At 38.1% G+C, this 72,089-nt stretch overlaps 2 protein-coding genes and 1 long non-coding RNA gene across 6 annotated transcripts; all 3 read right to left on the bottom strand.

Annotated features, from left to right (window-relative positions):
• Window positions 1-1,090: 1,090 nt before the first annotated feature.
• LOC120536694 lies at window positions 1,091-2,777 on the bottom strand. Its single transcript, XR_005635169.1, has 2 exons — window positions 2,576-2,777; window positions 1,091-1,603 (listed from the first exon to the last, which is right to left on the bottom strand). It is a non-coding gene; the product is annotated as an uncharacterized LOC120536694 (long non-coding RNA).
• A 25,159-nt stretch (window positions 2,778-27,936) lies between these two features.
• LOC120536184 (killer cell lectin-like receptor subfamily G member 1) lies at window positions 27,937-39,603 on the bottom strand. The gene is made up of 5 exons (XM_039764512.1): window positions 39,289-39,603; window positions 37,147-37,245; window positions 36,697-36,839; window positions 31,880-31,989; window positions 27,937-28,265 (listed from the first exon to the last, which is right to left on the bottom strand). The coding sequence occupies exons 1-5, from the start codon at window positions 39,362-39,364 to the stop codon at window positions 28,154-28,156; spliced, it is 540 nt and encodes a 179-aa protein (XP_039620446.1). The 5' UTR covers window positions 39,365-39,603; the 3' UTR covers window positions 27,937-28,153.
• Window positions 39,604-43,530: 3,927 nt separating this feature from the next.
• Window positions 43,531-70,172, bottom strand: LOC120536692 (killer cell lectin-like receptor subfamily G member 1). 4 transcript variants are annotated; one of them, XM_039765136.1, is made up of 6 exons: window positions 62,338-62,450; window positions 50,979-51,026; window positions 49,708-49,812; window positions 48,767-48,909; window positions 46,498-46,589; window positions 43,531-44,399 (listed from the first exon to the last, which is right to left on the bottom strand). In XM_039765136.1, exons 1-6 carry the CDS (start codon window positions 62,414-62,416, stop codon window positions 44,288-44,290), a joined length of 579 nt encoding a protein of 192 aa, XP_039621070.1. In that variant the 5' UTR covers window positions 62,417-62,450; the 3' UTR covers window positions 43,531-44,287. The 4 variants fall into 4 exon arrangements, with proteins under 4 accessions (XP_039621070.1, XP_039621069.1, XP_039621068.1 ...); XM_039765135.1 differs by having other exon boundaries at window positions 43,532-44,399; window positions 46,498-46,607; window positions 49,708-49,809; XM_039765134.1 differs by having other exon boundaries at window positions 43,533-44,399; window positions 46,498-46,607.
• Window positions 70,173-72,089: the final 1,917 nt, after the last annotated feature.

Raw genomic sequence — 72,089 nt, 5'->3', positions numbered from 1 at the left:
GACGTAAACTGTTACCCATGTATGAATTTCTACAAGGACACCCATTTCACGGCTGGGCTCCCTTTCTTCTAAATGCTCTCCGTTTGACTTCTATTTGCATAGCAATAGATTTATGGAGTCTGAAACTTTTTCAAATTGCCTTACACTCTTAGTCCAGACTCATAGTGTGCACTCAGCTCTGCTGATGTTTCTTTAATTTGAGACGTGATGACTTTCATCAACCGGCTTTCTATTGATTCTTTATATTTGCCCCTCTGCTTCATTTTTATTGGTCACCACGTCACTGTCCCACCTGATCTTTACCTTGATGGAAGCCATACAACGAGGGTTCATCGATTTTTGAACATGCATGTTTTCAGTATTGTGAGTATATTGTTTTCTCTTCATGGACATTTTCTTTCAAAACATTGAAATTGATGAATAGATACAGTATAGTTTATTTAAATTATGAAGCAATGTGTTCTGAATAAATATGGATTTTAGGTTAAAAAAAAATCAACATTATGCAATTTTGCATAAATTATCAAGCATGATTGTAGCTCTCTGCTTAATAGTGATGACTTTCTTCTTTTCTCAGATGCCGCTGCTTGTGTTCTTTGCTCCATGTTGACTCTTATATGTGCTTTATTCCCTATAAATTGACCAAAGTGTCAGTCTTAATGGGGCTCCTGGTGGGCTGTTCTTGAAGAAGCTTCATGCTCTCCCTTAGACATTTAAACAATCCAGAGCTCCTTTTCTGTTTTTCCTTGTATTATGAACCAATGTCCAGAAAAGACATTGAAAGAGTTTGTCTCATAAGTAGCTGCTGTTTGCTCATACTGTCTGTTCATCAATCTTCCACCGAGTGTCATCTTAATAACTCTTAAAGCAACATGAGGAAAAGCAGTCTTTGTTACTGAAACTCTCGCTAAATTATTCTGAATATTACTCTCCCAAAAACACAGACCCTCAAGATAAGCTAATGGGCCTTCATGTCATGATGGCTGCTTCACTGTCTCAGTGACCTCATTTATTAAAAGTACTGAAGTGAAGTTGTATTCCGTCTTTACTCGGGTGTTTCCTTCATTTTCTCAGTTACCTATAGGCTGTATGTTGTTGTTTTTTTATTTTTGCAACACATAGAAAACATGAACCCTCCACCATACAACATTCCAAAATATATACAGTTTATGAGTCCAATAAAACACAATAAGACCAGGAGATGCTGGCCATGTGAATAAAGTGCTGCTTCAGAGCACAGGAGGCCTTGTTGTCTACACACTCCTGTCTTCTTGTGCGGCTCTGATCGGCATCGGTTATTTCTATGCTTGTGTGGTGCTGTGTTGTCCACTTCTTACAAACTGCTCTGGGACTTCACATGAGGTGCTGCTAAAGAAAACTCAGTCCAGAAAGCATTTTTGCTTTAAAAGGGAGAGGGTTGTGACAGAAAAGGAAAAATGACCATGTCTCCGTAACTTATTTGTGACGATTGTTCCTCTGATTAGACTACGGATGTTTGGCTCTCATCTTACAGATCCAGTGTTTTTCAAGGCTGCAGTTTTGACTGGTTATTGACTCTTTTTCTAAGAAGGCGCATTCTTTGTCTTGATCAGTTTTATTCATCCTGCAAAATAAAAAAGGGAGTTTTAGACTATAAATATAAGACCAGACTTTGTCACTTGCAGAAATTCTCTGATGATTCTACACTTATTGGGTGGATTGATAAGGGGGACGAGACAGAGGAGAGGAGTCAGGGGGAGAATTTGGTTTGTTGGAGCAGAAAGAATTATCTACACCTTAACACCAGCAAAACTAAGGAACTGCGTATTGAGTTTCACCGCACCAAACAGTCTCTGTGTCTGTTCACTATTCATGAAGTGGAAGTAGAGGTGGTCCACTCCTACTAGTACTTGGGGGTCCACATTAAAGACAGTTTGAGATGGTTTCAGAACCGCAGTCTGTTTTTGCTCCTTTTAATGTGGGAAGTGACATCTTTCACATCTTCTACAACTCTGTGATGCCCAGTGTGATTTTCTATTCTGTGTTGTGCTGGGCTGGTGACATCACTGCAAGAGAAGCCCACCGAGTGCCTCATTAGGAGTATAACTGCCAAGTCAGAAGTTTTTCTTTGGTTTTAATTTTCAAGTGTTTTAGTCATTTTGGTGTAAGTTCTGAACACAGTGTGGATGTATATACAGTATATGTATTTATCTATCTATCTATTTATCTACTGTTATACTTAAAGAGATTCTGTAAAAAGCCAAATTTTCCTCTGGGGACAAATAAAGTTCTATCTATCTATCTATCTATCTATCTATCTATCTATCTGTTATATAGTTCCTTTCTCATATATCTATCTAAAAATTTAAATTATTTATAATCTTATAATCATTTGCTTATTTTCTGAACCCAGGTATTCCAACAGAGATGTGAAGCTGGAAATTCTACTTGATTAGGAAGTCAGTCCTGGTCCCATGGCACACACATAGAACTGATGCCAAAGTGCTCCATTTTTGGTATATGAGAGGAAACAGAAGTAGGCACAGAGAGATATGGGCAAACACTACAAAGACGGTGAATGAGCAAAGTCACTCACCAGGTGGGATCAGCAGGTCGCTCATCAATCCACATCCATTCCTGCTTAGGGTTCTTTTTAGTCCAATCCAGAAACTAAGAAAGGATCTGCACTGGGGAATGACAACCTTCTGGAACAAAAAAACAAACAGAACATTGAAAAATTAGCATGAATGTTTGAAGGACCTTTGGACTCCATTAATTCAGCAGTCATCTTGACCATCACATGTAAATTTATTCAATTTCTGTCCCTTCTTGTCCAAGTCACTACAGAATACTTAGTACCTGCATAAATTCAAAGTGGGGATCCGTAGAGAAAAATCTAAAGACAAACAGTGGGATTACAATGGTCAAATGATATTGAGTATGGAGGAGGTATAAACAAAGAGAGGGGTTCATGGAAGAATATCAGAACTCTAGCACTTACCTGAATTAATTATAAAGTCTGAAAACAAAGCACTTCACCATCTGGAGTGAATGTAGGGTATGCAATATATAGACAGGGAAACAAGAAATAATCATTTAATTAAGTAAGAGACTAGTTAATACTTAGATAGTCCAGTACTTGAATAATTGAAATTAAATAACACCTTGTAGTACATGTCTTTTATTTCATTAATTTAATTGACACCTCTAAGGGGTTTCAGTTTTTAGCTTTTTTTGCTTCCTAAGTACTATGGTTTTATCCTTCACCGCAAAATCTTGTGTAATAAATTACTTGGCAGTCCTAATTACATCTGTTGTGGGTGAAAACTGAGGCATGGAGTTGAAGCAGAAAACTTGACAACCTTAACGAAGAATCTGGATTACATATTGGGACATCTTTGTTACTGTATTAATTTAAACAAACTTACTTGATGAACGTAATGGTCTCTTCTTACTTGTCAAATTTCTTATGAATATAAATGAATGTCCTGACTAAAAGACTTGTCTTATACCTGATGATGTTTGGTTTGGCTCTGGCTTATTATACATCTGTAATGGACAACAGAAAAGTGGCCAGGAATTGATGAGGGGACCTTCACTTTAAAGTTTCCTTTAATAGTTAGTGGGCTAGCAGTCTATTCAAGAATTGAATATCTCATGAAGAAAAGGCAAACCGTTATTAAATCTGTTCAAAGGAAATAGTTTTTACCTAAACATGCTGGTAAGCTATTTTCCAGTGTGATAGATAGATAGATAGATAGATAGATAGATAGATAGATATGAAAGGCACCATAAAATAGATAGATAGATCATGGTCACTGCTAGGGGACATCTGGATAAGTATGGAACCTTTTAAGGCAGCACTTCTGCCACACCAGAAAGTGCTGCCGGAAGATCATCAGGAAGCACCTGGAGCACATCCAGGTGAACTATAAAAGAGGCTGCCTCAATCCATTCAATGAGCCGGAGTTGGGTGGAAGAGGATGGAGCTTGCGATGGGAGGAGTGGAGTAGAGGCGGCAATTGAAAGAGAAGGACTGTGTGCCATTATTGTGGATTGGTGCACTGACTCTATTGTGTAAGAAGGTGCGGAAAGAACTAAAAGTGTGTGTTTTCAACATCTGGCTATCTCAGTGTCTCTCTGTGTCTGGGCATCTTTCATAATAGATAGATAGATAGATAGATAGATATTTGAACCCAGGTGAAAATGTTTTTTTTTCACAGAGCTTCTTGTATAAATAATTACATAAATGCATAGATAAATAATATACACACACACAAAGTCCCAATCCCAGTGCAGCACTATATAGGCATATAAGTGTTGGTATAAAGGAGCCTCCATTGTTTTTCTTGACACACTTCTACTGAACAATTTGATGGCTGAAAGCTCTCAGTGTCGCTGTGTCACAGAGAGGATGTGCAGCATTGTTAATAATGACACTCAGCTTTCTCTCCTTTGCTATGACCTCCAGTGGTTTCATAGTGCATCCCAAAACTGAGCCTGCCCTTTTAATCAGCTTGTTGATTTGTTGGGCCTCTCCTGAAATTACTTTACCAGCCCAGCACACCACATCGGCCATCACCGAATTATAGAAGATGTGGAGGAAGTCACTTTCCACATTAAAGGAATGCTGTCTCCTAAGCAAAAAGAGCCTTTCCACTTGTGACTGTCACTGAGTGCTGTGCAAGGTGGACTGGTGAAGAAGCCGTACCAAACATGTCTATCCATAAAGTGGAAAATCTGAAAATGATATTAGGAGAGAAGACGTGGTCAAAAAACAGGCAGAGTTCTTGGACTGGATTGCCAATACTGATGCTCTGTGCAAGAGAGGACAAAGCCGACTATACTTCCTTAGAAGGCTGGCGTCCTCCAACATCTGCAATAAGATGCTGCAGATGTTCTACCAGACGGTTGTGGCGAGTGCCCTCTTCTACGCGGTGGTGTGCTGGGGAGGCAGAATAAAGAAGGAGTACGCCTCACGCCTGGACAAACTGGTGAGGAAGGCAGGCTCTATTGTAGGCACGGAGCTGGACAGTTTGACATCCGTGGCAGAGCGATGGACGCTGAGCAGACTCCTGTCAATCATGGAGAATCCACTGAACAGGATCATCTCCAGACAGAGGAGCAGCTTCAGTGACAGACTGCTGTCACCGTCCTGTTCCACTGACAGACTGAGGAGACCCCACACTATGTGACTCTTCAATTCCACCCTTAGGGAGTAAACGTTATCTATCTATCTATGTAATTTTGTGTTCCTGATGACTATTATAAAACTAATCTATCTGTCTAGGTCAATACCAAAAAGACAGCTGACCAATTGTCAAGAAATAAAAATGCTTACCAAAAGTGTCTGACCCAAAGTCTAAAGCCAGAAGAAAAAATTTGCTTGACAAATCAGTAAGAGAAAATATCTACGTAAAATCAAACAGAGAACTCTGATATCAGATGCTGGACGTCGTCATACGTTGCACACCCCTTAGTGCTGTTGGGATGGATTGCCGTGGCAGCAACCAATTCTAACTGAACATAAAGGTGGCACCCATTAAAGAAACAAAATTACATCACAAGAAGACACCACAAAACTTCCAACTTTTTACCTCTTTGAGGATTTGCAAAGTCAATAAGAAATTCATGATCATTTTGGGGTCAGAACCCCAGAATCCATGTGAAACAACTAGAGAAGGTAGGAAAAATAAAAGTCAAATAGCTTTTTATAGCAGCAGGGGGCCAATCGTGACAGCTCTGAGTGTAAGGCAGAAAACAGCAAAGGACAGAACGTCAGACTGTGTTTCACTCCTGACTATCCTCTCTTCCCAGTTTCTACTCACCAGCTCCTCCTCATCCTCAATCACAGCAAGCTGAGCCCCTTGAGGTGCAGTCATCCTTACTCATCTGCCATGTTGTCTTATTAGTCGAAAGATAATAGCAGTTCTCTTTGTTTGGAACCCACAGCTCAGGACAGCACTTGGTTTGACTCTCTGGAAATGACAGAAATTAAAATATGATAAAAAAAGATGTAAGCTTTTCTTTGCATTTGTTTGGTTTTCCCAGAAATTAACAACTTGTGAATTTCCCACTCCTCTTTCTTATATTGAAGTATTTACTCTGACATGTTTAGTTAAACTGCATGCACAACAGCTGTTTCAGTTCTCACACCTGTGTAGCTTGTGACCCATTTAACCCCAGCAGCATCCTACTGACTGAATGCATTTGTGACTTATCTCTCCTTCACATGTTGGCTGCTTGTTTTCACACCATAACTTTTCCCATCATGCCTTCACGCTGTTTATCAACTGGACATTTTGCTGCTTGGAATTTAGCATATCCAGCTGGAAGTACGTTATAAACATATGTGTCCTGCAGGGGGCGCTCGCTCCCTGAGAATGAGTTCATTTGAGATTGCAGCGAGTTACTTAATCCGAATCTATATAGAGATAACATAAACGATGATACCCATCCCTAGTGATACGGCAGTAAGATATCATGTAGAAGAAATAACTTCACTTTGCTTATTGTCATCTTACACTGCAGATAGTACAAAGCTAATTTCAAGACCCCATCCTGTAGTGGAGTCTGTCAGTGTCGTCAATTCAGATGTGGAAGGCATTGTCAGGAACAGGTGGTGACGTCTTCCATCCATTCGTTGGCTTCAAAGGTGTGCTGGGCAACGATCCAAGGCTTCATACTGTGTCTCCACATCCAGGACCACCTCGACGAACTTGCAATTCCAAACAAGACAAGAATGCTCTTCAAACAAGGGCGTAACTTTGCGTTGACTTAATAATAGAAATAGCACACGGTTACAGCTTCCCACAGTCTGAATATGCACAGTTTCCATTTGACCGAGTCCATCTTTTTGTCATGTTGCTTGCCTGGCAGTTCCCTGTGTCAGCTTCTGTGCTCAGTCTGGCTGTGTGTCTGTTGCACTGCATGCGAGTAAAAATCAGGTCTTATAAGACATATCTGCACAGATCTCAGTGACATTAAACTTATGCCTACAGTTGACTACAAAATATAAAGTTATCGTGCATAACACGCAGTTTGTTGTCAAACATGTAAGCCATGTGTGAGCTCCATTGACTCTGGACTGGTAGGAAAGTTGGTTGATAATCACCTACACCTTTTTTCCACAAGAGTAGAAAATGAAAATGTGGACAAACCTCAGTCTCCCAAAGTCCCTTCTGGTCCAAACTCTGTTTAAAAAGACCATCATCTGGAAGGCTCAGTTTGAATTGTTCATCCAACAAGGAAGGACTTTGACATCAAGTCACCTTGTGGAACAGGAGCCTTGGTAAATTAATTGATCCTTCCATGTTTTTTAATTTCGTTTTCCCTTGCAAGGAACTTGGGGTTAGTTCTCTGGCCCTCAAACAATTTAAACATGTCCTACAACTCTTCTTACACTGTATGATCACAGATTTCACTTCTGGTCCTCTAGTTCTAACTTCATGTATTTCTAGGACCTCATTTATACATTTCATTTAAGCCTTTACAGTAATTTAATGCCGGAAAGACTTCAGAGAAACAGCAGATATGTTTTGAATTCACTGCATGTTAGTGACCATCTTTAAGTGGCTGCCTAAAAATATTTGAGAAAAGGTACAAACTTAAATAATCACAAGAAGGTTCGGCATAATGAATCTGTTTGGTTTAGCAAACCACTGCAGTACGTCACGATAAAAATAAATTAACAACGAACAGAAGAAAACTGAAAGACTCAACAACTGAGCTGACACTTACCCATGAGTTTCATGGCTGCGAAGGCCGCACCAGCAGCCACGAATAAAAACACAACAACTGCAATGGTGACCATCTTTAGGCATCGATCTTGCTTTACTGTTAAAATGATGAAATAAAAAAAATATATATATATATATATATATATATGCCACACTATTTAGGACTTCTGCCCTGACAGAGGTAAATCCTAGCCAGGTCTGTTTGTCAAGATGGTGGCTGCACGATCCTCTTCTGGTTGTGTTACTTTTATGAATTTCCATCCACATCCATTTAAAACATGGAATGCTGCTTTCCAAAAATCAACCAACCATCTTTAAAGCTTTTAATCACCACATAAAACTCAGACGTGCAGAGCCACTGTGTGCCATCATTTTCTTGTTCTGGTGTCTGCACCTGACCTTCTGTCTGAATTCAGAATTGGGGGTAAATGTGACTCCAATGAAGGATTTCACGTTGGCTAAGGCCAGTGATTTAATTTAGTCAGAATGAAGGTTGGGGCAAACGTTCATGTTGGGAGGAAGGTGTGTCAAGAAGAGGCAAGATGTGGGGTGTTGTAAAAGAGTTGTGGTGTGGTAATGCACAACTATTAAGGGGCTTCTTTTCACTACGTTTACTGCATATCTGACTCTGCTAGGCATGGTGGTGTAGCGGTTAGCACTGCTGATTTAGGGATAATGTGGCCTGGGTTTGTACCCCACACCAGGATGTTGTCTAACTAGAGTCTGCATATTCTTCATTGTTTGTTTACTTTATACCCAAAAACGTTCATGATAGGTTCACATTAAATTTTTTTTTGCCCCTGTATATGTGGGCTTTATTGTGTGTAATGCGCTGGCAAACTCTCAAAAACCATTTCAAGCTTTTCTCCCTGTCTGAATATGCTCTGATCCACAGATTAAGCATGAACCATAATGTATGTGCATGTAGGCACGACAATATGCTTTTCAAAATAAAACAAAATATTTGTATTTTTTTTGGTTTTGTGTACGGGATTTTTAGCAAACCTGTAGCCTTCTGTAGATAGATAGATAGATAGATAGATAGATAGATAGATAGATAGATAGATAGATAGATAGATAGATAGATCTTAATAGTTCAAAATATGAATAAATCTTCCAAAATATAGCAAAAAACCTCATAAGGAGATAGATTACAATAAGCCTGGCTTGACCACAAAAGGCCAAGCAAAAAACTTTACAGTCCATCAAGCTCATTTATATTGATAATACCTAAGATGTCACAATATGTCATCCATAAATAAAGGACTTATTTAATAAAATAGACAATACAACAGATTGTTCAAAAGAAGAAGAAGGGAGCTGACCAAAAGGCAATCCTAAGTGAACAAGTCCCAAAAATATGCAATCTGAAAGAAAAATCCAAAACCAAGAGCAGAAAGGAATCTAAATTCAAACAACAAAAATACCAATTCCTACAAACACAAAACTTTATTTGTCCCCAGGGTAAATTTGACTTTCTACATTTATTAAAATTAATAAATTAATCAATACAAAAACAGGTAGATAAATGATTAATTAAATAAATATACATATGCAATTAATACTCAATTTTTGACTCACCTTTTCAATTCAATTTTGCTTCACATCTATTGCTTTTGGTACAATCTCTTCCTGCCACCTGACTATGTTTCTTCTCTGGATCTGTTTGTTTTTTTTGTGCTATATTTTTATCTTACCACAACAACAAGGATGTATGCAAATAAAATGAAGGACAAGAAAATAAGAATTACAATGGATTACTCAATCATTTTTCCCATATAGAGCTTTTCATCTATCTATCTATCTATCTATCTATCTATCTATCTATCTATCTATCTATCTATCTATCTATCTATCTATCTATCTATCTATCTATCATCTTTTTGGTAAACTGAGTAGAATATTGAAATTAAGAAATTAAATTATCTGTACATTACCTTTGTGTGCCTGGCCCTCTCCGCTCCTCGTCTCCTCTCCACTGGTCACTCAGATAAAACAACAAACAAGAAAAGAGTAAGTAGCTGAAAGTAAAATGTACACCTTATACTCTTTTTTACCCTGAATCTTTGTTGAGATGCTCAGATTATTCCTTTTTATTATCATTTTGTAGAGAAACCTTTTATGTTCAAAACTGAATTTCCATGGAAACTCTGCATTTTGTATCACAAACAAATTTGCAAAACAAATCGCATTTCACTTCCAGTGAAGTCAGTGCCATTTGATACAAGAAGAAAGGTGTTTATTCCTGTCTTGAAGTATTTTCATGCAGTAATTCCAAATGTGTCTGCCTGCCATTTAGTATTTCAAATCATCAGACTTTCTCTGCTACTAAATTCAATTCACGCTGTTTTGTATTGTGATGTTAACTTTAGGATGTGTAGCTGAGAAACTGCACAGTCATACTCCATTATTCAAACCCACATTCCCTCAATAATCAGCTCACCCTGGAATGAAGTTAAATAGTTAGGACCTCATTTCTGTATTGATGGCCTTACACTGAACACTTTTACACAGGCAGTGCAGAGAAGCATATTGTTGCCTTTTGTGGGTCTGTATTGTCTTTCTAATTACAATAATCCACTTTTTCTTGACATGTTTCCTCTGTAACTCAACTTACAGTGCTACTCATTATTGACTGAATGGTAACATAGAATTTAGTAGCACTTAGAAATCAATATGAAGTGCATGGGGACAAATAAAATTCTATCTATCTATCTATCTATCTATCTATCTATCTATCTATCTATCTATCTATCTATCTATCTATCTATCTATCTATCTATCTATCTATCTATCTATCTATCTTGTGTGTGTGCAGTGCAACTGCCTCCCATCTTACTTGAAGCAGCATTAAATGTCCTTTGAAGAGACATTTGAAACAATTAATGGAAACGTACTGTGGGTTTGTGGCATACTGCTGCTAAAAGCATGCGACTACTCTTAACATTACTTGAAGTAAGATGTGGTTACCATGTGAAAAAGTTTAAAAAGAAGAAATGGTCTTGCGTTTAACACTCTCACTGAGCTTGGTGTTCTGGGGCAATAAGTTTTTTCCCCGTTTCCAATTGGACTTAATGTTATAAACTCATATTTGGATCATCCTTACTTTTTGTAGGAGTGCATGAAAGTGGATTGAGGATCTATAATTGGAGAGGAAACAGAAGAAACACGTAAGAGGAAAACGTTCAACATGTTGCACACCCCACAGATGTTACTTTTAGAATCAGCTTTCTTCTCAATTGACGTTAAACCTTTGGCTGTACATGATAATAGCAATAAAATGACAACCATAAGAACACTTTTGTTTCTGCATCTGACACAAAAGGAGTCTCACTCTAATCATCCTATTATGACAGAATCATTTAGATACCTAGATTGGTTACTACAGACTGCCACCAATAGCTTATGTTTGTCAAGATCACCAGTAGTCACCAGTTATTTTGGTTTATTTGCTTCTTGTTTTCACGGCAGCATTGTGGCAGAGTGGATAACACTTCTGTCTCGTAAATCCAATGCCCTTGTGTATGCCATGCTTAGGAGTCACAAAAATAATGAAAACAGTGTGAAGCTTTCAAAAATCACCATAAAGCCCAGAAGAGACTCAATCCAGACCATCTTACCCAGAAAACTACCTGTAGGGTTCAACCTGGATCTGTCCAATGTGGATAGATAGATAGATAGATAGATAGATAGACAGATAGATAGATAGATAGATAGATAGATAGATAGATAGATAGATAGATAGATAGATAGATAGATAGATAGATATGAAAGGCACTATATGATAGATAGATAGATAGATAGATAGATAGATAGATAGATAGATAGATAGATAGATAGATAGATAGATAGATAGATAGATAGATAGATAGATAGATCGATCTTAATACTTCAAAATAAAGCAAAAAACCTCATAAGGAAGTGGAGGATTTGAATAAACCCCTGGCTTGACCACAAAAGACCAAGCAAAAAACTTTACAGTCCATCAAGCTCATTTACATTGGTAATAACTAAGCTGTCACAATATATCATCCATAAATAAAGAATTTATTTATTAAAATAGAGAAATACAACACTATGCTCAAAAGAACAAAAAGGGAATTGCCCAAAAGGCAATCTTAAATGAACAAGTCACAAAAATGCACAATCTGAAAGCAAAATCCCAAACCAAGAGCAGAAAGGAACCTAAAGTCAAACAACAACAATATAATTAACTACAAAAGCTCCACAATGATTCCCTACTCCTGAGCCTTCTCAGCTGACCTAAATAATCTGAAGGAGAGCTCAGAAGTGGTGAAGTAGGTTGGCCTCACCTCCTGAGGCGCCACCCACAAAGGCAGCAGGGCAAATAACTAAATACACTAATACAACAATAAACATAATTCCTACAACATAAGATAATTAACAAACAGAATAAAATTCAAAAGCTAATATAAAAAAGGGAAAAAACATTATTAGTGACATAATATAGACAATAATAATATTTAAAAAAATAACAAAAAGATCACAGACAATAAAACTACACTTAAGTCGTGATGTTATTTTAGAAGAATTACGTGGACAGGACTGGTGAGCTTAATTGGGCTGAATGGTCTGTTCTCATCTAGATTGTTGTAATGTTCTAATCATAAATATATCAGTGTGGACTGTCAAAAATAATGTACGAATATGAAGAAGAACATAAAATGTCAGGCTGTTTGTTTTAAACAAGATTAATCGTTGCCGATAATATGAAATCTGCTAGATGAATTTTTCAGGGTCTTTGGATTCAAAAGCAGTTTGCATAAACGTGTGCTCTTCCCAGTTGCCTTATTTATGATAGGATGAGTGACCTGTTTTTGTTTTATTTTATACCATAATATATTTTTCTTTGTACTACACTCATTTTTATTTAGGTTTTAAATTATTTAGAATTCATTTTTATTTTCATTTCTGGGCACAATTTGAATTTTTGAGCGCCCATCATTGCCGCTAATCTCTCGGCGCTAGATGGGTTTTCTTAAGACGCTGGTCTGGTAAATTTAAACACACAGTGGATTTGGGTGATGACTTCTTGCTATCTGACAATGACTAAGCGTTTCTGGATTATAATTCGGATTTGTTATTTTGGTTAAGACTGATTCATTGGCTTTAGAAACCTGCCTGATTGTCACCAACATTTCTTCTCCCGGTCCTCATATTAAACTCCCTTGTATCGTACCATCTAATTATTCTTTACAGAACTTTCAGGCCATTTTAGATTAGACCACTTTGTGCTGATTATCTCAGAACAGTTCAGGCATTTAGAGTCGCATTCATAACAAACTCCATAGACAATTTTAAATTATGTTTTGGAAACACGATGGATTGTTTCAAACTCTTTGTATCTCTCTCGTTACTCATTACAGTTAACATCTTTTAAATGAATATCCTTCCAAAACTGTTATTTCTCTTTCTCAGTTTTCCCCCTATATGTTTACAAACCCTTTTTCAAAAAAGCTCAACAAGAAAGTTGCACATTCATTCATCTGGATGGTGAAGAAGCCACATATTAGAAAGCTGACGCTCCAGAGATCGACAGTAGAGAGTGAGTGGTATGGCAGCTTTACTACTGGGTTGTGACTCTTTGTAATTTGAGGTAATGGAAAGAAGTAGAAGGAAATGGAACTAGATCTGCGCAACGAGCCTCGTAAAGAAAATCTTTCACAAATTCCTCTTTTGTATCTTTCTTTGTGCCCCAGTCATCAAAAACTATCATCAGTTAAATAGCAATCAGTCACTTAAAGCACCGGGCCACTTTAAGGAAGAGAGATGGTGTTCTCGGCACCTCCATTACAGGATAATGTGATATCTGGCTCTTGTTATCTTACGCAGTATTTAGTCATTAAGTCATTCGACCTGTAGATCTTTATATTGACAACTTTGATCAATTATGCCTTAAATATGAAATGATTCACCACATCCTTTTTATATTTAAAAGTCAGGAACTTTGTTTAAAAGAACCTGCCTAACATCACTGATCATTTATTAACATTTACATCCGTGTTTTGAACTTATTTTAGCTAGTAATGTGCCGGTTTTTCAATTAATGTCACTGTATAGATCTCCTGACACTGCAAACGGAGCCTCACAAATAACATCTCAGGCAGAGAATGCAACTCAGATATTAATAACCTGCATTTTATTATCAATCTGTGAAAAATTTACCTTACATGTGTGCATTTTATAGAAGTTTCTATATTTAAATTGTACAAAATGTATCAGAGACTGGACCCCAATTGTGGATGATGACACTTTTTAGGTTAAGATTATCCAAATGTAGGAGTAGACAGGACCCCCCAATTGTCGATGACACCACTTTTTAGGTTAGGATTATCTAAATGTATCAGTAGACAAGACCCCCCAATTGTGGATGATGCCAATTTTCAAATTCGGATTCTCCAAAATATAACCGACACAGGATCCCAGTGAATAAAAAGATGTCATGCTGCTCCTTGCCAGGTACTTTGTTTTGGGAATGATTTAAATCAACACCATTTTTAGAGGGAAGACATGCAAATTTTTACAATTCCAGAAAGCAATTGATTTAAAATTATTAATAACATTAAATGACATGGACTGGAATCAAATAAAAATATGTAACATAAGCCCACTGTGATTTCCTTCACTGATCAACTGGTGTTTCTTAGCAGGACTTTTCCTACTGCACCCCGTACAGCTGAATGGAAGATCCTCATATTTTATCATCATAAAACTAGAAGATACTTTGTGTCAGAATTTGGCAAATAAAATTTTCCTTGCTCTGTTATTTACAGGTGAGGGGACGCTGGCGCACGCAAGTTGCTGCCGCTCCTCCCTGTTAACAACACTTTTCGCAAAATTCGCCTTTATTCTACACTTTCTCACGCTTGTTTTATTTCTTTTACTGTACGTATAGTTCGTGGATACAGCCGACCTGAATTGCATGGATTTGGCTTAATATTTACAGATTTTATGGACTCTACTTTGACTGGGAACAGCTGAGTCTGTGGATCGCGGGACGAGACCTACGAACATTTCTTTGTACCTGGCGATCTATGACCTCGGGATAATCTTTCTCCGTGATTATATTCGCTATGCTGATCTGCTCCCGTTTCATTTTATAGTACTCTACGACTGGGATCTGATCTGATGCTCATATTAACCTGGCTTATGGCTCCGGGGCGATCACGCATGAAATTATCAAGCGTTATTGTTTGTGGCTGTGTATTGGAACCTGCAAATCCTGCTACCTCCTCCTGCTATGCTTTCTGCTGCTTTGCTATCGCCGTTCATCTCATCTAATCCAAATGGTTCCGCTATGCTGTGCTGCTTCTCCACTGCTTTTCAGATAAGTATTGCCCAGTATCATGCTAAAATACTCTCATGACAAACTCCTTCTTATTAAACAGTTTGTCCAGAGCAAATGGTCTGATTGGAACATCCTAAAAGACGCCGGTATTTTACAGCGCCCGAAATATATACATCGCGGGTCAGGTCGCCGCCACCGCCGGGGTGCGAATGAAAAGACAACCGGCAGCATTTGCTCAGGAATAAGCATTCCTTCTCATGGCTCTGGAAATACAAGTGTCAGTGTGCCAAATTTACATTCTGTGGAAATAAACCCTGATCACAGCTCTGTGCAAAAAGATGCCTCATTGACTAACATTGCTCTGTTTAACTCAAGATCTCTTAATGGCAAAGCATTGGTGCTGTCAGAACTCATCACTGACACCAAACTTGATATACTGTGTTTAACGGAGACTTGGCAAAAACCAAACGAATTGACGTCTCTCACGGAGGCGACTCCACCTGGTTTCACTTTCCATACAGAACCTCGCAGCTCTAGACAAGGAGGCGGGCTAGCGGTAATTATCAGAGCAGACTTAAATATCAAACGAATCCCAATTGACTGTCCACTGTCTTTTGAGTGCCTGGCTCTTAAACTAATAACGGAAACAGGTCCTGTCTCACTCATTGTTCTTTATCGTCCCCCAAAATACAATGCATCCTTCTTATCTGATCTGATTGAACTTTTAACCCACCTAAGCTCTTACTCTCAGAGAATTATCCTTCTTGGTGATTTCAACATCCATATTGACATTACTACATCTAAACTGAGAAATGAATTCCTATCCTTACTGGACTGTTTTGACTTGACACAACATGTTGATTTTCCCACCCACTCTGGTGGTCATATATTGGATCTGATCTGCACTTCTGGACTATCTGTTGCCAATATTTACAGCACTGATTTGGGACTCTCTGACCATAAAGCAGTATTTTTTACTGTCTCACTGCCTTTACCTCCTCTTACCTGTAAACGACAAATTTCTTACAGAAACCTTAAAAATATCTGTCCCTCTATCCTTTCTGGATCCATTTCTGATCTTTTACTGTCTGCACCTATTCCGTCAACACTAGATAGTCTTGTTGACCACTATAACTCAGCCCTTCATTCAGCATTAGATAAAACAGCTCCTTTAAAACATAAGAGGTTTTCTTTAAACGTTCAGCTCCTTGGTATAACTCAGAATTGCGATCTATGAAAGCAGCTGGCCGACGCCTTGAGAGAATGTCACGTAAGACTGGCCTCACCGTGCACATCCAGGCTTTCTCTGACCACCAAAGAGCTTACAGAGAAGCACTAACTGCTGCTAAGAACACCCACTATGGCAGAATAATAGAAAGTGGCCACATAACCCAAGGGTTTTGTTTTCTGTAGTTAATAAACTACTGAACCTGCATCTGGCCCAACTACCTCTTCTACTGAAGTCTGTGAGGATTTCCTCCACTTTTCCGTAACAAAATTAAAGATCTAAATAATTCAACTAACATAAATACATCATCTGTTTATATCTCTCCCTGTTTTCCCACTCCATCCAGCTCCTTCTCTAAGTTCTCACCAGTCACATCTGCGTTTGTTAATGACCTGCTTTGTAAGATGAGGCCACTACTTGTATACTGGACCCCATCCCCAGCACACTACTTAAATCCTGCCTTCATGCCATAATCCCGACTGTTACAACAATAATAAACTCATCCCTTGACACTGGCTCTGTGCGCTCTTTTTAAAATGCTTCTGTAACCCCAATGTTAAAAAAGTCTGGTCTTGATGCTGACAATCTTAACAATTTCCGGCCTATTTCCCACTTACCTTTCCTGTCAAAAGCTCTTGAGCGTGTTGTAGCTTCCCAGCTCACCAATTACTTATCGTCTAATAATTTGATGGAACCCTTTCAGTCTGGTTTCAGGGTGCAGCACAGCTGTGAAACTGCTCTGCTACGGGTAACCAATGATTGCTTATGGCAGCAGACTCTGGACAAACCAGCATATTAATTCTGTTAGACCTCAGTGCAGCATTTGACACTGTCAGACATGACATTCTACTGTCTAGAATGGAGAACATGCTGGGTATCTCTGGCACTGCCCTCCAGTGGTTCAAGTCCTATCTGACTGATAGGCAAGAGTTTGTTAGTCTTGGCAACAGCAGATCCAGCTCGGCCCAGTCACACAAGGAGTTCCTCAGGGCTCTGTCCTGGCCCTCTTCTCTTCTGTATTTATATGCTTCCCCTTGGCCATATTATTCGTAGCTATGGACTGGGCTATCATTTTTATGCAGATGATACTCAACTCTACTTCAATGTTAAAAGTGGAACTTCATCAGAGCTTTCTCAGCTCACAACCTGCCTTAGTGAAATTAAAACCTGGATGGAGCAGAACTCTTTAAAATTAAACTGCAACAAAACTGAACTCCTGCAAATTGGGACTAAAATGCAGCTTAATAAAATGAGCTCCTTCCCAGTCCATCTTGGTGGTGATCTCATCAGCCCTGCCTCTACTGCAAAGAATCTTGGTGTCATTTTTGATTCCTCCCTTTCTTACTCCACTCACATAAATCACATTAAGAAACTTTCTTACTTTCACCTCCGTAACATATCCGTGTTGCTCCTTCCTTCCTTTTCTAATGCTGAGAAACTTGTCCATGCTTTTATCACATCCCGCATAGATTATTGTAACTCGCTGCTGGCAGGTGCCCCTTCTAATCTTATATCACAGCTCCAGCTTATTCAAAACTCAGCTGCAAGAGTCCTTACTCGAACCAGCAGCAGCGAGCACATCACACCCATCCTGCTCCGTCTTCACTGGCTCCCTGTGTCTTACAGAATCGAATATAAAATCCTACTAATAACCTACAAAGCCTTAAATAACCTCGCCAAACTACATCAGTGACCTTCTCCATCACTATGTGCCTGCCGCCCACTAAGGTCCTCTGATTCTGGCAATCTTGTTGTGCCCCACACTAATCTACACTCCATGGGTGACAGGGCCTTCAGCTGTATAGCGCCCAGACTCTGGAATGACCTACCGAAATTAATCAGGTCAGCTGACTCCATGAATTCTTTTAAAAAACAACTCAAAACTCATCTGTTCAGGAAGGCTTTTAGCTCTACTTGACTTTATTACCCTTCTCTCAGTTTACCTCCATGTCAAGATGCTCATGTAACCTGTGTGTGTGTGCTAGACCATCAATTCTGTTGTCTGTTAGGCTTTCTCTGAATTTACTGTCTTAATGTTCTTATTTATTAATTTGCTTTGTACTATGCTATATACTGTATACCCTGCCGTTCTTTCTTATATTCTGTAAGTGCCTTGAGCATGGGAAAGGCGCTATATAAATAAAATGTATTATTATTATTATAGTGATGTATTTTTTGATTTTAATTTTAATTAGAAGCAGGTAACATTCCATACAATTAAGTCAAACTTAGTAATGCAAAGAAACAAAGCAAAAATTCGTGAATGTAACCCTAAAGTAAGTCTGCTTGACCCTTCTATTTGTTCTGCTTGTTAATATTATTATTATTATTATTATTATTATTATTATTATTATTATTAACCTATTAATTATTATTAACATATTTGAGGAATTGCTTTTTAATGGTGACTTTGTTCAAATAGCTGTTCATCTGGGTAAGGGCGTGCTTTTCAGCATTTATCATTAAGTGTATTTCTGATCAGTTTATTTTTTACATCTTGCAATGTGATTTTTACAGCACTGACTTATTAGAACTCTTTTATTGTAAAGCATTTATTAAAGCAAAACAACAAAGAAAAATGACTCTGTAATGTAAAATGTGTCATTATATATTATAATAAACTGGCCTCCCATCTAAAGTTGGTTCCTGATGCTGTGGAGGTGAGCTGTAACTCCCGAGAAAAGGAGTTTGGAAAAATGGATGAGTAAATGGAAGATACTGTAAATGCAATAATGATAAAATATTACAGACACGTTCTTAGTCCGGCTCACAATATGCCCTGCTATGCAGTCACAAGATGCATGATAACTGAACAGTCATGTAACGGCAATTACAATTATAAAATACTAAATAGAGATAAGAGCTTCATAATAAATAAAAGTTGTTACTTATACATGGCTTTTTTATATTCTGGAGTTAAGCACAGTTTAATAAAAGTTCATTTCAACTTTGTAGCCCAGACCCCCATCTATCAAGCCACTGGATTCAATCCCATTAGGCAGCAGTGATCAAATCAAGGTGACTTTAAAGATCCTGCAGCTCCATCAAACTTTTTTTTGCACTTTTTAAATTTGATTTCCTTCATTGTTCATTCTAGAATATTCTGTTTTGTACTAATACACGCATACCCTTCATCTCCATCCATTTTCCAACCCGCTGAATCTGAACACAGGGTCACCCTTCATCTCTGACATACTAAATGATTCTTTCTCTTCAAACATGAGGTAAAAGAATAGAAATGGTACCTGGTGTAGGATTTTCAGGAAAGGGCCCGTGTTTTCTCCTTGGCAGAGTGATCACCGTGTATGTGATGTCGTCAGCCATCACGGTGAGCGGCAGAGACGGAGAGGGACACTTCTGAATGACAGCATCTGTGTGACACTCGTCTTATTTTCAGAATTCAGGAAATGCGCTTGTAAGTACAGAAAGGAAGCTCGCTGTCCTAAATGCAGTTACACGCAGGCAGAATCTAAAATGTGATACACGGCCCATTCTGTAGCCTGGCACAACCACACAGCACAGACCACAGGGGTCTGAATGACATGTCTGTTTTGTTAAAATAAGCTTGTGATTCCTTGATCAACTCACACTTGCAATGGAGAAGAATAGAAGGTGAGCAAAATTCATAACGCCGACTCTAAATATCTTGGGCTGATTTGTGCTAAAGTCTGACTGTTCGACCAGTCCTTGACCACTCCAGAAAATCACAAAATGATTCTCTTACAGAGAGTTTGGATATTTTTAGGGGAGCTGCAGCATTTGGAATAGTCAGCACTGCCACTTCACTGCCCTAAAGGTTCAAAATCTGGCCCTTGGTGGAGTTCACTTATTCTCTGTGTGACATGATGTGTTTTTTTCACCCCGAGATCACAGGATGAGCAGGTTAGGTTAGCTGGCACCTCTGAATTGGACCGACAGTATGCAAGTGTGCATTAGACACATGAGTGCCATCTACAATAGTGTGGTAGCTCATCCCTGATCCTGATAGTACCGAGACAGACTCTCCACCACTATGGGTCACATGTGGGCAATTGATGAAAGTTTTAAGGGGGGCAAGTTGAAGAAATTTGAAAGTGACATTGCAGCTTACATGTTTCTGTTTTGTTTGTAGAGTTGATAGGAAAGAAACCTGGAAGGACTTATCTGAGCTCACCTCTGACCTTCCACCCCTGCCGGCCTCCAGGAAGAACAGACCCAAAGATGCCACTAATCTTTCTTAGATAGAGGGTACAGTTGTGACCTAACCAAGGGCTGACTCAGATGAGTAATTTTCATTGTTGCTTTGCCAGATGACAATAAATGGGGTGTCTGTATTGGATCCCCAACTCTTCTCGTATGGTTTTGTGTTTTATTTTGACAGAAGGGAAATGGGTTAGGTAGGTAATGTCTTCTCCTGTACATTTTCTTTATGTGATTGAAGTTGACTTAAGCCAGGGCTACAAGACCAGGAATACTCTAAAGGGATTTCTGAACCACCTGGATTGGGTGCCTGTGCTGTGTCCTCCACAATAGAAATTCTCAGGTAGGCATTCCACTCATTTTGGCAGAAGTTAAGTTTGGTATTTCTTCAAGTCAAAGTTGTTACTTCACAATTAAAATAATAATTCTTCGCATTTATATAGCTCTTTTCTCACTACTCAAAGCGCTCAGCAATTGCAGGTTAAGGGCCTTGCTCAAGGGCCCAACAGAGCAGAGTCCCTTTTGGCATTTACGGGATTCGAACCAGCAACCCTCCGATTGCCAGTGCGGATCCCTAGGTTCAGAGCCTCCAATCATGGTGCATATGCGTATGCCATGTGAAATTGTGTTCTAAAATGATTCTCTTTCTATAAACTTCAAAGAATATCTTCCCCACACTGGAACTTTACAATAGAGGAGTACTGGACATGGAGAAAAAGCTTAAAAACTTATCAAATATGTCCATTTGTCAAGCCAAGACAGTTGTTGAGTATCTGGAGTTTTCAGACCCAAGAAATCCATTTCTGCTGTTTTTTTTTTTACCTGAAGGGTTTATAAAGATAAATTAATTGTAGATATTATCTTTGACACCATTTTTTTTGGTCAACAAGCATCACTACTTTGTAGATTTCATGTTGTTACGTTGTATAGACAACGCACAAATCATCAGGAAGATGCAATGATGATGGCAGTTCGGTGGCAACAGGGCGACAGTCAACTTGGCCAAAAGACAACCCAGCGAAAAGACAAGTCGGTGAAAGCAATTCGGTGAAGAAACAACTTGGGGAAATACAACTTGATGACATCCTTTACCAGTTAGGTACTAGTTAGGTTCAAGGAGATTTTTTTAATGAAATTTAAATGACAATGTGATTTAACATGTTGAAAATAAATGTATATGATTGACGAACAAACTTTATTCTGCAGATGCAACAAACTCTATCTTACATTATCTTCTGCAGCCAAAATTGATAATCCTTTATGTTAATTGTATTGATTGTAATCATATGATAAAGTTATTTAGAATACAAAAGGTGACCTGCGAGTACGGCTTAAGGAATATCTTTACACTGAACGTATTGGGACTGTCATAAAGCAGGTGATTCTGTGGATTTTTCAGCATCCTATGCTGTCATTTAAATATTATCATAAAATCTAACTATTACCTAGCTGGTAAAGGATGTCGCCGAGTTGTTTTTTCGCAGAGTTGTCTGTCGCCAAGTTGTCTTTTTGCTGAGTTGTCTGTCACCCAGTTACCTTTGAATGGATGATGGCATCGATGGGACCATTTAAGGGTCGGCCTTTTCAGTTGTAATTTATAAGAGGATGGATAAAAAGTTATGAATTCCTTGTCAATCACTTCTTTGTATTTTTTGGCTTTAAAGGGCTTCTTTCCTTCTAATCTTTGACTATGATTTCAGTTTTGCCCCCTTTCTTTTTTGTTTTTGGCGAATGATATTGTTGCTTTTTGCAGATCTCTCACTACATTTTCTCCTCTCATCTGGGTTTCGTTTGATGTTCAGATTTTTATTTGTTTTCATGTTGTGATAAATGGAGGGATGACTGGAGTCTCAAAAAAAAAGATGGGGTGCCAACTGGGCCACCCCGTGTAATGCTATTGTTTGGTGCATTTGGTGGTGCAACAGAAAACAGGCTTCTAATATAATATTAATAATAATAATAATAATAATAATAATAATAATAATAATAATAATAATAATAATAATAATAATTCATTAATTTTATGTAGTGCTTTTCACAGTACTCAAAGCAGTTTACACAGTAAGTGAGGAGCCACTTCAGCCTCAATAATTTGTAGCATTCACCTAAATGATGCGATGGCGGCCATTTTAGCGTCAGTACGCTCACCACACATTAGCTGTTAGGTGGTGAAGGGCTGGGAAATAGTTAGCCAATTAGAGACAGGGGGTGATTACATGGCCAGAATGACCAGGCTGAAGTGGACAATTTAGCCAGGACATCAGGATACACCCTACTCTTTATGAAAGATGTCCAAGGATTTTTCAGAACCATAGAGAATCAGGACCTCAGTTTAACATCTCATCCGAAGGATGGCACCATTTTTACAGCACAGTGTCCCTGTCACTGCACTGGGATCCACATTCAGACCATAAGGTAGGCGCCCCCTGCTGGTCTCACCAACACATCTTTCAGCAGCAATCCAAGCTTTTCCTAGATGGTCTCCCATCCAAATACTGGCTGAGCCTGAGCAGGCTTAGCTTCAGTTGGATGACCTCTTCTGAAGTGCATGTGGTATGGCTAAGTATACCTTTCTAGCCAACCAGGCCATGTAGATAGAAGAGGTCATCTAAGAGGGTCATTCACAGGGAGTTCCAACATGCAGAGTCTTCTCTCTAAAGTGAGACACCCTCCTATGTGAATGTCTCGGTTTTATAGTGTTCCAGTCCATAGAAGTGTGGCCTCTGTGACACTATGGGTGGAGTTCAGTTGCCCTCATGGGACATTGTTTTTTCTTGGAACTGCAGAAACAATCGAGACAAAATGGTTAGCAACTAAGGATCACACTTTAGTAGAATCTGGAAGGTGATCCTCAAAGACCCACGTCTTTCCGTGTTCGTCTCTGAAAAAGTTCATTTGTCACTTCTGAGGCCAGACATCTGGTTGTAGACTGGTATAAGTAGCTGGGAGAAGAGAAGATGTGGGGTTTGCAGCAAGTGCACCGGAAGTCACTTATTTTCTTGCTGCTTCTCTTCTATTCTGGAGGAAACAGAAACCTTATTAAATTTGGTGCATCACTCATTTTCTTTTCATTGAAACAACCTGAAACATTACCTAAACTTGCATGTATAACCCTGGGTAGCCTTCATCTGGCAGCATTGGGCAACATCACTTAATTTTACACACATGGCGTGCTGCCTACTAACAGGTCTTGCATTGCATAACCTGCTTATGCAACTGCCTTAACATCCCTTCACACCGCCATCATTAAATATACTTACTTACAAAAGTGAAACTATTCATTTTAGATCTTATTTTATATAATATAGTACTTATAAAAGTTGCTAGACTGCTAGATATTTTAAATTCAGTTTTTCATGTGGGTCTGTTATGAACTGACATCCCACCCAGGATTGGTTTGGTCCTAACTGCTAATACTGCTGGGATCAGCTCTGGTCCTCCATGATCTTTTTTTGGAGTACATGAGCCGAATGGATTGTTGGATGATTTTTACGAGGAACTGATTTCACAGCTTGTTTCACAAAGTAATCTATTAATATTTCATTAAATGCCTTTCACTTATTACCATGCATCACTCTAGGGTGTTGTACTGTGTTAGCCATTATGGATTATAACAAAAGAGACAAAACAAAGTCAAACATCTGCGGGAATCATCCCTGTATAGTGAAGGTTGTCAAAATATTGGGTTGGTCTTTACAGAATTGAGTCTAAAACAGAACTAGTCAGAGAAATAATGGCCAACATTTATATCATGAAGTGGCAGGACATAATGTAAGCAGGTGGCATTCTGGGAGATTGGGAGTGACATCATCTGGAGGTGGGGTTTGGATGGTTGGAACCGGAAGTGACATCATAAGCTGGAAGTGATTGTTATTATTCTGGTGATTCTTCAGTTGTTCTGTGGGGACGAGAGAAAAGTACAGAGCCAACCCCTGGTCTGGCGGACAATTACCATTAGTTGAGCCCGTAAACTGTCTCCCATTCACGCGTGTGTGACAGGATGTAGTGAGAAGTCAAGGAAAATGACCCCTTTTATTGGCTAACTAAAAAGATTACAATATGCACGCTTTTGAGGTAACTTCTTGCCTGACGAAAGGACCTGAGTTGCCTCAAAAGCTTGCATGTTGTAATCTTTTTAGTTAGCCAATAAGAGGGGTCATTTGACTTACCATGCATCACAAAGAACATGCAATAAAGTGTAATGAAGTTCTAAGAAACAAACATAAACACTGGAGAGCACAAAAAAGTAGTGAAAGGACAATCCAAAAAATCAAGTCGGGGGCACGGCGGCTGCTTTGGGGCAGGATTCTATGCAGAAGAAGACACATGAGAGGACAAAACGGAGGATGTAAATGTTGAAAATGGTTGCGCATCTTCCCTTAGAGAGTAGACACTGTCAAATGCATGACCAGGCCAGAACGTTTCTTTGTTCATCTGCAGTCACTCAGTGCCCCTCCTTGCAATTCAGACTCTTATGATATCACATGTAGAAATTTGCAGTGCAAAAATAATAGTTTCACTTTAACTCACTTTCACGGCCCGAAATGTGATCTTCTAGCCCATAACACCTTTTTTCAGGAGCTCAGATGGCAAGTGACAGCATCCAATAGTTTCAAAGATCTGAACACCAAGTAGTCAGACCACAGAGAGTCAGTAATTATTCAAAGGGTCGGCTTTCTCGTTACACTTGATGAAGTTAAGTAAACTTCTCGATGACTATGAGCTGCTTTGTGGTTTTGAGTCCTTTGTACAGTTAGCTTGTGCACATCCCCAGGCCGCTTGCTTGAGATTCTTCAGCTTGCTTGACTCACTGAAACATTCATGTGTAACCACAACACAACAGTCCTGCCCTCTGCAAGGCAGCAGCTGTGGTCGACTTGCTCGCTTCTTCACTTCCTACCTACCTGTAAATGTTGAGCGTGAATAGTAAAAAATCAAAAGCCCCAAGAACTTCTGACTTCTCACATACTCTTCAGACCGGTGCAACAAGTACATAGAAACATTTAGCAGGTCCAAGCAAGAGACACGACACGGGGTCATGTCAGATGTCAGTAGCAACTCTCAACCCATCAATCAGTCAATTTGTGACTCAAGATATCAATTTGTCACACAAAAAAAAACCCAAAAATGCTACAATTTGGTGTAGGATGTTGCTTCCTTTTTCTTTCCAGAGGTTACTTTTACTGTGACATACAGACCAGTCAGTATGGAGGAACTTTTAGGACAAAACCTGAAAGGAGTTTGCAACAGCTCATCTGCCAAATCAACCAGCACTGAAAATGGATGGAGATGGAGCGTAGGGCCTGTACCCTGGTGTCACCGGCACTGGTGGCCATGAGTGCTAAGTCATGATGAGTAGGAGGGCTGCCACGCTGTACACCAAAGTCTACGTCCAGGGCCCAGGTGGAGCCTGTCCTGACTCAGTAGGAAAACGGGAGAGCTGAATTTGTGAGTAAACCAGGAGAAGGTGCAAAAGGCCAAAACAACAGAAGAGAAAAAGAAACTGTAGTGACTGTAGCAGGCGACATCAAAGTCAAAACCAGGCAAAACACACTTGATCAAAATGAAATTAACGACTTCATCTGCAGATGGGATAAGGTTCACGAGATGAGGGACATGACCCTGACAGCAGTACGCAAATGGGTTCTCTTAAAGAAGCATCAGTGTATAGCCTAAATTGTGACATCACCTCCCTGGATGCAGATGTTGGTGGTAATACCAAACTAGGGCTTTGGAGGCCAAAGTGGAGCAGAGTTCCATGTGAACAGCAGTTGAAAATGGTTCAGTGAGTCCTAAGGGACGGGAGGGCGCTTTCCCGAATTGGCATAAATAACTACGGAAAAAAATAAATACATTACAAAATATGACAATGAATAAATAATAACATGTGATGCTAGCATAAATAATTAAATGTGCAATGAAACATGTTTTTGTTGCTTGCTTCTTTATGTGTTTATGTAGTTAACTGTTTCTTCATTTATTTACTTCCGTGACACTGCGAACACACAAAATACGCCATGATATGAAAAAGAAGTTGAGAGGGTGGGCTCTAGTAAGCCCCCTTCTTGGACTGGTGAATTGTCCATGGAGTGAAGGTAAATCTGCGGTTGTCAAGTGACAAGTACAGCACACATTTCAAATGCAGACTCTTGAGAAGATTATGAATGCAGAAGTGCTGGACTTAAAGTGGCCACTCTTGCACTTTTACACACCACAGACACACACACTGTCAAAACTCTGCGAATGTTGCAGTGTCTACGTCCAGTGTACTGAAAATTCACCAATTAATGTCAAGCAGCTCCTGGGTTGGCAAGGAGGGGTCAAATGCCCAGCAAAAGCCAGTCCGAAGTCTAATCATCCATCCATCCATTATCCAACCCGCTATATCCTAACTACAGGGTCACGGGGGTCTGCTGGAGCCAATCCCAGCCAACACATGGTGCAAGGCAGGAAACAAACCCGGGGCAGGGCGCCAGTCCACCACAGGGCACACACACACACAGCACACACTAAGATCACCAATGCACCTAACCTGCATGTCTTTGGACTGTGGGAGGAAGCCCACGCAGACACGGGGAGAACATGCAAGCTCCACACAGGGAGGACCCGGGAAGTGAACCCACATGTCTCCTAACTGCCAGGCAGCAGTGCTACCCACTATGAAACTGTCCTTTATTGTAACTCCACATATCCATCGCCTGCCAAACATCTTCTCCTGTGCTGTATTTACTGTTCATGTCTCAGCTCCATACATCATTGCTGGTCTTACTACTGTCTTAAAAAGCTTACCTTTAACCTTCGCCTTAACTCTTCAATCACACAACACTCCTGATACCTTCTTCCACATGATCTATCCCCACTGCAGTCTGTGTGTTATCTCTGCATCCATTTCTCCATCTTGGGTTACCACTGATCCTAGATATTTAAATGTATCCACTCTTTTGAGTTGCTCTCCAAGCAGGTTATCTTCTGAATCATCATCATCATTAAACTTCATATATTGTGTCTTCTTTTTTATCTTCAGCCTTCAATCTTCCAAAGCCCTTCTCCATTATTCCAACTTCCTATTCACTTCCCCACATTTTCAGATTGTTTCAAGAATACAGACAGTTTGAAAAATGGTTTATAAACTTTCTCTCATACCAGTACCACTCAAGTTCCACCGCATCTTTGAAGAACTAACTTCAGAATGTGCTGTTCATATTGACAGCATTATTTATTAAATCATAAACCTTCAAAAATTTCCAAGAAACTACAAAGTGCCATCCTGATATGCTTACAAGCTTTGGATCTTCTCAGATACAAAATGCACACATATTCATTTTCTAAAACAGTTTATTTCAATGAAGGTCAATGGATTGCTGAGAATCTGAGCCTCATTTTCACAGTAACCTTATATCAATGAAACATCTTACAAACATAATAAACAATATCCGACAATCATAATGAAAAACATTTTAAAACAGCCTATCAGTGTGTTGAAGTGCTGATACAAACATTTATAGACTTTGCCTGCCGTTTATTATTACGCTGGTACAGAACGGTGTAGCATTACTTCATGAAAACTGTATTAGGTTACCATTAATGGAAAATGCACGGCTCTCATTGATCTTTTACTTTAAAATTCAAATCATTCCCAAAAATGGCACGTTTCTGTAACAGTAGATAAAGAAAAAGAGCATTCAGGTGTCTTGAACATGTACTGGTGCTGTTCTGACTTCAGTCAGCTGCCATTTTACAGATCCAGTGTTTCACGCGGCTGCAGTTGTGACTGTGTATCCAGTTTTTTTCCAGCATGGCACAATCTCCATCAGGAACACTTTTATTCACCCTGAAAAATAAAAAGAAAATTACGCACTAAACTCAGCAAAGAGTGTAAGAAATAGTAGAGACAATATTAACCATTGCATCTTATACATAATATAATATAATATAATATAATATAATATAATATAATATAATATAATATGCTACCGTGGCTGTTCGTTTGTCTGTCCAGGATTTTAAATCACCAGTCACTCTTAAACCGTTCCACATATTGACCTGAAATTTGGTACACATATACTACATGACGTCTACTGTCCGATTTCGGGGTGATAATTTTTATTATTCTTTTTATATTTATTCCATTTTATTGTAGAATCAACTCTCAGCAGCGCACAGCAGGCGCATGCGTACGGGCGTCGTTCTCATTCCCTACCATCTTCGCGGTCACTTCTCCTACTTCTTCTTATTTTAAATCATTCTTGAGGCAGATTGAAGACTTAAGTGCAAGCTTAAGTGAATCAGTTTTAATGCGAAAAGATGTCGACAGAAGACGAGAAGAAGTGGGCCGCTAGAGTGGAGAAAAGAAGAGCTGCTCAGGAAACAGTAAGCGCATCAACCTCTGAGCAAATAAATGTTAAACGTACAGAGAAAGAGAATGAAAAGTAAAGAATGCTCAAGTCAGGTGTATTCACTGCACGTTATTGTGCAGTACGCAGTTACTGGTATAATATAATATAATATAATATAATATCTATATAATAAAAGCCCAGTGCAGTGTCCGTGTCCGCGTTCCTTTTGGCTGTATAGCCGCCCCGTAGAAAAGCCCCAGTCCGTCCCCTCTCAGAATTCCTGCTTACCCCCCTCCGTTCTTTCCCCTTTGCTTTTATTGTTCCTGTTCTCGAAAATCTTTTCAAAAGAAAAGTAAAGAAATAGACAGAGCGTCACATTAACGTCTTCTCCCCTCTGCCTATTAAATAATAAATGAAATGAAATAAAAAAATCACGAAAGAAACAGAAACCACAACCTACCCTTACAGCGTCCACCGCGCTTCTGGCGTTACAGCCGAACACGTGGTGTATGCAGGTTATGAGGTGTGACGCTAATTAAAGCCCGTACTACAACAGATTATATTGTTGATATACTATTAACTATTTACAGAGATCAACTCTTTTGGGGAAGTTCATAACAAAAAAATTAAATTATAAATAACATGTGCACTTGAGTATTTCGAGCCCCGAGTCTAAGTAGGATGGTTCCCCTGGTCACCAATTCGTGTTTCACTATGCCCACTATGCCTTTCCGTCTTCAGCTACCCATGTGCACTTGTACGGAGGAGACCTTATGGAACAATGCCAAACGAAATGCAATTAAACCTGCTGCTGCGAGGACGTCCTCAACGGTATGATCCTCCTCTTCCTTACAACCTTTTACACAACGTATACGATTCTCATCAGTCTGTGTCCCACACTTCGTGAATCATGGGTTTTGTTTTGAAATTTTGTTTCCCATGCAAAAATCAAATGTGGTGCGATGAAGGACCCAGCTCACGACTGGCAGCTGCGTTTAAACAGGGAGTCCTTCAACTGTGGTCATCCAACGCGCAGCGTAGCGCGCGCCAAGTCGCTAGTATTATAATATAATATAATTAAGATTAGATAAACTTTTTTAATCCTAAGGGATAATTCAGATAGATACAGCAACAGAAACATAGTAAACATGGATACAGACTCACGGAACATATAATACAGCCACCAATTGATAAATAAAAAATAAATAAATGAATGATGAATGAATGAATGAATTGTCAGATAACAGTGGGTGGAGAAAAACCCCAGTGGTGCTTCTTATCACACCGTGGTGGAATGTTCCAAAAGTGCGCCTCCTGGTGGGAATAGAGGGGATTTTTCAACATGGCATCCAATTTTACCAACATCCTTTTTTCCAGCAGCTTGCAGCACACATCAAAAGACCCGAGTTTCCATAGGAAGTCCAGTCTGCTTTGGCTTTTCTTGTCCAGTGCCACTGTGTTGTCTGACCAGTCCAGTTTGTTGTTAATGAGAATGCCCAGTTACATGCAGTTCTCCACCACTTCCATATCATCCACCTGAAAGGTGACTGATTTCATAGGCTCCTTGGCATGCTGGAAGTCATCCTTCCAGATTTCAGTGCAGATCCTTAGCCTCAGAGCCACCTAATAGTGGATGTGTCTGTTGTCATCACATGCCCATATAAGATGGCAGAATGTAGTTGTATTATACCACCACTTTCATACATACTATATGTTTCTGCCTTGCTTGGGCTGTTTATATGTGGGGGTTTCATTTCAGACATTAGTTTTTAAGGAAGTTTTTCATTACCATGTAGTTTTCTTTATTAACTTGATGTTTGCCTCAAGTCGTCAAATTCCTGTTGTGGCTGGAGCCATAATTAGTGATGTCACTGGGGTTTTCAGAGATAAATTTGGCATTGCCTGGCACGTTCAATATCTTTTGGTGGATATACTTTTGCAACGTTCTTTCTTACGAGTAGTTAGCTTTAAATTCGAGTTAGGCATAGCATTTGTTTTAACCCTGATTTTGATTCCTGTCATCTTTCCTTTGGCTTTTGGTCGGATCAATACATTTTTGACTTATCTAGTTTTGACTTTGGCACATTTCTGACTACGCTTTTAGCCTCTTGCCTCATCTCCAGGATTCCTTTGTCTCACAATTATGTGTACCAATATGGCACCAAAATATTATATTTTCTTTATATGTTACTTACACAATGTACTTTTAGTGGTGGGCAAGAAAAAATGGAGAACGAAAAGAACAACGTAAATGATACAAAAGAAAGCAATATTGACCAATGCTGTACAAAAGCAAATGATGTGAAAAATGTCAATGGAACAAAGAAGTAATAAAATCTCATATAGCTCATGTCGCAAAATCACTTATCCAGTTGTAAGCTCAAGACATGCAAAACATAAGTATTTTTTTGCTTGAATAATGTTAAAGAGATACTTCCGGAACAGGCAACTAAAGCCTCATGGGAGTCACTTTTTTGAAGTGAAGATCCACCTCAGTCATTTGATTCAATAAGCACTAAGAAACACAAGGAGTTTTGTATTTATTTTGTCTATTATTATTTGGATTACATTTTGGTTTGATGCTGATTTAGTTTTATATTTTGTCTGTTTTTTTTTTGTCTTTCCTCTTTCATTTTAGTCTCCCATTTTTTTCCACCTGCTCAAAATAATCATTATGAGCACCTGCTGCTCCCCAGTATCACATAACATATGTATTCGGCCCAATCAATTAATCAATCAATCATATATTATGTCAGTTAGTCTATCAATCACTCAATGAACATTTATAAAGGTGTTTTCACCAATCACACTGCCACAAGGGTTATTACAAAGTGAAAAAGGGTGCCATTGAAAGTAATGAGATAAAGTGTACACTAAAAAGGGAAGATTTCCACATGTCACACAGGACAGGACAGCACAAAAGACATGTGTGGACGTCTTTTGGTTTTGTAAGTGCCTGCCATTTTTCTGTGCAGTGCAGTCTTCTTTCACACAGACTGGATGTAAATGCACAATGACACAAGGGGCTAACGATAACGGCCATGACACCCCTACACCCCGTTTAAACAGTCGATCAACACTTTGTAATGAGATTAAGTGTGTATCCGACCTGTCAAGAGTGAAGGGCTGATTGTCAGTCCACATCCATTCCTGCCCAGGATTTCTCCTCAGTCCGATCCAGAATGACATAAAAGATCTGCACTGGAGTAGCAGAAAATTCTACAAATCAAAGACAAGATAAAAGTTACAAATGAATAGGGAGTTGTAATAAGTTTATATGTTTAATATGTCATTGTGCTCTGTACAAAAAATATTTTATAAATCCACTCAAGTGTACAGCTAATACAGGAGCAGATTTAACACACAGGGGCTCATCATTTAGAACTGCCAGGCAAGCATTTGAATGAAAGAAAGGGACAACTATGAAAATGGGCATTGTACTGTTATTGTGCATGACTTGGTATCTTCTTTTCCTTGTTTGGAATGGCATTATTTACCTTAGTAAGGGCCTGCACATGGAGAAAGGGTATAAAGCCTTGGAACATTGCCCGGCACACCTTTGAAACCGATGGATGGATGGGAGATACCGTCATCCGATCCTGAAAATCCTTCCAGTGCAGTGACGAAAATGGCGGACTGTATACATCGAGATCCCACTTCGGTAATAGTCTTGTCATGGCTTCCTTTGTCTGTTGTGCCACGTAAATCGTCATTAACGAAAGCTGTTATTTTCTCCTATGTGATTTCTTACCACTGTATCACTAAGGGAGGGGTATCGCCTTTTATTATTATATCTTATAGTTTCAGGTTACTTAAGACATAGCAATTACAAAACAAACGTATTTCCAGGGAGCTAGCGACTCCTAGTGGAAAACAGGAGTTCAAGCTGTTGTGTACCTGGAGTTCCAAAACACTTAATCCCAAAGCACTTCAAATAATAATGCCAGTTGGGGGGTCAAGAAAAACTGGCTCAATGCAAAGGGGGCCATATTGGATCTTTATTAAAAAAATGATTTGTATTGCAAAAAGTTCCTTAGGCATAATAAAGGTCCATATAGTCCCAAAAAACATTCAGGAGTAACCAACAAGGCCAACACAAAGCAAACCAAAATCAAAGGCGGCAGTAAACTCATCACTCCCAAGCACGTTCACAATGAACCACCAGGAACTATGGGAGACCCTCCAAATAACAGGGTGGAGAGCATTTACTGACAGTGATTGGCAGGTGGCCTAACCTCTTGGGGACCACCCACCCAGAAAACAAAAGACGTAATACATGAGAAATGAAAGAAACAATAACATAAAATAACCCCAAAGAGACCAAAAAAAAAAAACATAAAACAAAGATTTGAACCCCAGCCAGGAACCAAACCGTGGCTGAAAGATAACAAGAGCAACTTTGAAGTTTAAAGTTGGTTTGTTCTTTATTTTTAAAAGCCACCAACTGATCTCACTGTGACATCTGAACAAATAACAAAACAAAGTGCAAATTCTTTCTCACCTTCAGTCAATCAAAAATCTTTATTGTCATTGTAGCAATGAGACATTGTACAACAAAATTTTTAGGTGCAATTTTCCGGTGCAAAAAAAAAAAATAAATAAAAACAAAACACAATTACTCAAGTTACAACTAAAATAAGGAAATAAAATAAGTATCCAAAATTGTCCATAACAGCAGAACAATGTTTTCCACTCATACATACATTATATTGCACTTGTCCCTTATCTAATGTTAACTTAGGATGAGGGTGCACTCGGTCAGATTGACCACTTAGCAGCATTCAGTATGGTGATGGCTGAAGGACAGAAAGTGTTTCTCAGTCTATTTGTCTTCGTCTTTATGCATCTCAAACGTTCAAACAGTGCATGTCCTGGGTATGATGGGTCCTGAAGAATTCTTTTGACGTTCCTGAGACAACAGTAACTGTGTAGTTCTTCTAGTGAGGGGAGAGGACAGCTGACTATCCGCTGGTTGACCATAATGATCCTGTGGGGCTCTTTCTTCTGTTACAGCTGGAGAACCACACACAGAGACAGGAGACCAGGATGCTCTCTATTGTGCAGCGGTAAAAGGACACCAGCAGTTTCTCAGGGATGTTGTTCTTTCTGAGCACCCTCAGGAAGTAGAGTCTCTTTTGGGCCTTCTTCACTACCTCAGCAGTGTGTGTATGACCTGTCTTAAATTAACTGGATTATTTTAACTCAAACTAGTCTTAAACGCGTAGCACTGGGTCATCAAAATTTTAATGTGCATCTGATAATAAATGGAGGATGATAATCATAATCGCCTAATGTCTGGGCTTAAATCTCAGCTTTTTATGAAATTTGCAGATTCTCTTCTTGTCTGTGTGCATATTAAGTGGCTACTCAGGTTTCTTTTTCTCCTTCATCTCAAAAGTTGTGCAAGTTACGTTTACTGTTAAAAGTCAACTGATTGTGTGCGTGTGTGGGTCTGTGATGAATGGCAAGTTCCTTTATTACCTGAGTGAGAAAGAGGAAAGGTGGCAAAGTAAAAAACAGTTACAAGTTATAATTGTTTTACCCTTAGACTTGTTGCACTTAACAATATAACTGTTGTTGGCATTGGTAGTCTTCTTTGTACACAATATTCATTTTCCCTTTTGTTGCAAAAAAAAAACAAAAAAACAAACTGTAATAAATAGCTCCATTGACAGAAATAAAATAGTGAGGGATATGCTTAAGTAAAGAAAGAGTTAAATGTAATGGATGGGAAGTCAATCCATTTTGAAAGGCAAGTGTGCTAACCATTGCACTTCCATCAAAAACGGCGTGGCTGTGATGTCTGCACCTCACAGCTGTTTTATAGGATTATGTGTCAAAATGTTGCAACTGGGAAACTGGGTGAACAAAGTGGTAGCAAGAATCGTAGTCAAGAGACATTGACCTAAAGTAGAATGCCCAAAAAAGTACACACATCCAGAGTAAAATCACAGTAAAGAATAGAAAATATCATAACCAGAAACCTCTGAGTAAACTTTAAAGTATGAAGGCTACTCTGTTTTGTGAATCCAATCGCAGGCAACCTTTATGGTAATGATGGGACACGTTGCACACTCTCGGTCGTCTAAACTTAACAACACAATATCAGTGGTACACAAAAACTTAAAATGGCAGCACTCATTAAAATAAGGGGCGTTAGGGGAAAACAAAACAAGATACAAAAAATAATTAACTGTTTTAACATAAAACCAATTAATTAAATACTAAAATTCAATTCTGCCTAATTAAAACATTCCAAACAGTAACAGCCAGAAACTGCTTTTTGCTGCTTCTATCAAATTGTATGTTTCAAGCACTGATAGGTTTTCACAGCAATGAGTAATGTAATGCAGTACTTATTTTATTAAAGAAGAAATACTTGCATTACGTAAAAAAAAATAAATAAACACAGATTTGCATTGCTGTGTTACTTTTTTTAACCATAAAAACAAAAAATCTTTCCAGTTCCTTCTGACCTTTGCTTCATTCACTTAAAGCGACACATCTGGTCAGTATAGAAGAGAAAAAATTATATATTAGCATAAATAGCCATATCCATCCATCCATTTTCCAAATAACTAATTAAAAGCTTCTGAAACATTAGATTAAGCATAAATTAGAATGCCAAGCAAATGGTTAACTAAAAAATCAGTCATATTGCATTTTCTAGTAAAAAAGGAAAATTACCAGAATTAAGAGAGGAAGAATAGAACAGGACAAGAATGATGTACAGAAACTATCAGAGGACAGGATAAGGAGGAATGAGAACCCCTGTGTTCAAGGCTAGGAAGGTGAATATAAGATACCACTGACTTAATATAAAAAAAATGGTTCTCGCAGGCACGTAAGAAGCCAGCTGGATTGGTGAATCAGCAAAAAGACAGCAAAAGGCTTTTGCTATAAACAAGGTCACAATGATGTAATGCATGAAAGTAAAATTAGTATATTCAGGCACTAGCATAAATAAATATAGAAGAATATATTAGAAATTAACTTTAGTGCAGAAATTAAGGCAAATCAAGCATGCCAAGCAAATGATTAAATAAAGGCACATGCCATATTTCTTTTTGATTAAAGCTTAGCTTTGGTAATAAGACAAACCGAGTCAAGTCCGAGGAAGAGGAAGTGACGAGAGGAAGCCCATAAATGGAAGAACGTCTGTACCGGCCTTGGCCAGTGAAAGAAATAAGCACGAACAGAAACTAGAGATGAACAATGGACAGTGAGGACAGGTGCAGAATGAGCTAATTGAACGAGGTCGAAGTAATAAGAAATTGTCATATAAACTTTGATTGCTGAACTATATGGGGCTCAGCTCAATTTGGCCAAATTGGGTTGAGTCTGTGTTGTTATTTGTGTTCTTTTATTGCAATAAAGCTTTAAAACTCTGCCTATCCTGAGTCCTAATAGCCTTCATTTTCAGGTAAAAAGCCTCTTGGTGGCAATTTTTTGCCATGACACCAGCAGCGCTGTAAGGTACACACGCCACGCTGCTTTTAACAGAAGAAAGTATTAGTTTGGATTAAAATAAAGGATCATTTAAAAGAGCAGCTGGGCTGGTATGACAATGAATGTTACAATATTATTTTTCTTTGTTCAAAGAAACTGTTGAAAATAATGGTGGGTTTCATATCTCTACTTTGTGCTGAACAAGAATAAAACGAAGTAAATAAAACACAACAAATTGTCAAATTTAGCGGTGCTTCAAGAAGTAAGCATTAGCCCATGGAAAAAAAAAATCCTGAGAAATGCAGGCTGATAATACAAAAGTGAAATCAGGATTTCAGGAGGAACATGGACAAAAAACACACAAATAAACACACAAACTCGAAAAACACTAAATTTCTGTTAAATCACATAGACACTGTGACTTAGAGATGGATTTCATTTCTGTCAGCAAAACATCAAACACAGCCGGTCACTCACCAGCTCTTCAGGGTGCGTAGCTATGACAAGACCTGCTCCCCGGGAGATGCAGTCGTCCTTACTCAAACTCCATGTCGTTTGATTGGTTGAAAGGTAGTAACAGTCCTTTTCATAGCGCACCCACATGTCAGGACAGCATTTACCTGAAAATTAAGGAACCTTTCATTTTTATTTCTTCTTGATGTGACATACATTCTCATGAACTAATGTATAATAAATAATGGATCTTGAACTTCTATAAAAAACTACATTTCCCTTTGGACAACTAAAGTACAAGATCTATCTATCTATCTATCTATCTATCTATCTATCTATCTATCTATCTATCTATCTATCTATCTATCTATTATATAGTGCCTTTCATACTATCTATCTATTTATCTATCTATCTATCTATCTGTCTAATTCACATAAGGAATAGAAATCTAGAAATGAAAAGTACAACACAACCTGAGGACATCTGTACCCGCTGTGCCAGTCCCACTGCCAGAAGAAATCCAAAGATGATTCCACTAATGGTCACATACAGGCACGTCTTATAGTTTTTCTCTAAAAATAGGAGAAAAAACAAAGGAATTCCCTTAGCTAAGAAAAATGTTCAGCCATGAAATTTCATCGTAATAATTCATCATGTACCACATATATGTGATAAATAAGGAATACATGAAGAAAATGTGACACAAGTAGGAAGTTCTATGTGTCTGCATGTATGTCTGTAATATTCATTTTTTTTAATTTGATCTATGTTAACTTTTGATGCTTTAATTTGTAAACGGTCAAATGAAAAACAATGATTATATTCTGAATATACAGTAATACACTTCTGAAAACATAAAATCATTATTTTGATATATGAAGTCAATTCTTAATGTATAAAATTAGATTAGATTAGATAAACTTTACTAATCCCATAGGGAAATTCAAAATCAGCTTCTAAATAAATAAAGTCAGTATTTGGCTACACGTATATTATCAGTTCTGGGCATATAAAGACAAAGTCTGCTGAATATGAAAAGTTAATTCTGAACACATAAAGTCAGTGTTTGAATCTATATATTGACTTTACATTTTTAAACGATGACTTTATATGTTCACACACTGACTTCATGTATTCAGTTGGTGATACGTACTGAGTTTGACATTTATATTCAAAATTTAAATATGTTCAGGCACTAAAATTATTTATTCTGAAATGACTTTTGATTTTATACATTTAGAGTTCAGATTGAACCTTCATATGTTCTAAATTTACCCCAAATATACCAAACTTGTCTCTCAAAACTCAAAACTTCAGTTTATATTTTCAGACACTGACTTTCTCTCTTTTAAAACTAACTGAATTCATAATGAACTTTGAATTATATATTTAGAATGTACTTTGTATATATATTTAAACATCGACCATATACTGTATATTCAAACACTTACTTTTCATATTCAGAATCTGAGTTTATATATTCAGACACTGACTTTATATAATTCAAAACTGATTTTATAAATTCATAAGACATATTTATTCAACCCCTGATGTTATGTATTTATAACTGACTATATATTGAGAATTTTACATTATATGTTCAGCTTTTAAATGTATACAGTATATTCAAACGTTGATTTTTAATGTTCAGAATTGAAATGATATAAACTAACTTTGACTTTATTTATTGATACAGTACACTGACTATAAAGTTTACATGCAGACACAGAGTGTATATACTGTACTCAGAGTGTGACTTAGTATATTCAAACCTTATATATATTCTGAATTGGCTTAATATATTCAAATGCTGACATTATATAAATCATTCCTGACAATACATCCAGAATTTAATTGTATATATTCAGGCACTGATGTTATATATTTAGAATTGACTTTATATATTTAAATATTTAATTTATATATTTAGAATTGACTTTATATATTTAAATATTTAATTTATATATTTAGGATTGACTTTATATATTCAGATACTAATTATACTGTATATATTCAATCATTGAGTTTATACGCTCAGTCACTGACTTTACATATTCAAATGTTAATATTATGTGTTTAGAATTTACTCCAAATGTATAATTAAGCTTTTTATTTTCAGAATTTCACTTTATGTTTTCAGATGCCGGCTATATATAATTAGAGATTATTTTATATATTCAGTACAGACATTATTTAGAATTTGTCTTAATATATTCTGAATTTGACATCCTGGCACTGATTTTACACATTTAGAATTTAAATGCTTTATTCTCAGCTGTTTACTCTCCCATTAAAACTAGTGACTGTTGTTAAAAAGCACAGAATGTGAATAAATTAAATAGTAGCTTCATCAAATAATGAGAAAATCAAAAATGCCACAACACTAAAAACAAATAGAAAAAGAGACCATGGCATCAACCAGCAGGTAAATATAAAATTAAATTAAAATCTATAAAAAAATGACCAGTTATTGCAGTTAAATACTCATTTACAATTTACTTGTACTCATGCATTTATTATTATTATTTTCTTAATTTCAGGCTCCACTCATGCGTGAGATGGCTTGTTCGTATTTTCATTCAGAAAGTAAGATAAAGAAGTGTTAAAATGGTAACCTGAAGTTCTGATGCTGGATTCAATGTCTCTTATTTCGATAATATTTATCATCCTGTGTGCCTCTTTTTCAGCCATGACTGCCTAATACTTAACAACAAGAAATTTTGAGCTGTTTGGAATAAAAGACACAAGTGTTAAAATTAGAGACACCAGGAAATCCTGTCTGCTTGAAGGTGGTTTGCTATCTGCTTATGAAAAGAGGACCATTCTGCTCTCAAATGAGGAGGTATTAACAGTAGAAATATGAGCCCCTTCAATTGAATTCATATATTCATACGGTGATATTATAGATTCAGAATTTAGTCCAAATCCAAAATGTGACTTTTAATATTCAGAATTTGACTTTTATTTTCAGACGCCAACCTCATATATAGAAACTATCTTATATCTCCAGAACAGACTTTATATATTCAGTAAATCCCAAATTTATCTTTATGCAATACAAAAATAATATTATATATTCAGAAATTTAAGACATTAACCCTTTTGGCATTCCCGGCTTATACCATGGGTGTCAAACTCCAGGGGCCTCATGTATAAACGGTGCGTATGCACAAAAATGTTTCGATGCTCAAATCGCGATGTATAAAACCTAAACTTGGCGTAAAGCCACACACATTTTCACGGTAGCTCAAACCTTGGCGTATGCAAGTTCTTTGCTCGGTTTTGCAAACTGGTAACACCAAAGTAGTGCATTTGTTCCAGTGTGGTTTCCCTTTCTTTTTTAGATCCACATCCCTGACGTGGCTTTATAAATACACTGAAATTAATCGCATATTAGTTTAAGGCATCTGATTGTAATTAACCTGTAACAATATAATAGCCCACAGAATGGGTCAAACTATTCTAAATACCATAACTGCTTTAGTGTTGCTACTCTCACTGCACCTTCTTCTTCTTTTTGCAGCTGCTTCCATTAGGGGCTGCCACAGCGGATCATCTTTTTCCATATTACTCTCACTGCACCACTCGGAGTATTTATATCACTGTATCTGAGTGGGGAATCACAGCTCTACAGCAGCAGATCAGAAAGAGAATTATCGGTATACAGCACCAAGCACATGCTGCCTCAGCCATGCGCACAGTCTATTGAACTGTTTCTATACAGCAAACGCTTCAGGGCCTTTCCTTTACTGACGTTGCGGTTCAGAAACAATTTCATCCCAAGAACTATAAACGCACTCAATCTGTCCATCAAGTGCTCCTTGTAGAACTGTTTGTACTTATAAGTACAATCACTTCACTGTAAACTTGCGATACAGTTATAATATTGCACAATCTGACCCATTTTATAAGGCGCGTATTTACATATGATGACGATATCATTTTTAAGTTGAAATGCAGCAAAATATGTTTATTATATTATACAACTAAAACTTTAACTTTATTTAAACAATCTATATTGTTAATTAAACATGTGAGGACATGGTGTCACAGCGCTAGCGAGGAGCTGCCGCTCCATTCATGGATTGTTCCTGCCTTGCGTTGTATTCTTGCTGGGGCTGGCGTGACACTGGAAGGATAGATGGATAGAAAATTAAACGTACTGCAAAGATATTTCAATGTTCCTTAAAAGTTTTAAAGAATCAGCGTTCTCAGGTTACAGATGGCTTAACGTCTATTACAGAGCCGATTTTGTGGTGATTGGTTACTTGGAGAAAGAAAAGGAAGGACAGGAATTGGGGGTTAGTATGTTTGAAAGAGACAGTACAGCTGCAATAAATAATTTCATCAAAGGTCACACATGGCTCAGCAAGCATCTTGTGTAAGACATGAACAATCACTGTGCCATCGTGTTCCCATGTTTAATAAATGCTTTAATTCCTATCATCATGAAAATTATATCACATATACATCTCAGTATTTAAATTATTCAGAGAGCTGTAATATCACGAATGTAATGGATTCTGTGTCCTGTCGGAGGAAGAGAAAGCCTGTTTAAGAAGCACGTAGTGATTCACACACATACTGTAGACCACATACTGTAGAAGAACACATACAAAACAAAGCCTGTATCATGCTACTTTAGTTACAATGATATTTGAGAAACTAGTAAATTAAACGATTTAAAGATGATGTTCTACTTTAATGACAAAATAAACAACGTGATTAAAGTGGAAATTTCGAGATTAAAGTTGACATTTCAAGCTTTTTTCTCACTGTGCGCATATTTTTTTCTCTGTACCCTAATAAGCTTTCACATGACAATCAGACAGTGTAGCTACGAATCACCTTTTCACGCCAACTTTGATATCTGACAACTTCTTTTTTATTTCGGGCATTGTGCCACTTTGTGAACTTGAGCTTTCGAGTTTCTCTGACACTCTATGTCACTCGATCAACTTCCTTTTGTTGTTTATTCCACTGCTTAAACCAATAAAAATTACGTTTTTCTTTGCCTCCACTTCATATTCACTGAAATTCTTCTATTTCCCCCCGTGATTTTGCTATTTCCTTTTCACAGAATGCTGAACTTAAGGGCTATTTATATTGATTTGCATATTCAAAGAGGCGTAATTCTGGGAGGAGTTGAGAAGTGGTGGCAGGCATGTGCACGTACGTTACTTTTCACACTGACCGGGATTTATGGAGCGGAAGAGCGTGGAAGTTGGCAAACGCACATATTTATGCATCTGGATTTTTTTGTGCGTGTGCAGATTTCCGCTATGTCCTTACGCCATGTTTTAGTGTGAATTCTATGCACAGCATTATGCATGAGGCCCCAGGACTGGTGGGCTGCAGTGGCTGCAGGTTTTCATTCTAACTCTTTTCCTAATCAGTTTTCACTGCTAATTAACTCCTTTACCTTTCATTTTAATAGCCCAGGAAACCTCTAATATAATGCATTTGCAAACTTTTCAGTTCTTTTCTCCACAATTTCAATGCTATGATATTGCTTTTATTTTACATTTTTTTCATTTTTAATTTAGCCTCTTAACATAATTGAAACTTTGCTTTGGGGGTTTTAGAGGGCCGAGGTCAAGGAATCTGGTTGTCACATTGCTTTTTGAATGTGATGCTTTTTTAATGGAGTTTAAAAGTTCTCCTGCTTTTGTTATGGACTGCACTGTTTTGAGCACTCATAGTTACGCATGTATTGAGTGACATCATCAGCGTGACGACTCACTGGCTGGCAGCACAGAGTGCTCGTTTCCCAAGTTCATGGGTACATTCCCATATCTAGAATTTTTATTTCAGCAATAAAAGAATCCCTGGCTTTGAAGTCTTTTGTTTCCCTTGACTAACATTTGTATCTAACATTTAGATTTTTTTTAACCATTCTGATTTATGACTTTCCTTACTACAGTTCTGTACACCTTGGGCTGTGTTTCCTAAATTTTGTTTTTTAATTTTGGCTAGTTATTTTTGATGATCCCTTTTCTGACGTTGTCTCATTTCAAAATAGCTGCTGTTCTGTACATTCAATGCACATGGCTGACCAGGAGGTGTACAGAAGCGGTCTTGGAAGCATGCTGGCAACCACAACGTAAGTCAGTAGTGGCTGTGAAAAACAATGTGGTGTGGTAAAATATTTTTCAACTACATTAAAACAAGACCAAAACTTCTGACCATTCATCCTATTTCTCAATAAAGTGGACACCAGTACTTTCTTTTCAAAACAATGCTGTTGAAAACTTGTGAACTCAAATAGAAGAGTAAGTCATGTACTGTATAGGGACTTAAACAGGAAAACAAATGTACATTTTTAGGAAGGCCTTACTTCTAATAAAATGCAATTGCATGATCCCAAAGCAAAACTCTTAGAGGAAAAGGACAAAACACTCTGTAAATGTCACAGAGGTCACATCAGCAGTTAAGCGAATCATCTGCTTGAGGTTACTACTTCTGGTATTGTTGAAGAACTCCTAAAGCTTCCAAACATGTTTTCCTTTTTTTATTAGGTAGGGACTGGAAGCCAGCAAAACCTGGCCAGTCTAAGCAGGGACAATCAACCAGAAGGACACACTGAATACCTAATAGGGTAAAGACTGGACCAATCCCATTTGGTGACGTGATCCTGGGATGTAAAAAAATAAATAATAGCCCTTAAGATCGGAAGGCAGTTCACTTCTAGTCATAAAACAGAACGGTATCCTGCCCAGAGTGTAATCTCTGCATACAGTAGGCCCAAAGCAGCCCTTGTAAAGACAGGGCTGCTATTAAATACTGATTTTTCTCTGACCAGAGGGTGTTGTGTCATCAAGACAGACTTAGAACTGTAAATTTGTACAATAAAACTTTATTTTTATCTTAAATATTGTGTAACTCTGCTCTGTGTACAAGTGCTCAGAGCAGAGGACATAAACTTTGTGTTTAATGAAGTTATAATGGTGTGTGCTAATTGTGTAATTAGTCTTTATTTGTTATTATTTCACTGAAGATCAGGCCACACTTAGGAACAATCCAATCAAGACTCGGAAGCTTCCAAATGGTATTTTCTCATTTTCATATCATTGAAGTCGCACTTCTTCTCCTTTTCTTCTGTGACGTAACATAATAAGTTAGCGTAGTCCATAATATCATATTGATGAAACTGAAATTTACGAGTTTTTATCCAATATTTTCATACAGCTTTCCAAGAATGCATACAGTGCCATCCTCATGTTCTTACAATACAATATGAGCCCACGTCCATTTTCTCAAACATTTTATTCTATTCCAGGTGAATGGATGGTTGATAACCTGGGACTCATTCTGGCAGTAATCATACATCAATAAAACTTTATTTAAAATAATTTACAGATGTAATAAACAACATCTCCCAGTTGTGCTGGCTGACAAAGTGTATGAACAGCAAACACCTCGATGTGCCCACACAGACCTTTCGTTGCTTGGCTCACGGTTTATTAAACACTTGTGTGAAGCAGTGAGGCTCACTTCACTGGAAGTGATTTTGTTTCCCATGGATCAAAAGTTAATGGCTGCTACTTCTGAAGTGGTAAATCAAGAAGAGGAACAATAAGATGTCATGACTGACTGATTGATTCTTTTCTTAATTCAGTCAGCTGCCATTTTACAGATCCAGTGTTTCAAGCGGCTGCAGTTGTGACTGTGTATCCAGTTTTTTTCCAACATGGCACAATCTCCATCAGGAACACTTTTATTCACCCTGCAAAGTAAACAAAAAAAATATATATATATAATCACTCACTATATATTTAACAGAAAAAAAATGTGACTGTAATGGTGCTTTGTCATTATTTAAAGTGAGTTTGTCAATTAAATCATTGATCCATTCTTCTATTGTCTGTACCCCTCTCTTAACCTAACCAGCTTCCGTTACAAGGCAAGAACCAATGCTGACCAAGAGTCAGTCTTCATGAATGTTACCAGTGGTGTGCAGTACACCAGTAGAAAGGAGACATTGGTTGAATTTTGTCAGCCAAGACAAATGTTTTCATATCGTCTTTACTGCAGTTTAGCACAAACTGGTTGACCAACCACAAGCTTCCCTTGGTAGGCAATCATCCAAATATTAAGATTGTGATTCATACTCACCCTGCCAAATAAACTTCATCTCAGGTGCTGACATCCGAGGTTTGATCCCCATAAGGAGATGCAAAAATCCGTATGCCTGATGAGCCCCAATTAGGGTGAAACACTTGTCGTATACTCCTTGAATTATTTGCTAGGTACTGTATAACATATCTACCAGTGTACGTATTCCTCCAATTATTAACAAAGGAGGGGGTCAATAGCAAGATTAAAAATCAAGTGTGATAACCCTACCCCTAACCCCTCCTTCACTTCATTAATACCTGGAGGACCATCCTCGGTCCAATTCAGGGGTGCAGGAAGCGGAGTCATATCCTGTCAGTATTGAGCATAAGATAGGGATCAGTCCTGGATGAGGTACCTCGTCTTTCACAAGTTTTACTCATGAACACACCCCAAAGTCGACAACGTAGAACCAACAATTACAACATTAGAGCAATCTGGACGAGAACAGGCCATTCAAACCAACAATTGGCTTTATCGTTCATAACCCAGTGGTAAAATTTGATTGAATGGCTGAAATTAGACTTTATAAAATAAACAATGGCGAACAGAATAAAGTAAACATTTACCAGTTTAAACTTATGTTCTTGGCTAATGTAGTGTAAGGGGGAAGTAACATTTTTAACTACTTCGAAAAGAGGTGTTAGATTTTGAAACAAGGCATATCAGAGTTTGAGATATTGATTGGGTTTTTCTGTTTTTAGTTGTTAGTGGTGGTGTTTTAAATACAAAGAGGACTGTTTCATTTATGTTAGGTAGATTGCCCAGAGGGGACTGGGCGGTCTCGTGGTCTGGAACCCCTACAGATTTTATTTTTTTTTTCTCCAGCTTTTGGAGTTTTGTTTTTTTTTCTGTCCACCCTGGCCATCGGACCTTATTTATTCTATGTTAATTAATGTTGACTTATGTTTATTTTTTATTGTGTCTTCTATTTTTCTGTTCATCTTGTAAAGCACTTTGAGCTACATTTTTTTTGTATGAAAATGTGCTATAGAAATAAATGTTGATTGATTGATGGATTGAACAAAGCTTGACATTCCTATCAATTTAATTCTTCTAAAATAACATCAAGATGGGTTTTGAAAATCCCTAAAGTCCTCCTGTCTGCTACACCATGTGATCTAACATTCATGTCTTTTGGATTTTGGGAAAAAAAAAAGACAGAGTAGCCTGAGGAAAACCTCAGTAGATACAGGAAGAACGTGCAAAGAGCACAAAGAGAGTGACCAGGCAGGACTTCCGAGCCAACGTTTAGGAGCTACCAGGCAGTTTATTTAAGTGACACTGCTGTCCCGAATTAAATTGATGGGGTTTTGTTTTCTTTTTGGTAATCAAGCTTTAAAAAATGTCAGCTATCATTAAACTCTTCACAGCCCAATTGATCAGATCTCTGTTTCCATCACCCATCTCATGTGGAGGCAGTGTAAAATCAATATAAGAAATTAGTTGAATTGATTTCTGAAGGTCTTGGTTTTACTAAAAAGGGAAGATTTCCACATGTCACACAGGACAGGACAGCACAAAAGACATGTGTGGACGTCTTTTGGTTTTGTAAGTGCCTGCCATTTTTCTGTGCAGTGCAGTCTTCTTTCACACAGACTGGAAGTAAATGTATAATGATGGAAGGGGTTGACTATAACGGCCATGACACCCCCTACACCCAGTTTAAACAATCGAAACTTTGTAATGAGATAAAGTATGTATCCGACCTGCCAAGAGTGAAGGGCTGATTGTCAGTCCACATCCATTCCTGCCCAGGATTTCTCCTCAGTCCGATCCAGAATGCCACAAAAGATCTGCACTGGAGAAGCAGAAAATTCTACAAATTAAAGACAAGATAAAAGTTACAAATGAATAGGGAGTTGTAATAAGTTTATATGTTTAATATGTCACTGTGCTCTGTACAAAAAATATTTTATAAATCCACTCAAATGTACAGCTAACACAAGGCCAGATTTAATACACAGGGGCTCATCATTTAGAACTGCCAGGCATGCATTAGAAGACAAGAAAGGGACAACTACGAAAATGGGCCTTGTACTGTCTGTGTGTGTCAGAGTCAGCATGACATTGTATCTTCTTTTCCTTGTTTGGAATGGCATGATTTATCTAAGGGCCTGCACATGGAGAAAGGGTATAAAGCCTTGGAACATTGCCCGGCACACCTTTGAAGCTGATGGACAGATGGGAGATACCGTCATCCACTCCTAAAAATCCTTCAGGCGCAGCGACGAAAATGGCGGACTGTATAAATCGAGATCCCACTTAGGTAATAGTCTTGTCATGACTTCCTTTGTCTGTTATGCCGCATAAATTGGCATTAAAGAAAGCTGTTATATTCTCCTATGTAATTTCTTAACACCGTATCACTAAGGGAGGAGTATCACATTTTAATAACAACAACAACATTTATTTATATAGCACATTTTCATACAAACAGTAGCTCAAAGTGCTTTACATATTAAAGAATAGAAAAATGAAAGACACAATTATAAAACAAAATAAATCAACATTAATTAACATCGAATAAGAGTAAGGTTCAATGGCCAGGGGGGACAGAAAAACAAAAAAACTCCAGACGGCTGGAGAAAAAATAAAATCTGTAGGCATAATATTATATCCATATAGTTTCAGGTTGCTTGAGATGCAGCAATTACAAAACAAACATATTTCCAGGGAGCTAGCGACTCCTAGTGGAAAACAGGAGTTCAAGCTGTTGTGTACCTGGAGTTCCAAAATACTTAATCCCAATAATGTTCCAAAGCACTTACAATAATAATGCCAGTTGGGGGTCAAGAAAAACTGGCTCAACGCAAAGAGGGCCATATTGGATCTTTATTAAAAAAAATTATTTATTTTACAAAAAGTTCCTTAGGCATAATAAAGTTCCATATAGCCCTAAAAAACATTCAGGAGTTACCAACAAGGCCAACACAAAGCAAAATAAAATCAAAGGCGTCAGTAAACTCATCACTCCCAAGCACGTTCACTATGAACCACCAGGAACTGTGGGAGACCCTCCAAATAACAGGGTGGAGAGCATTTACTGACAGTGATTGGCAGGTGGCCTAACCTCTTGGGGACCACCCACCCAGAAAACAAAAGACATAATACATGAAAAAACAATAACATTAAATAACACAAAAGCAACCATAAAACATAAAGTAAAGATTTGAACCCCAGCCAGGGGCCAAGCCCTGGCTGAAAGATAACAAGGGCACCTTTTTAAAGTGGGCTTTGTTCTGTATTTTAAAATGCCGTCAACTGATCTCACAGTGACATTTGAACAAATCAAAAAAATAAAATAAAGCGTATATAAGGTTTAGTAAATTCTTTCTCACCTTATATTTAGACTGCTAATTCAAACCTGTCTTAAATTAAATACTTATTTTATTGAAGAAAAAATACTAGCATTACTTAAAAAAATAAATAAATAAACACAGATTAGCATTGCTGTGTTAACTTTTTTTTAACAGTTTTGACCTTTGCTTCATTCACTTAAAGCGACACATCTGGTCAGCAGTGCTGTAAGGTACACACGCCATTCTGTTTCTAAAAGGGGAAAGTATTAGTTTGGATTAAAATAAAGGAGCACTTAAAAGAGCAGCTGGGCTGGTGTGACAATGAATGTTACAATATTATTTTTCTCTTTGTTCAAAGAAATTGTTATTTTGAATATAATGGTGAGTTTCATATCTCTACTTTGTGTTGAACAAGAATAAAACTAAGTAAATAAAACACAACAAATTATCAAATTTAGCTGTGCTTCAAGCAATAAGCATTAGCCCATGAAAAAAAAAAAATCCTGAGAAATGTGGGCTGACAACACAAAAGTGAAATCAGGATTTCAGGAGGAATGTGGAAAAAAAACACACAAATTCGAAAAACACTCAATTTCTGTTAAATCGCATGAACGCTGTGACTTAGAGACGGATTTAATTTCCGTCAGCAAAACATCAAACACAGCCGGTCACTCACCAGCTCTTCTGGGTGCGTAGCTATGACAAGACCTGCTCCCCGGGAGATGCAGTCGTCCTCACTCAAACTCCATGTGGTTTGATTGGTTGAAAGGTAGTAACAGTCCTTTTCGTACTGCACCCACATGTCAGGACAGCATTTACCTGAAAATTAAGGAACCTTTCATTTTTATTTCTTCTTGATGTGACATACATTCTCATGAACTAATGTATAATTAATAATGTGTTAATGTATCTTGAACTTCTATAAAAAAAACTACATTCCCCCCTTAGGACAAATAAAGTATCTCTCTATCTATCTATCTATCTATCTATCTATCTATCTATCTACCTATCTATCTATCTTACACAAACATATTAATCATAAAACCTACTGTATATCCCAGCATCATGAGAGATGCCTGCTTCTTTCAAGTCTCCAGTAAGTGCTGATTTAAACCCTTGCACTTTAATATTTTTTGTTCACAACTTTCATCTACCATTCTTACTTTATTCTACAACATATTTTTGGCCTAAGGATGCACAATGACATGCATTTTATTTACTGATGCCACACCAAGCATAATTGTGCACTGCACTAATTTTTCATTTTAGGATCTTTTTAACTGTAATGTACCACTGAGCATACATGACATGCATTCAAATCCACTTTGCCATTCAGTCGCCCCTGGTACTGATTTCACAACTGACCACTGTCTGATCCTGAATTCCAATTCAGCTTTATGGTACCCTTTACCATATCAACCACTGCTTTAATTTGGTTCTACACATTAAGTGCCGGTTTGGGTGGCTTTCTTTAAGAAGCTACTTCCATTTTTAGCAGAAAGAAAAAAAAACCAGCAAGAAAATCAAATTCTGGTAAGTAAATAGTAGATGATTAAATCAGTCCTTTCTAAAAAAACATATTTGAATGTCAGATAGATAAGTATTTAAAGCACTGACCTTTACTCCAGGTAAGTAGGACTGAAAAAGCTGCTCCAACAGCCAAGAGCAGACCACCGGCAAGTGAAACAATAGCAATGTTCAGCCATCTGTCTTTTTTTACTGCTGAAAACAAGATAATAATAATAACAGTAATAATAATACAGTAATAAACTTCAGACACAAACATACAACATGCACAGACATAATCAGATGGTAAATATTAGACATCAAGAACTGGCACCACAACACAAACTGGCCAACACATACAAACCAAGTTAGAAGTGCATGAAAATGCCACCCATGAATTAGACTGGGACAGAATTGGACTGAGAGACAAAACTATCTACCATAACAGAACAAACATAACACTGGTAGGCAAACGAGAATAAAATGACAGATGTTATTGACACTGCTATACCAAACACACACAAAGAAAATTCAGAAGAACTCAAAACTATCAGAGGGGATAAGCGGCTTGTAAAGAACGGACAAGGAGACGATCATTGAGCCTCTTTGTGGTATCCATCACTGGTGTCATCCCACATACACCACACAAAAGCAAACAGACATGATATATAAACCAATGGACAGACAAAAGAAATTTGATTTTTAGATTCCAACTACAGAAAGTAGCCATTTTAAATACAGGTCACATGGTGAGGAAATTCCTTAACAGAAACATACACACCACATAAAACTACCCTACATCTTGACTCATGCCCGATATAGTCGGTAAGAACTGGACTATCGCAGAAAATATTTTACGTGATAATACGTCCTTTGAGAAAGCATGGATTTGTTACAGATTTGTACACATTATAGAAAAAACATCCAGAGATATTTACATGAACTCTTTTACTGACATCTTTATCCAAGGTGGTTTATAACATCTGATATACAATTGATTATATTACTTTTGTTTTTCTTATTAGAGCACAGGCAGGTGAAGTGACTTGCTGAGGCTCACACAGTGTTAGTAGCAGGATATGAACCAACAACCTCTGAGTTTGACGTCCAAAGTGTTACCCACTACGCCAACAACATGAATGCTTAATTAAATAGTGACTCTGAATTGCCTTACCGTGTACTGTATGTGTGTGTCAGTGTGTCCTAGCACTGTCTTCACGACTGATTCTGGCCCTAACCCTAACCCTTAGCCTAACCCTAATTTCTTAGACCCTTCTTAAAAATATTCCGAATCATAATGAATATTGTGATGGATAGACTTTGACAGGAAAATACAGTGAGTGCAAACTTTAAAGTAATAAACAAAGTTGTTCATCCCTTACCTCTCGGCACTGTGCCTTCTTCTGACATTGTGGTCTGTGCCATGATATCTACAAAACACAAGGCAAATTGTAGCTTAGGCAACATAATTAGAATAACTCATAATGCAATGACGGTTGACAAGCAGCGGTGAAAATTTAAAAGAATACTTGAAAATGCAGGATAACAAGATGAGACCGGAGTGAAAAAATATTTTATTTAAGACTAGGGGGCTCCGCCCCCTGCTCGCTTCGCTTGCCCACCTCCAGGTTTGGTTAATTGGATATACAATTTAAAGAGATTGTTATTTTCATGGTGGCGCAGTGGTAAGGAGTAAGGAGACCTAGGTTTGCTTCCCTGTGTGGAGTTTGCATGGGTTTCCTCCCACAGTCCATGCAGGTTAGGTGCATTGGCGATCCAAGTGTATGTTTGGTGTGTGTGCCCGGGGGTTTGAGGGGACTGGGAGGTCTCTTGATCTGGAACCCCTACAGATTTTATTTTTTTCTCCAGCCTTTGGAGTTTTTTTTTTGTTTTTCTGTCCACCCTGGCCATCGGACCTTACTCTTATTCTATGTTAATTAATGTTGACTTGTTTATTTTTTATTGTGTCTTCTATTTTTCTATTCATTTTGTAAAGCACTTTGAGCTACATTTTTTTGTATGAATATGTGCTATATAAATAAATGTTGATTGATTGATTGATTGATTGTTTGTTGCCTTGCACCCTCTGTTGGCTGGTATTGGCTCCAGCAGACCCCCCCCATGACCCTGTAATTAGATATAATGGATGGATGGATGTTATTTTCATGGGAATTGTTACATACAGTATGCATTATTTTCACTTTTACTTTAAACCTTCAGTTAAAACAATATTTGGAATTAACTTTTCTTCAAGATCACATTGAATTTTGATTTCATGTTTGGACTTACGCAACGTATAACTGCACGAGAGTGAATTTAGTATCTTCATCTTTAATAAATTACACAAATTTTTTGAACGTTGGTCCCTGCTCTTTCTTCTTCGCTTAGTCATTGACATGTCTAGAACTTATAAACTTATTCCCCTGATAAAATGTATAAGAGCTGAGAGCGCAGGAACTGTGTCTGCCAAAAGCATTTACACAACTGAGAGGTTAGAAGACCGTGGTCTTGTTTGACGATGATTGTAAGTAAGGCTTCTCATGTTTAAAGTCTCCATCTCTATTTCAAAAAGTGTCTCCAAAAGTCACGTCTCGTCCCAAGGTTTTTTTATTATTATTATGAAAGAGAGATAAGGCAACTCTACAACATCTGAAAGGGCTTGAAAACCACCCATCAGAGTCTGTACAGTGTTGGAGGTACCGGTAATAGAAATTGATAAATGCTTAGACAAAGTTTTTTGTTTTTTTTTTAATTCTGACAAACTGGTGGTAACAGAACTGGAAGAAGGCTGCATCTGTATTTACATCCATTAGTGACCTGTTTTTGCTGCTAATTAACTTCTTTTGAATTAAATTTAATTGACTTGCTTTTGAAGACTCAGACCCCTTAGTTGTTTCGTTTTCCTTAATTAGCAGCCAAACAACAATGATATACAAAATGAGCCAAAACAACTGGTGTACATCATACAATATCTGAAAATAAAGAACGATGAAGGTGTCAGGAATGCTGATCTGCTCAGGACCCCAAGACATTTTAACAGGACTGCTTTCAGAACAGAGAACATCATCATCAATTTCAGAAATGTCTGCTACTGCACAATGATACCAGCAACAGGCCGTGGAATTAAAGAACGAGTTTAATGAACAACAAGACTCAGTGCCTAATGAAGCAACTGGTTGGAGTTTGAGACCCCGACTTGGTTGGTCTTCTTTCAGCTCACTCACTTCACATTTCATTTCTGTTTGGTTGCCATTTAAGGAAAGAAACAAAGCAATTCAGAGCAACAAATCCTAAAAAAACAAGTCAATTATAAAGAAACGAAAAGGAGTTAATTAGCAGCGAAACCTGGTCACCAATTAAGGAAAGTTTTAGAATGAAAACCTGCAGCCACTGCGGCCCTCCAGGACTGGAGTCTGAGACCACTGTGTTAAAGGAAGCACCAGAGTTTAAATGGGGACATCACTTTGAATTATTTGGATCAAGTAATGGAAACAGTTACAGGACGGTAGTGAGACCAGCTGTGTTATATGGGCTGGTGACGGTGGCACTGACCAGAAAGCAGGAGACAGAGCTGGAGGTAGCAGAGTTAAAGATGTTAAGATTTGCATTGGGTGTGATGAGGATGGACAGGATTAGAAATGACGACACTATTTTCATGTTTTTTATAGTCCTTTTAAGATCTTCTCCCCACATGTGTTGGAGGAAACAGAGCTGAGGCTCGCAAATGTTTATAACACCCCTCAGATGGTGAAAAGTTTCTATTTAAGGTTGAAAGACTTGCAAAAACGAAGGGGCACACTCTGCAAATGATCCCTTCCCACTCCTATGTGCATAGATGTATCCGGAGGGCATCATTTTCTTGAGCACTGTTTTATGTGTTGTCATTTATTTTTATTTTTTACACCTGGTGATGTCCAACTCAAAAATGCTGCACCAGTGTAATATTACAAATACTAGCATTGTGCACACAAATGTTTCTATGGTGTGAACACATGACAACATGACTTGTAATTTCATAGAAAATATGGTCAGTTTCTTCTCTTCATTTTGAGACTCAGACACGTTAACGTATCTCACCATTTTCCTATTGTTATCAACTTCCTTTTATACATAGAGTAGTTTGCACCTTTTTTTTTTCTGCGCTTTGGTGCATCAGTCTTTTTTTTTTTTTTGTCCAGAACTGTGGTGCTTTAACTTCCTGTAGTGGTTTCCAAGCTAGAGAGCCAGAATTGTAATCATCTTATTAAGGTATTATTGTCCTTAATATTCATCCATCCATTTGCCAAACTTGCTTATCCGGGCCAAGGTCATGGGGAAGCTGATGTCCATCCCAGCACAATAGATTAGCAATGCAGAAATATTTCCTGGATAGGGCAACCTCATTATTTCCATCTAATCTCTCTGTCAGTGAGTATCGTAAAGCAGGGGTTGCCACCTCCGGTCCTGGAGGACCACCGTAGCTGCAGGTTTTCATTCTAACCCTTTTCTTAATGAGTGACCTGTTTTTGCTGCAAATTAACTTTTGAACTAATTTTAATTGTCTTGCTCTTTAAGTCTCAGACCCCTTAATTGTTTGTTTTTTTCCCTTAATTAGCAGCCAAACAATAAGGAGATACAAAATGAGCCAAAACAACTGGTGTCCATCATACAATATCTAAAAATAAAGAATGATGAAGGTCTCGAGAATGTCTGTCTACCCAGGTACCCAAAACTGTTTTAACAGAGCTCTTAGAAAAGAGAAAATCAACAATTTCAGAAATGTCTGCTATTGCACCACAAGAGCAGCAACAAAGCCATGAAATTAAAGAACGAGTTTAATTAATGACAAGAACTGGCACCTCATTAAGCAGCTGGATGGAATGAAACTGGTTGGAGTTTGAGGCCCTGACTTAGTTGGTATTCTGTTGGTGCCCTCACTTCTCATTTCATTTCTGCTTGGGTGCCATTTAAGGAAAGAAATGAAGCAATTCAGAGGAACGATGAAGACATTCAGGCGAACAAATCTTAAAGCAATTCAATTGAAACTAATTCACAAGAAGTTAATTAGCAGCACAAACAGGGCACTCATTTAAAAAAAAAAGGGGCTAGAAGGAAATCCTGCAGCCATGCTGGTCATACAGGACCGGACTTGGCGACTCTTGTCACAAAGCATAATGAGAAAAGCTTCACATTAGAAACAATAACTTAAAGTACACAGGAGTTGCTAACTTTACCAATGTCTTGATGACCCCTCTTTCTAAAGGCCTGGCTGGCAATGTTCTGATAATTCCAGTATTCTAGTATCACTTCCCTTATTAACATTTAAAATTTAATAATAATAAAAAAATAAGGAAACTGTTTGAGGCAGAGATGTCTACCCTCAAAAGAGAAGACACAGCCACTGATTAAACCCTTTCTCCCTGTAGTTTTCCCCCTTCGTTGTATCTTATTAATGACAATTGAAAACAAGCAGAGCAGACACCCCTGAATCACGAAAAGGCTGCAACTACTTTAGCGTAAGACCCACATAATTAGTAAATAATGGATGAATGAAACAATTAGAACACCTGGAAAAGTAGAATGAAAATCAAGATGAAAATATTGTTAAAAAGAAAGACAAATACATTATGCCCATATATGTGCTTGGTACATTTTTAACTGGCAGACCAACCACATGCGTTACCTGGTAGGTAACCACCCATACAATCAGATCGGGACTCAGACAATGGATGCTATGAATGTAATTACTCCGATCTCCAGACTATCAAATAAATGAACCACATGCCGTGGTGCCCCCGAGCAGCCATGTGCCATGAGCGGGATTCAAACTTGGGTCCCTGCAATAATGTCTGGTAGATCGTCTGTCAAGTATTGCAGCTATACCTCGACTTATATGCGATATCCTTGGCGCAGCATAAAGGGGCTTTGTCTCTGATGTTGACGACTGAGGTTCGATCCCCATGAGGGGTGCAGTGGAGTTTGTACGCCTGATGAGCCCAAATAAGGGCGAAACACATGTCGCATACTCTGCATTATTTGACAGTAAACTATGTAACATATATATATATATATATATATATATATATATATATATATATATATATATTACCAAACTTAGTTTTCTAATTTCTATATTGTTCCCAAAAACACAGAATCTAGAAAATAACAGTTCATTTAATTAGCCGGGACTGAGTTTGGGAATGCCTGAATTAAACTGTAAATAGCAATGACAAATAATTTATATCACATAACATAAGCTATAATTGTCAATTATTAAAAAAATAATAAAAATAAAAGTAAGATTAAAATGTGCCAAACATGTTTCTGTCCGTTTTATATGCTATAATATTTAAATTAATATGTCAAATAAATATGTGTCTTTAATGGCATCTTGTACTGCAATTAATTTTTAAAAAATCTAGCTTAATCGTTTAATTTGAATATATGCAGAAACAAACAATCTCTTGAGTTATAGGAAAAAGAAAGTAATTCATTCAGGTTAGATGTGTGTTTTGCGTCATTTCTTTATTACTCTGTTTTTGTATATAGAGCTTCAGTAATTCTTATGCTATTATAATTAATTTTAATGAAATCTGATGAATCTGTCTGTTTCCAAGTGTTGCATGCTGTTTTCTGATATATTACAGATGAGGAAGACATATTTCATTTAATTTAGTTTAATAATTTCAGGTACTGAAGCACTGTGGTTTGATTTAAGGTAATTATTTCAAATAAGGAAGACAGACGTTTCAGCGTAAAGTCGTTCTTTTTACTAGTCGTGGCACCAGACAATGACAACATATTGAATGTTTAATAGGACATGTAAGTAAGAATTTCACTGTGTTCTGTACAACTGACAACAATGACCCTTGAAGCCTGTATTAGTTTATTTGTCTAGGCGTGTAGTGCTAGGAACTAAAATTTCAAACTTAGAGAGAGAAATAAAGATTCTTATTAAAAATGCCAGGTTTCTTCTTTGAATGTGGAAAATGATGGACTAGAAAACACATTTGTGCCTCATTAGAGTAGTTTTAGTTTACCTGCTTTACCTTTGGGTTATACATGGCACCAGAATCATTTCATAGGTCAATGGGAAATGACTTTATTGATGAGAGTATTCAGTGTGTGTTAGCCGTTGTTGCCTGACAACACCAATTACGCAGCATCACATTATAGGAGGGACAGAAAAATAAGTATAATATAATAAGTATTGGATTTTTGCCTTGAAAGGACTCAGGACTTGTAGACAATAAAGGGAACAACATTTAAGAATGGTTTGAGAACAGGCAGAATGGTCAAAAGAGAAAGGCAAGAAAATAACCAAAACAAAGCAAGTAAAGTAAAAAGTTCGCAACACGTTTATAATCTTTTCCCTATACAACTATTCAAGGCTGTTATCCATATTGTTGAACAAAGAAGTGACCATAGCAGCATTTTCAAAAGATTTGCAGTGAAAAGGTCCTTCAATCGTGGGACAGCAACAGGTTGTCATTACTGACAATTAAATATCCACAGCAACAGGGAAAAACTTAAGATGGCACCAAACTTGATAAATGGCATCAAATGGCAGTGTGATGATTTTGCCACCAACACAAAAATAAAAATGAACATAAAAAAAAAATGTGCAAAATGTTGAAATTAAATCACAAGGTTCAAAAACTAATATTTACAATCAAATGGATCATTCGCCTTCTTGTAGTGGGCTTCCTTAGCCAATGTCAAAACTCTTGTTCTCTCTTTTCAGTTTAGGGGTTTGGTGTTTAGGGTTTTATTATTTTCTGTATTTTGAGTCTGTCTACCTTTTAGTGTTTTTTTTTTTGCTTGTGTTTTCTGACTTAATGGTTTATATCAAAGCAAATAAAGCATTACTATTTATTTATTTTAATTTAATTGTTTATTGATACTGCGGTGGGATTTGTTTCTGCCTTGCGCCCTGTGTTGGCTGCGATTGGCTCCAGAAGACCCCCGTGACCCTGTGTTAGGACATAGCGGGTTGGAGAATGGCTGAGTGACTGACTGTTTATCAGTACCTATTAATTTGTCCTTTTAATGGATCCTCATTTCCACTTCAGTGCTTGTCACTGGTTGGGTGTGACAAGAGCTTGTCTTGATATCAGAAGGTTGCACTGCCTAAGCTTCTGCCTCTTGATTAAGTGCACATCAGAAAATGCGTCTTCAATTCAGTGCTAAGGCTCGTTCATCCTGTGGCAGCGTTCAACTGTTAATCTGGTGTGGTATGGAGTGCGGCATAAAATGTAAGATAAGTCACATCCTGTTTTTTTAATAAGGTCAAGGACTTTGGAAAATATTTTGAATGCTATCACAATACAGATAAAAGCATCAAGTGTGGTTAATATTTTGTGTTATGTGATTCACTTTTTTAACAGTGTTGATCTGTGCTGTTGTTAAATATGAAAAAATATTCAAAACCTCAAGATTTACAGGTTAAGACCTTATAGTTCAGCTGATTTTGAATCTCCCAAAGCAATCTTTTCCTTTACAAAGATTGTGGATTTTTTTTTTGTCATGAAAAGAGCTTTAAGCTCCATAGAAACGAGTCTTAAATTCCTTGTTGTGTCATGCGAAACAAGTCTGAAACTCATATGAACCATTGTGAATTTTCTCTGAGCTGTTTGACATTTTTGATAATTATTTATAAAGATGAACTCAGTTGTTCATTGTTGTGGTCAGTTCATACAGTATATCTTTAAACATTTGTGAGATGTACGGCTCTTGATATTTACCTATTTATATCATGGATACATTATGTTCTGCTGTGGTCAACAAGTATAATACCCTAAGCTTAAAATAAAAATGAAAAACTGACCAATGCATATAAAGTTACTGAGCTACTATGAATGCTGTAACAATAGATTAGATTAGATTAGATTATTTATTTATAAAAGCACATTTTAAAACAACAGAGGTTGTGCCGAAGTGCTGCACAAAAAAAGCATTAAAATAAACACAATACAAACAATCATGAAAAAGCAGATTAATAAAACAACTAATTATAACGTCCACCACAATCCCATCATACACAGTGAAAGACAGAAGAAAACAAGGAGGTCTTAAGCCGACTTTTAAAAACCTCGATAGACGATGAAGACCTGATGTGAAAAGGCAAAGTCATTCCAAAGCCGAGGAGCAACAACTGAAAAAGCTCAGTAACAATACAAACAATACAAACCAGAGAACAATAAGTAATCTGCACGCCACCCCAAGCACTGATATACTGTATGAAGTGTTCGAAAGTCCATTTGATTCAAATAGTTGTTAAATAATCCAACTATCCCATCTTTTGCATTTCAGTTTTATTGTGGGATACCTGATATGAATGTGATAGATAGATAGATAGATAGATAGATAGATAGATAGATAGATAGATAGATAGATAGATAGATATGGATTTTATTATAATAGGCAGGATATAATAGATAGATAGATAGATAGATAGATAGATAGATAGATAGATAGATAGATATGGATTTTATTATAATAGGCAGGGATAGATAGATAGATAGATAGATAGATAGATAGATAGATAGATAGATAGATATGGATTTTATTATCAATCAATCAATCAATCAACATTTATTTATATAGCACATATTCATACAAAAAAAATGTAGCTCAAAGTGCTTTACAAAATGAATAGAAAAATAGAAGACACAATAAAAGATAAACATAAGTCAACATTAATTAACATAGAATAAGAGTAAGGTCTGATGGCCAGGGTGGACAGAAAAAACAAAAAAAAAACTCCAAAGGCTGGAGAAAAAAATAAATAAAATCAATTATAATAGGCAGGGATAGATAGATAGATAGATAGATAGATAGATAGATAGATAGATAGATAGATAGATAGATAGATAGATAGATGTGTAGCTTTATTTAAATGAAAATGGAATGATTGATTATTGGATTCATTGCTTCATAGTGAAAAACAAAAATAAAATCTGCAATAATGAAAAAAAATTCAAAATAAAGTAATAGAAAATAATGTGAAGTTTACGCGGAAATTTGCTGCTTTCCGTCCAGCTGTAAAAGGGTGCATTTAAGCTTTATTGGTGTCACATTTTGTCCTACAGAAGAGTGGAATTTTTTTTTTGTTTTTTTAAATGACATATAAATATATCAGGTTAAAAATGTACGTGAGAAAAGCCTGGGTATCCTGCTCGATTTGAATGAATGGACTCCGGCAGTGAGCTCCATAACATTTCCAGGAAAATTTTGCATTATTTTTCGAAGAAAGAATGGGCTGTATTTCTATTTTTCCAATTGTATTACATTGTTTGATGTTCAAAACATTGTTTAGATATCTGAACTCTTGTGAATTTACGATGGTCTTTATAAGAGTTTTGAATATTATTTTGAATAGTACGTAATTCTAATTATACGAGTTCACATATGAATACTCTCTAATGTAGTATATATATCAAAAGGGTGGAAAATACTGCACAAAAAGAAACCAGAGCAAGACTTGGAAGAGCATGCAGTGAATTTGGACGACTTCAGCCCATCTGGAAGTCCAGACAGTACAGCCTGAGAGCAAAGGTCAGACTTTATAACAGCCATGTCAAACCTGTTCTTTTGTATTGCTCTGAATGCTGGAGGCATGTTGTAAAGGGGGGAATTGTGGATGTGGATGTCTCGTGAAGATCTGTCGTATCTTCTGGCCTGAGAAGATCTCTAATGAAGACCTTTACAAGAAAACTAAGAGCCAGAGTGTGGTGTTGGAGATCAAGTGCCAAAGAATGTCCTCAGAATGGATCAGAACCTGAGGCGCCAAGCTCTGAGATGCCATCTAGAAAGCTCAGATAAGACTGGCCTGCGACAACCTGGATAAGTGAGCTGAAGCAGGTGGACCTAACATGGGGTGAAAGAAAACACGTAGCTCAAGACAGAACCAAACAGTGTTAAATCGCCGATGCCTTATGCGTCGTTTGACATGAAGAGGATTCATAAAAGAAAATAATTGGTAGGGTATTGCTGTGGCTAGGACACTAATTACGTTTCAGAATGAAACATAGCCTGTGGTGGTCCGAGGTACAAACAGGCAATCTGTGCAAAATTTGGTAGAGATTTTGGTGTAGAGAGGTTCAGTAGTGTGAATTTACATTACAGACAAACAAAAGCTGGGGTACCCGGCATTGTTCGGGGTGGAGACGCCAACTAAATTTTGAAATGATGCAGAGCCTATGGTCTCTCCCTGTATAAATAGGTAATCGGTGCAAAATTTGTCTGGTGTGGATTTGTATACCAACAAAACACAGAAGGGGCACCTGGCACTGCCCAGGCTGAGAGCATCAATTAAGGTTTGGCACAAAACATAACCTATGGCACTCCTTTGTACAAATAGAGATTCTGTTCAACGTTTGATGGTTAGAAAGCAAGGGTACCTGAAATTCCACAGAGAAGAGGCACTGGCTAAATTTTGGAATGAAACGTAGTCTATGATAAATAGATTTGCATAAATACCAGTTGGGGTACCTGGCGCTGGGTTGGGCCACCAAAAAAAACTTTGACATGAAATGTAGCCTATGGTGTTTCCCTATACAAATGGTAATCGGGGCAAAATTTGATGAAGAGAAGGGTTTAATAAAGGGGTTTTGAGGTACCTGGCACTGCCCGGGAAGGGGGCACTGACTACATAGCCTGTACAAATGAGAAATCTGTGCAACATCTGATGAAAATAGGATCAATAGTGTGGATTTCTATACCGGACAAACACTTATGCAGATTTCAATATTTGATTGTTTAAATATACTGTAATGTCTGGTTATAGTAACATAAATACATAATTTTACCAATTTCATATGTTAAAGATAGAGCCCAAAACTTGGGTAAACTTAGTGTTACCCAGGTAAAGCTCACATTATCCAAAGAGAAGTTAGAAATATTGCAAGCTTTACCCGGGTAATGCTAGGTTTATCCAATTTTCTGGCTCTATCTGTAACACATATCACAAACCAATGCTTCCAGAGTGGCATGGTGATGCAGTGGCCAGTCCTTCCTTCCTCCCTCCCTCCCGAATTCTGTGCCTGGCTATTTTCCGACTGGAGTCTGCACAGTGTCCTCTGTGCATATGTGGATTTTCCTCCAGGTTCTTTGATTTTTCTCCCACATTCCCATCGATGTACAAGGCAAATTGCTTGATGACTCTAAACTGTCCAACTGACATTCTGTCCAAGGCTATTTCCTGTATATGCCCGATGATACCAGAATAAATGCTGCCAACCGTACAAACATGAATTAGCTATTAGAATATTGCTATTCGTGTTATATTTCTGTTGTCTAAGCTGATTCGTTTTACAAATATCGTGTGTGCAAAATATGTCACATTGTTGACAACAGATATTAAAATTAGATCAAATAAAATCTCCTTGCCTATATGTTACTATACATTTGTGTCAAGTCTTTCCTACTGTAGGCGTGAAATCTTTACTTTAGATTTACTTAAATCTTTACTTCAGATGCCTTGTTGATTTAAGGCTTCCAGCACAACACATCAGCACATTTATGTCCAGAAAGCAACAGCTCCAGTTTCGCTACAGCAGTCATCACAAAGCCTCAAGCAACTTATTTTAACATTTCGTGAGATTCTCTTACAGACTAATAGAGAAAGCATTTCTTAGCTGTTCATCTCCAAATTCCTCCTTTATGCACATTTTCTACTCGTTCTCATCCTTAGTAGTTTTCACTTTTGTTTTGTTTCTGTTTTTAGCCCATCCACATGAGTTAAATGAGATAAAATGTTACCTGGCTCTTCATTTTCGCCCGTGCGATCCTGACCAATCCTTGAAAGGGTGATCACCGTGTATGTAGTGTCCTCAGCCATGAAGCAACAGAGAGAGAGAGAGAGAGAGAAACAGCTGGGAGGAAGACGAGGAGCTTATGAATGACAGCACCAATATGACGACCGCCTTAAGCACCAAGTTCAGGAAATGTGGTCGTGTGTAGGTGAAGGCAGTGCTCGGTGTTCAGAAGCTCACGTAATAAGTCTGCAGTAAACCAAGCACCTTTCAAACCACACTTATATACCACACTGATTGAGCTGTTGACCCAAAAAAATGGGTCAAGTTATCCCAAAGTCTTAAGGGTTTTTTATTTAAGTATTCTGATTTTTCGAATGCACCCCAAAGGTTAGTTTTTGACTATAAATGAGTAGCATATGAATAAGTGTAGGTGTTTGCTTTGTGGTGGGTTTCTACATTGCCCCTATTTCTCTCATAAGGATGGGTATCGGCTCCCCTCAACCCTGAACTTAATATGGGGGAGTAAATGAATGGATAGATGGATTCAAAATGTCCATTTGTTTTCTTGGTACACATGCAACACAAATTGGACTTTACATATTAACTTAGTTTTATTGTGAACTTGTGTTTGATTTTTTACTACAGAAAGGAGCATAATATAATGTGAATGGGCTTGTATTTCCTTCTTCCCCCTTTCCCAGGTGGAGACCACCAACTGTCAGTAATATATTCAAATTACTGGTTTTTGCCTCCAAAATGTTAGCACTATACCCGCTAGACAAAACTGGCAGCACTGTGAGGGTGATGATAACATTCAGTACCATCCAGCTGTTCTTCTCATTGGGTGAACTCAGAGATATGCAGGTGGATGAGCCTATGGGATCCTGACTATCTGTCAGGCAGATTTATTTAACATTGGCAGATATAAGTCTAAGCCTAAATAACTCTTACCTATCTGTTCCTCAAGTCATTTCCTAAAACAACTATGTAATAGTTGTGCCCCCTCAATTGGTGGATTGCATTTTCAATGACAGGTTTTCGCTTGTCTATCATAAGACATATCTCAAAATGGAACCCACTTCTAAGGGTACCTGTGGTTGCCCATTGCACAAATTCTTCATTTGGACCACTGTGTTATTCTAGAAGCACTCAATTATTGCTACTCCTGTACTCCGTGAGCCCATCGTGCTCATTGGGTGAACTCAGAGATACGCAGGTGGATGAGCCTATGGGGTCCTAGATAATGAACTATCTGTCAGGCAGACTGCAGTTGGTGAGACTCAAGAACAGACAACAGATCCCTGGAGCACCACAAGGAACATTTGTGTCTCTTGTTCTCTTCACTCCTCCGATTATAAATATAACAGCAGGTCAAGTCAATTGCAGAAACTCTCAGATGATTCTGCACTTATGGGGTGAATTAATGAAGGGGATGAGACAGAGGAGAGGGTTAGGGTTGGTATAGAAAGAGTTGTCTGCAACTCACATCAGCAAACCAAGGAACTGCTTATTGACTTTCAACGCACCAAAGAGCTTTACACGCGGTGGTACACTGCTACAGGTACTTAGGGGTCCACATTAATGATAGCTTGGACTCGTCTCAGAACACAAAGAAACTATAGAAGTAAGGGCAGAGCAGACTCTTTTGTTCTTAGGTGACTTTAATGTGGGAAGTGATATCCTTCACATCTTCTACAACTCTGTGATAGTCATTGTGATTTTATGCACTGTACTGTGCTCGTTACATCATTTCAAGAAAGGCCCACCTTGTCAAAAAGCTAATTAAAAAGTGCAGACTCAGTTATAGGACACACTCTGGATACCCAGCAGGTAGGAGTAGAGGAGAGGATGATAACAAGAGTTCCTTTATGACAAATGTTGTGCATCTTCTCTCTGACACACTAACACTGAGGACTTTCAGCCATTTAATCATTCAGCAGGGGCATGCCTCTAACACAACTGGGGGTCCTTAATACTAACAGCTGTATAGCACCTCACTGTGGGTGGGACAGCCAAGTCGGAGGTTTTCTTCATTTTAGCCATTTTGTTGTGTATTTGAAAGGGGCTTGTTGTTTGAAATAGTATAGCAATACAATATTTATTCTCTTATTTTAAATTTTGATAAAAAGCCAAATTTCCACCAGGCATAAACAGTGCTACCTATCTGTCTGTTGTCAAGCATGTGATATTAGGACATGTCTAACGGGGACATTTTTGTTAGATATTACAGGGATGGATTGTAACACAATCTCTAACCCAAATTCCGTTTGCCCTAAAGTGGAGGACAATCCAGAGGACCACTGATATCACTTCCACCAAGAACACTGATCAGCCCACCCCTTTCCACTTTAGCTCCGCTATTTAAAGCCCCAGCAGCAGGAAGTCCTTGTCACTCTAGATCCTGCCTTCATTTAAGACCACTTTTTTCGATATCACATTGATACGGACATATTTCTTCCACGCCTAAAATTAACACCTATTTCAACATGGACGTTAAATGGCGTTACCCACTGGTACCTCAAATCTTTATCCTATTATTTTTTATTATTTTATACTATCTATCTATAACAGTGTGCAACAATAATAATAAGCTGTGTTTCACGGTGGAAGATCGTGCAGCGAACAAATCTTCATCCTCCGGAATATCGTGGAACAGTGCAGTGCATCAAATACCATCGATTTTATCGACTTCAAGAAAGCTTTCAACAGCGTTCACTGGAAATCACTCTTGCAGATCCGGCGCTATTGTAACGTACAAACAGTCTTCAAGAATTTATACCTGCACTCATGCTGATGTTTCAAGACATCAAGACAAAGTCCAGAAACACTGTCTTCTCTGAAATAGTCACTGGCATTTTTTCAGGGCTGCATTACTACAACTACGTCAAGCAACAAGGAGAATAGTGAATGGCATCCACAGGAATGATTGTAACCATCTGTGCGATCTTCTCCAACGATATCACTTTGATCAAAAAAAAATGACAAGGAACTCATGGATGTCAAAAGGGAAGCAAACAAAATTGGCCTTAGAATAAGTGTAGAAATATCAAAGATCATGTACATTGGTGAAATGGAATCACAGTTGGAACAAAAAGGCTAGAGGAAGTGAAAAAGTTTACAAACTCGGTCAGCATCACGTGCGAAACCAATGTGAAGTGTCTAATTGGAAAGTGGTCAGCTGTTTTCCAGAAAATATGGAACATTTAGTCTTTGCCGACAATCTCCCTTAAGATCTTTGCCTCAATTGTGATCCCAACGGCCATTTACGTGAGCAAAACCTGGAAGATGACGGCTGCCATCACAAAGAAGTTCAACATGTTCCAGCAGTGCTGTTTCCGATAAACATTGAAGATCAGATATTTTGACCACATCTCCAATCAAGAGGTGTCCTGAAGAAACTTCCACATCACAGTTGCCCAAAGATGACTACACTGGTTTGGTCACATCCTTCGAATGGAGGACCACTGAATCCCCAAAGTGACCTTGGGATGGACACCTCCAGGAATGAAACATCACCTAGGACTCCCTTTGCACACATGAAGATGCACATTCAACCTGAAGATCCTGGATGTCACATGAGATGAAGCCAGATGCTGCAATCAACCAAAAACGATGGGCGGAACTTATTGCCTGATACACTAGTTAGCATTGGCGGATATAAGTCTAAGCCTAAGTAACTCTTATCCAATTGTTCCTCGAGCCATTTACCTAGAACAGCTACGTAATAGTTGTGCCCCCTCAATTGGTGGGTTGCATGTTCAATGACAGGTTTTCGCTTATCTGTCAAAAGGCATATCTCTAAATGGAACCCACTTCTAAGGGTACCTGTGGTTCCCCACAAATTCTTCATTTGGACCACTGTGTTATTCTAGAAGCACTCAATTACTGCTGCTCCTGCATTCCGCGCACCCATCATGCTTCCCTTTCCCGAACAACAGCTAATCATGCATGTTAGAGTGGAATCAAACTGCAATCATATTGAATACCTTATTTTTTTAAATTATATTACTTTTCTGACTAAGAAGTTCATAATTAGGGAATTCTGACAAATTACAACTAATTAAACGTAATACAATGAAAGCGTTTCCATCATGAACAACTGTATCAGGGGTGTCAATCTTGGAGGGCCACAGTGACTGAAGGTTTTCATTCCAGACTCTGTTTTAGTTGATATCCGATTACTTCCACAAATTTTAACTCGCTTCCTTTGTTTTAGTTTTAATTGAGTTGTTTTTTCAGATTGTGCAACAAGCGTGGGAACTAAGCAGTCAGACCACCGAAGATTGGCGTGGGTCTGTTATTTTGCTGGGTCTCTTCAGGAGGTAAGCGCACTGGTGTGTGGTGCAGACCTCCTTGTGCATCACCAGGTCCCTCTGCTGCGCTGCCTGACTCAGTGACACACCAAAGTGTGACCACAGCTCATTGGCTCTCACCTCTGCAAAGCTGCAGCTATGGTTCTCTCACACGTTGTTCACTTCCTTTGAAGACTCATAGCAGTTAGTCTGACAAATCTCAATCAAATAGACTCTTACATTTATATTATTAAACTTGCCTGGGTATTCTGGTATCTACTCTCTTATAACCCCTGGCAGTAACACATGCACTCAGGAACATACTGCAGAATTTCTAGGGTTCGATTCTCTAAGCCCCTGCTAAATGGTGGTCTTGCTGTCAATACAAGAAACCAAAAAAAACAACAAAACAACACAAAGAAAGCACTTTAGTACCATTATATAACAGAATACAGGAAGAGGAAATGCAGTGTCTCTATTGAAGGAGTGAACAGTGGAGAGTCTAATGACTCACTTTAACAAAGAACGGCTGATCTTGGAGGGAAATTCTTCAAAATAAAGAAAAAAAAATCTATACTAGTTCACGGGATAGGCACAAGGTACAAAGATTAGAGTGGAGGATACAATTATCCATCTGCTCCGCGAGGCTTATTGTTACCTGGACAAAGCTGGCCACACTGTGAGGATGATGTTTTTTGATTTCTCCAGTGTCTTACATACCTTCTAGCATTCTCTGTTAAGGGGTAAACTCAGAGATATGTAGATGGATGAGCCTGTGGTGTCCTGGATAACTCACTATCTGTCTGGCAGACCACAGTTTGTGAGACTCTAGGACTGTGTCTATGATACGGATGTGATTTGGAAGGAACAGTCCTGTTTTTGGGGCTGACAGAATCATAAGCTCTTTGGCAATGTAGAGAGCTGGGCCCCTGTTTTGATAGCAATACAGAAACATACATAGGCATCAGAAACATTGCAGGCCTCTCTGCTCCTGGGGCCCTCGGCCAGTGCCCCTTGTGCGTATACATTAAGACAACCCTATGGCTATCTCCTTTTCTGTTCACTCTAGATAGTTCTATCTATCTATCTATCTATCTATCTATCTATCTATCTATCTATCTATCTATCCTGTTCTGTTTTAAACTGTCATCCTCCTGTCCATTTTTGTGTCTGCTGACTTCAAATCAGGGTTGGGATTTAGGCAGTAACCATCACAGTGATCTGGTCTATTAGGGGGGCACATCCACACTCACACAAGGTCAGTTTCGAGCTACCAGTCAATCTATACCGCTCTTCCTTTGGGTTGTGTGATGAAAGCTAATGTGTTCAACAGGATCATGGGATATCCTATTGAACTAATGCTGAAATAAGAGATTTTGCATTGTCTTATGTTTAGATCAAGACAGAAGAGCCATCAAGATAGCAGTGTTCTTGGGTTTGACGTGTCTTTCACTATATTAAAAGAACAAACGGAAACTATACTGAGAAGAAGAAGAAGAAAGCATCACATTTATTTAGCACTTTTCTCACAACTTCAAGTGCTTTAAATAGACAGTTGGGGAGCCACTTCAACTGCCACCAATGTGCAGCATCCAACTGGATGATGTGACAGCAGACATTCTTATGCCAGTATAGTCACTTTACATATTCACTTTCCATCGCTTATCCTAAACCAGGTTGCTGGGGCAAACAGTCTCAGCAGTGAAGACCACACGTCTCTTTCCCTAGCCACACTTGCCACCTCGTAAAGTGGGATTCCAATGTGTCCCCATATCATCTGGGAGATATAAAGGGATGAAGGAGTGAAAGAGATAATTAGCCAATTAGGGACAAGAGATGATTAGGAGGCCAGAATGACTAGGCCTGAGTGGGCAGTTTAGCCAGGACATCAAGATGAATAAAAATCTTGCCCCTTTAATTTACCTTTTTATAATTCTGTATCAGAAACATCAGAAACACAAGCACATCTTCTGGTTGCACTCTGTATCACAAAAGATTATGTGTGATGCTGCTCAGAAGTACAAGGTGGAGTGGCTTTTGCCTGCAGATTGCATGTTGGGCGTGTGATTTTTCTGATGCACATCCTGACAGCATTCTACATTTAGGGTTAGGGTTGCATCCACTGAACAGGATCATTCTATCTATCTATCTATCTATCTATCTATCTATCTATCTATCTATCTATCTATCTATCTATCTATCTATCTATCTATCTATCCATCTTTAGCTAATTGATTGTATATGGTAAAAGAGTAAAATTTTTGATTTTCCAACCAGTGAGCCCCCTGATTGCCACCTTCATAAAAAACACTGTCATGAATGTGCGCCTCTGGACTACCCTCCAGGCTTTGAAGAGGTAAGTTAGTTCCACCCTGGGACAAGAGGAGGTGCTAATGCTAACAGCATCTTCTGTGTTACTCGTAACACTGAGAAACACTCAATGAGAAGTCCTGTCCCTTCCCACAATGCCCTGAGAAGGCTCCGTCCCTACCAGCACCGACTATAAAGGAGAGCCACAACTGAAAGCTGGTACCGGATATTTACCAAACAATCAAGAAGGACAGAGCCCCAGCTCCTTTTTTTAAAGTTTAAGGCTGACTTTTCTATTAGCCAATTATTTTTGTTTTCATTATAAAGGGTGACCCCAGCTGGTCCTCATACCTTGGGCCTGCATACCCTGGTCTGCTTTCCTGGCAATGTTACCCTAGTAAAAAAGAAGAGGTCACCAATGAAAGTGTAAGCATACCCCCAAAAAAGCAAAAACTGGTAGCAACTATCTACAGAGATGATCTACTGACACCAAACAGTAGTATTTGCCGGACTTGGATCAAGATACCAGACAAACTAACTTAACTTAATAAATCTGGATGTTTACCTCCTAAATTCACTTTCGGAACTTTTTAAACTTGTTTTTCTTGCCGTTTATAACTTTTAGCATTCTAAGAGTGATTTCATTACGATTCCATTTTGTGTTAGGACCACCAACATTTTATGCTTGCTTTAGTTTATAGCAACATCACTCAGTGCCAGCCACACAAATAGGAAGAGACTTGACATGTGACTTTGTTCTCACATCCCACCTATTTAAGATGCTGGTGCATAATGCTCAGTATCCAAAACTACTATTGGACCCAGCATTTGCACAAGGAAATCTGTCTTGACGTAACACGATGCCTGTCCTACCGTGGTTATTTTAGAGAAACTGGCCTAGACTGGCCTAGTTCTTCCTTTAATCAGACCTGACCTGCCTCATGTCTTCTTTCCTGTGGTCTGTAGTTTTTTGTCTTCCCAGAATGGTAGAAGGTTTACTTACCTTGAGGTGCCTGCAGTAACCTGTGAAGTTGTTTTTTGGTTTTTCCCCTTTCACTCTTTCATCTGTACTTCCTTGTGAGACTGAGTTCAATCTGCTATGGTGTTGACGTGTCTTGTTGTGTAGCACAAAGCTCCAATGACTGTTAGCCTCAGATGGAGAGTCTGTTAGTGAGATTTTGCTTTTTTGAGGACGCTGATTCTCTAATTGCAGACCTGGACGTGCACTCCGCTGTTGGGCCTCATAGGTGATTGACCACATGTATGGAAATTTAAGTGAATGCCCTGCCCCTACTCATCCACAGCTGCCCACGCCTACACATCGACACATATCTCAGTCTGTTAGAGGTGTAAAGTTCTTCTGAAGTGAAGTACGTGCAGATAGCCAGTCTTTGACATCCTGTGATAAGAGCATTAGAACAAAGCCAAGGCTCATGGTACTTCATTTGTTGTAGGAGGCATTACCAACCTGATGTTTTCTGCTTCTAAAACTGGCAACATACAACAATGTCCCCTCTTTAACAATCAAATAAGTCATTTTCATAATAAAGTACTTGAATGTGTAAGGCTGACCTCTGCTTCAACTTGCACTTCCACATGAGTACTTGTTATGGGATTTTAATGAATTTATTCTGAACTCTCACACACCATGTGTCTCTCAGCTCTGAGTTGATGTTTCTGATTCAAAAGGAATTATTTTATTTTATTTACAGTGTGCAATTGATGTTCAAAAATTTTCCATACTTTTTATAAAAAACTCCATTTATTAAGAGTTTCAAAAACAAATGACATCACTTTTCTACATAGTCATCTTCTTTTTTTCCCCAGCATTGTACCAATTGTTTAACGACCAATTACTACTTCTCCTGCCTTCACCATTTCCAACGAACATACAAAAGTGCGGAAACTTTTTCAACGTCCCTATATCCTAGTTCCACTGCTCTTTTCGATTTCCATGCTTCTGTTAGGTCAGATTATCTCGTGGCATAACGTAAGCTACCATAGCCATGCTGTTGACACACAACTGTATTTATCAATAGTGCCTGATGACCCTGACTCTCCTGGTTCACTGACACAATGTCTTACTTGTGTTTCTGAATGGATGAGTAGTCACTTTCTTAAACTAAATAAGGAGAAAACAGAAATTTGAATGAATGGAAAAAATAGAATATGATGAGGGTATTAGAAATAAACTTGATCCCTTAGGATTAAAAGTGAAGATGGAGGTAAAGAATTTAGGGCTATTGAAAGAGGCTGAGAAATGAGTTCATGCCTTTGTTTTCAGTCGGCTAGATTACTGTAACATTAACCCCTTTAGGACCACCCAAAAAAGACATCAATCGATTGCAACAAGTGCAGAATGCAGCTGCTAGAATCTTAACTAGGAAAAGAAACTCCGAGCACATCACTCCAGTCAGAGCGTCGTTACACTGGTTACCTGTGCCATTTAGAATTGACTTTAAAATACTGCTTATGGTTTACAAAGCCTTAAATAATATGCTCCATTCTATATCTCACCTTACACTCCAAATCGTAACCTTAGATCTTCAAATGAGTGTTTGCTTAGAATTCCAAGATTTAAAAGAAGTGGTGAGACGGCGTTTCTGCTGCTATGCACCTAAAATCTGGAATAGCCTACCGATAGAAATTCACCAGGCTAATACAGTGGAGCACTTTAAAAAACTGCTGAACACTCATTACTCTAACATGGCTTTCTCAAAACTTCATTTTAGTTTAATTCTGATGCTCTGTATATGCATTTAATTATCAATATCATTCATGGTGGCTCTGAAATCCGTACTAACCCCTACTTTCTCTTCTGTTCTTTTTCCAGTTTTCTGTGATCTGCGCCACCATCACCTGATCAAAGCACCGTGATGTCCCTACATTGATGGATTAAAGGCCAGAAGTCCACATAACCGTCATCATCAAGTTCTTCCCTGAATACCATGAGGACTGATTGAGGTCATTCATGTTAGGTAGAATGCCTAGAGGGGGCTGGGTGGTCTCGTGGCCTCGGAACCCCTGCAGATTTTATTTTTTGTTTTTTCTGTCCTCCCTGGCCATCGGACCTGACTTTAACTCTATGCTAATTCTAGTTTCTTATTTATTTTATCTTTTTTCTCTTTCTTCCTCCTGTAAAGCACTTTGAGCT

Source organism: Polypterus senegalus, chromosome 10, assembly GCF_016835505.1.
Source record: "Polypterus senegalus isolate Bchr_013 chromosome 10, ASM1683550v1, whole genome shotgun sequence".
Taxonomy (NCBI): domain Eukaryota; kingdom Metazoa; phylum Chordata; class Cladistia; order Polypteriformes; family Polypteridae; genus Polypterus; species Polypterus senegalus.
This window is presented reverse-complemented; position numbering and strand designations above follow the sequence as displayed.

Coding starts and splice junctions, on each gene's coding strand:
- LOC120536184 (XM_039764512.1), bottom strand. CDS start 39,364: ATGGCTGAAAAAGAGGCACACAGGATGATAAATATTATCGAAATAAGA. Junction 36,840..37,146: donor GCGGGTACAGATGTCCTCAG/GTTGTGTTGTAC, acceptor CTTAATTTTCAG/GTAAATGCTGTCCTGACATG. Junction 28,266..31,879: donor CAGCCCTTCACTCTTGACAG/GTCGGATACACA, acceptor TTTATTTTTCAG/GGTGAATAAAAGTGTTCCTG.
- LOC120536692 (XM_039765134.1), bottom strand. CDS start 62,416: ATGGCTGAGGACACTACATACACGGTGATCACCCTTTCAAGGATTGGT. Junction 51,027..62,337: donor GGGCGAAAATGAAGAGCCAG/GTAACATTTTAT, acceptor TGTGTTTTGTAG/ATATCATGGCACAGACCACA. Junction 48,910..49,707: donor CCTACTTACCTGGAGTAAAG/GTCAGTGCTTTA, acceptor CTTAATTTTCAG/GTAAATGCTGTCCTGACATG.